Raw genomic sequence first — 69,269 nt, 5'->3', positions numbered from 1 at the left:
AATGGCTGTTTGCAGGCTGGCCATGCCCCCCAGCAGGGACCCTCACCCCATGGGCGCGTGGCCAGCCTGAGTAAGGGTCTGAGGGCCACTTGCAGACTCCTCCCTTGGCAGCCGGCCCAGGCGACAGTGACCCAAGCCTCCTGCGCACCCAGGCCGGCTCTATGTCTGCCACCCACAGGCTCCTTCTTCAGTGGCTGGCCTCCCGCACGCCCAGGCTGGCTCTGTGGCCACTGCCCACCTGCCCTTCCTTCAGTGGAGGCCAGGGCAGGTGGGGGAAATCGAAGCCTTCTGCTCACCCTGGCCAGCTCCATGTCCTCAACTCACAGGGCTCTCCTCTGGTGGCTGGCCTCAGGAGGGCAGGAAGCATGGTTTCCTCCATTGCCAGGGAAAACCCAAGCTTCACGCTCACTCTGTCTGGCTCTGTGACTGCTGCCATCTTTGTCCTGCTAATTTGCATACTCACTCCTGATTGGCTGGTGGGTGTCATGAAGTGACAGTCAATTTACATGCTTTTATTAGTGTAGATGAGAGGCCTAATGCATGAAATCCATGCATGGGGGTTGGGGCCTGCAGCCTGGCCTGCGCCCTCTCACAGTCCTGGCAGGTAGACATCCCACTCACAGTCCAGGATCTCTCTCTCCTTACCACCCACCTGCTCATGGCTTCTTAGCACTGCTGCAGAGGTGGGAGAGACTCCTGCCACTGCCACTATGCTTGCCAGCCGTGAACCCGGCTTCTGGCTGAGCAGTGCTACCCCTGTGGGAGTGCACTGATCACCAAGGGCAGCTCCTGTGTTGAGTGTCTGCCCCTGGTGGTCAGTGTGCACCATAGCAACCAGTCGTTTGGTTGTTCTGCCATAATGGTCGCTTAGGCTTTTATGATATAGATTGCACATTAAACAATGAGGTACATTACACAAATTTTCAAATGGCTAAAATCTAAAAGCCCTTCAATACAAGGCACTGATGAGGAAATCAAGGTGCAGGACGCCTCACTCTGCTGGTGGGGATGCAGAATGATGCAGCGACGTTGGAAGATGGTCTGGAGTCTCTTTCAGAGCCAAGCATCGTCTAGCACAGCCCTGAACATCTGGCTCCTAATACTCACCGGTGAGTCAAACTGACCTCCACACAGGCATCTGCTCGGAAATGCGGATAGCAGCTCCATCATATCACTTAGAACTGGGGCAACTCCTATGTCCTGAAACAGGTGGATGGAGACATTGTGGTCCACCCATACCACAGAATATTATCTATCTACCTCTCTCTATAAAAGGCTAAGCAACTGTCTGACTGTCTGAGCAGCCAGTAGGTATGATGCGTACTGACCACCAGGGGGCAGACGCTCAGTGCAGGAGCTGCCCAGCTGTGGTAACTTGGCAGCAGTGGGTCTCAGTGACACGCCCCAAAACCGGAGAGGAGGGAGCCCGATTCTTCGCAGGGCCAGGGGATTCCACCTTCGGCCGCGGGCTATGTTGTTGCTGGGGCACAATCGGCCTGAATCTGGTTACTGCTCACTTGTGTTTGGGTTCCACACCCTGTTTGCGTTCCACAGCAGCTTTGCAAAGTGCCCTCTAGCACCCTGGGTCCCCTCAGGGGATGTCGGGGAGCTGGTTTTGGCCCAATGGACACCACCGGCAGTCCATCTACAATCAGGCAGTCCGGCTACAAGCAAATGCCTGAAGCAGACTCACTAGGAGGGGCAGGGGGCTCAGGCCGCTGCAGAACTAAGTGGGGATGGTGAGTGGCTCACTCCTCCAGTCCATCAGGTTGCTCCCCGGGGTGGGGGGTGGGGGGTGGGGGTGCAAGCTCTGCCACCAGTACCCTGGGCGTGACCGTCTGTGAATTGGCTGAGGGACCCCACCTGCCAAGGGACCCTGCTCGCTTCACAAATGCCCTTAGAGCCACGGCCCTGCCCCAAGTGCCAGGAAGGGACAGAGGGAGATTGGCTCCAGGGCTTGTCCACTCACCTTGCCCAGTCCCGCCCCACCGGCCACCTTCTAATTAATTTCCTTTCAATATTCATGAATCTGTGCACCAGGTCACTAGTTCAACAATTAAAAGAAATGAGTCAGCAAGCCACAAAGAGATGTGGAGGAACCGTTAATGCCTATTGCCAAGTGAGAAGTCCAGTATTTTACGCTTTATTCTGGACAAAAGAAACAAAGGGACAGTAGAAAGCCGGAGGTAGCCAGGGGTTCGGGGGGTGCAGTGCACAGATGAGGCACAGGGGGCCTTTGGGGTGACAAGACGACGCTGCAGGTACAGTCATTGTGCTACTCATCATGCACTTGTTCACATCCTTAGCACAGAGTGAGCCTTAATGTGCACAAAACAAACTTATTTAGGAGGCCGATCACCCAGGAGAGGAATGCAGGCGGTGACAGGCTGCGGCAGGCAGTCTGGCTGCAAGCAAATGCCTGAAGCAGGCTCACTGGCAGGGGCGGGGTTCAGGCCGCTGCAGAACTAAGTGGGGATAGTGAGCAGCTCGCTCCTCCAGTCCATCAGGTTGCTCCCAGGGGTGCGGGTGCAGGCCCTGCCACCAGTACCCTGGGCATGACCGTCTGTGAACAGGCACAGGCGGCCGAGCCAGCATTTCCTGCTGGATCTGAGGCACAGCCGAGGGCGGAGGCTCGAGGAATTAGAGTTGGAGACAGTAGAACTCATGTTTCACTTAATATGTGCATTGATGTTGGTTCCTTAATCATAATGAATATACCACATCTATACCTATACCTATACCTATACCTATACCTATACCTATACCTATACCTATACCAGAACCTGTACCAGTACCTGTACCTGTACCTGTACTTGTACCTGTACCTGTACCTATACCTGTACCTATACCTATACCAGAACCTGTACCAGTACCTGTACCTGTACCTGTACCTGTACCTGTACTTGTACCTGTACCTATACCTGTACCTATAACTGTACCTGTACATGTTCCTGTACCTGTACCTGTACCTGTACCTCTCTACCTGTACCTATATCTGTACCTGTACCTATACCTATATTTATATCTATACTTATACCTGTACCTGTACCTACACTTGTACCTACACCCATGCCTGTATTTATATCCATATCTATAACTACACCTATACCTACACCTGTACCTGCACTTATACCAGGGGTGGTAACATTTGGCCCTTGGGCTGTATAAGGCCCATGAAATCATTTGGCCTGGCCCTTCCAAGGCATTAGGGGTGAGTTAATTAATTTGACCAAATAAAGCAGGTTAATTTTAAAGTTGATAATTTTGTATGGCCCACGGATATTGTTATAAATATCCAAATGGTTCTTGGCAGAGAAAAGGTTTCCCACCCATATCTATATCTATACCCATCTATACCCATACTCATACCTATACCTAAACCTACACCTATACCTAGACTTGTATCTATACCCATACCTCTACTGACACCCGTACCTGCATTTATATCTGAACTGTTAACATAAAAACATGCAAACCTGTAAATAAATTTTGTGAATTTATTTGAGCCAAGTAACAATGATGAGATTTGTGCTTTCAGGGGACCAGGAAAAGGAAAATTACTGACATTCCCAGGATATGTTATCGCAGATGCAAAAGGACAGCAGGCTCAGTGAAGGTAAAGGTTGGCCTTTGTCAGGGATCATGCTGGCCTAGGACGTGACTGTCCACATCACTGCTTTTGTTAAAGTTTTCATTTCAGACCATCCTTTGTGGCTATTTTAGGTCTGTGAGTTGCAAAACCGCCATGCAGGCCTCCCCTGGGCTGGGCAGGTTAGCACATCCACAATACCTGTCCCTGTCCCTGTCCCTGTAATTACCTCCACTTCTATACCTATGTCTATATCTACATCACATTTGGTTCTGCTCCCTGGGAACTGATCCACCCAGCAGAGGCAACTCCAGCAGAGAACACGGCTGAGCCGAGGCTCGAGCAGGGCAGTGTGTGTGTGTGTGTGAGCTGGCAAGGCCCGGGGCTGCCTCCGAGGAGGTGGTTTCCTCCCACGTAGAGAGAAGCACAACACCCATCGGGTAGACACACATTTTTAAATCCTCACTCTCACCTGAAGAGCATGGGATTATCTAAGAAGCTAGGCCACAGTCCTGACAGCAGGCTGCTGTTCTCAGAGGGAGATGTGGGTGAAGGAGAGTGTGGTGTAATAATGTGTGTGCTGCAGACAAAATGATCAGAATGTGGTGCTCCCCACAGAGATGCCATTCCTGGGTGAGAAGCCCCGGGAGAGAAGCGAGTTTGGGAAAGCTCAGCAAACGCCACTTTTGTTTCCTTAGTGACACATCTGTGAGGGACAGCTTCCCCTTTAGTCAAAATGTCCTTCATCAGGACTTAAACATGAGACAGAAACCAGAAAAAATCTCAGAAGAATTCACAGGCAGCAAAATATCAGACACCATATTGTAGCAATATCTTTACCAATACACCTCTTAGGGCAATGGAAACTAAGGAGAAAATAAGCAAATGGGACCATATCAAAATAAAAGCTTCTGCACAGCAAAATAAACCATCAACAAAACAACAAGAAAGCCCACTGCATGGTAGAACGTATTTACAAATGTTATCTCCAATAAGGGTTTAATTTCCAACATTTACAGGGAACTCATACATCTTAACAAAAGGAAGATAAACAATCCAATGAAAAAATGGACAAAGGACTTAGATACTTTTGAAAGTGAACATACAGAAGGCCACGAGACATATGAAAACATGCCCAAAGTCACTAATCATCAGAGAGATGCAAATCAAAATGACAATGCAGCCGAAGCCAGTTTGGCTCAGTGGTAGAGTGTCAGTCTGCGGACTGAAAGGTCCCAGGTTCGATTCCAGTCAAGGGCATGAACCTTGGTTGTGGACACATCCCCGGTAGGGGGTATGCAAGAGGCAGCTGGTCGACGTTTCTCTCTCATCGATGTTTCTAGCTCTCTATCTCTCTCCCTTTCTCTCTGTTAAAAATCAATAAAATATATTTTTAAAAAATGACAATGCAGTACCATTGTACACCTGTCAGAATGGCTATTATCAACAAATCAACAAATGACAAGTGCTGGCGAGGATGCAGAGAAAAAGGAACCCTTATGTACTGCTGGTGGGAATGCAGACTGATGCAGCCATTGTGGAGAGCAGTATGGAGTTTCCTCAAAAAATTAAAAATGGAACTCCTATTTAACCCAGCAATTCCACATCTAGGAATATATTCCAAGAAGTCAGAAATACCAATCAGAAAGGATATATGCATCCCTATGTTCATAGCAGCACACTTCACCACAGCTAAGATCTGGAAACAGCCCAAATACCCATCAGCAGATGAGTGGATAAAAACACTTACCATTTGCAACAGCATGGATGGACCTGGAGAGCATTGTGCTAAGTGAAATAAGCCAGTCGGAGAAAGATAATTATCACATGATCTCACTCATTTGTGGAATATGCGAACAACATAAACTGATGAATAAAAATAGAGCCAGAGACAGAGAAGCATCGAACAGACTGTCCAACCTATGAAGGAAGTTGAGGGTTGAGGGGGTAAGAGATCAACTAAAGGACTTGTATGCATGCATATGAGCATAACCAATGGACACAGACACTAGGGGGGTGAGGGCATGTGCTGAGGGTTGGGAGTGGCCAGGGAGAGGTCAATGGGAGAAAAGGAGACATATATAATACTAAAAAATATTTTAATTTAAATTAAAAAATGATTACTGTAAAAAAAACAAAAAATTCATTTTCCTCTAGAAAAAATGAGTGATTTTATGCCCATGGGCGGTGAGGGGGATGGGGATGCCCTTTGTTGCCCTGGCTGGTGCACAAAAAAGGTAGCAGGCTATATTCCTGGTCAGGGCCCATACCTAGGTTGGGGGTTCAGTCCTTGGTCGGGGTGCATACAGGAGGCAACAAATTGATCTTCCTCTCTCCCCTCCTTCTCTCTCTCTAAAAATCAATGAAAAAATATCCTTGGGTGAGGATTATATAAATTTTAAAAATGCCATTTATTTATAAGTATTAAGCAAACAAGAGGGGTGCTAGCACACCATTTGCCTGAATAGAAGCTCATTTTTCTCATTTATGAAACTCATTTGAGAAAATTACCTTTGAATACATAATTTGAGATCAGTAAATGAGCCTGGACTTCTTTAGTAATTTGTTGAGTATGAATAAGGAGCAAAAGTCTTGTGAATTACGAAGCAGCCACATGATCCCATTGAAGGCGGTTTGTGAAAGATGGCCACATGACTGGCAGGTTGCCGGGAGGCTCCAGGGCAATGGACTTCACTCAGTCATCACGGTGAATTGTACTCGCTGTTTCCGGCCCGGAACTTCCACAGAAATGGCTGGAGGGTGGATGTGTCATGGACACCGTGTTAGTTAAACGGTGGTGGAGAGACCGGGACAAAAGGCTGGGCCTGTGCCTCCTGGGACCTCCCCGGGCATCCGTGCTGCCAGCGGAAGCAGTGGCTGCTGCTGCGTGCTCTCCGGCTGTAAGCGATGTTTTCTACTCAGTAGAAACACTCATTCTTTCTGGTTTGATTCCTGCCAGTGATACATGTTTTGCACTCACATCCTAATAAAAGCCCAGGGTTGTAACCTGTAAAGACCGATCAGACCAAAGGCTGACCAACCGGAAGTCAGTGCTGGGTTGCCGTGGTGACCTTCACATGGCACATGCTATGGGCTCCACTGGTCGGCTCCCCCCCAGCCCATAGAGACTGGCAAGCTGCAGCCGTGAGCCCAGGCCCAGCCGCCCTGCGATCATGGAGAGAACAGGCCAGGCCGAGCCACCCCACAATCACGGCAAGAACAGGGAGAACAGGCCAAGCAGAGCCTGGCCAAGCAGCCCCACAATCCCAGGGGAAGAAGCCGCTCCACTGACCAACCTGCACTAGGGACCTGTTGGGGCGGGTGGTATGGAGTCTGGGGCCTCCAGCCTGCAGTCACAAGAAGTCTCCCTCTCCCCAGAGTTAGGAGCACCAGCCCAGGTCTACCCAGCAGCCTGGTCCTGCCTGTGGGGGTGAGTACCTGCAGGCTGAGGCTTGATCCCCACGCATTTGCAGTAGAAGACAGTGCCTCTGTTATTGCTGTGTGTCCGGAATTTTATTGGACAAATGCTTGGCGTCCGGGGCGCCAGCTTAGCAAAATCTTTTACGAGGAGAATTCTGTCTGGGTTTCCTCAAATTCCCTCAGCCCCTACTCACCCCTCTGAAAAGGCCCAGAACAAGTGAGGCCCCTTAAATAACAATCAGAGGTCTCCAGCAACGTGGGCCTCTCTCATCACAGTCATTTGGACTGGATGGCATTTAAGTATTTATCTAGGCACCATGACAGAGAAAAACAAGCTCAAGTCATGGTCTCTGCCCTTAAAAATTCACAATCTTATTAGAGCGAGTGGATGATAACAGCACAGTAATGACATCAGAATGTAAGGCAACGATACAGAGACGAACAGAGGCAATTTCTAGAGTGATTTTCCAATAGTACAAAGAGTATGTGCTGTGAATTAAATTTTAAAAAATGTGTGGAAGAAGCTGCTTCATGAGTATGGCATCCCTTCCTATTTTAAGGAAGCTGAGTTCCATGTGAACTGTGAACTATGCTATGATACCTGAGGCACAGGTCTCTTTTCAAGAGAGAACCTGCCACCTGGAGGGCGGGCCTGTGATGGCCGCCGGCTGCAGGGTGGGCCCCGTGCTCCCTGGACAGCAGTGCTTCACAGCGCACTGCTGCAGGTGGCGGAAAGGCACCAGAGGTGAGGCCAGGGGCTCAGAGCGGACCTGGGTTCAGTGGCCTCGGTACTTGGGTTCTGGCCAGGAAAGAATTCAGAGCCAGGACTCAAACACTGGAGAACATGTATGTAGAAAACCACAGAGGTGGAAGGAGCGGTTCATAGAAGCAAAGGGCTTAGGGAACAAGTCACAGAGGCGAAGGAAGGCCCTGGGCGCTTAGAAGTGAGGAGGTAAAGATGGCGGCCCTGAGGGGTTAGGGGAGGCCCAGGGAGGAGCTCCCGGGAAGATGCAGCAGCTTCCAGGTGAGTCCTTTCTGGGTGTGTGTGGTCTCCAGGGCGGACTGGCTAGCGCCAGGGAAGGGTCATATCTAATGCAGCTGATCCCGAGACAAAACTGGTCCGGTTTTGCTGCTTTTCTGGGCCTGGAGCTGAAATGCAACTGAGGCCTCCATGTTATCTTGAGGGAGGAAAGGTCATCCTTGGGTCACACTACCTTTGCCCTTTGCTAGACTTCCAGGGCTTTCCGCCCCGTGACCTCTGTGCCTGGCCCACCTTGCTTGCTCTGCACATGTCTGTGCAGCTGCCTCCCGTGTCACAGGGAGCACACGGGCAGTTCCTGGACGGACTGCTGATTGCCGAGCCGCAGCCAGGCCCCTCCTCTGTCCTCACCGCAGGATTTCCTCTTATCTGGGGAGCACTGTGCCCGACAAAAGCTCAAGCACCTCGTCTGCGCCCAAGGTCATTTTGTGGCTGGAGCTCCAGGAGCACCCTGCAAGGCGATGTCCAGCCTGGCCTTCCCGCCTTTCTCCCGTCCCCCCCCCCCCCCCCACGCCCACCCCTCACGCTGCATGGGGTTTAGATGCCCTGCCTGGGCCAAAGACACCCCAGGGCCCGGGAGGCAGCCTGTAGCAGGAGGGCACCTGCTGGGCACACAGAGCCAGCTCGTGTGGCTGCGGTCCGGCTCTGGCCCACCGGCTCCACAGTTCCCCTGCAGGAGGAAAAACAGAACGCCGTCTTGTCGGAGCCACTGCTACTTCATTTGCAGCAGGAATAAATCCTAATGCACACGGAGTGCCATGATTATTTATTAAAAATATATTTTTAATTGATTTTTTATAGAGAGGAAGGGAGAGGGCTAGAGAATTAGAAATACCAATGAGAGAGAAACATCCATCAGCTGCCTCCTGCACACCCCCGCACTGGGGATGTGCCCGCAACCTGGGGCCCTTCGGTCTGCAGACCGACACTCTATCCACTGAGCCAAACCAGCTAGGGCAATGTCTTCAGATTTTAAACACGGTTCAGGGAGAACTGTAGCATTAACAGTGCCAGCCACCCTCAGTTCTCACAGCGACGGGGCACGTTTTCCTCTTATAGGTGAGGACGCTCAGCTCAGGGACCAGCTGTCATCAGCAAGGACGGGTTCCAGCCGGCGGAAGCCAGAGGAGCCTGGCCCTAAGCCCTCCTCTCCTGAGGGCCAGGGCAGCAGGGACATGCCCACCTGTAACCCGGCCCCATTTCTCCTCCTGGGACCAAACCATCAGGACCTGCCCCCTGGCCTCCCTCCCACGTGCCCGCCGGCCAGGGCCTCCGGGCCTCTTCAGTGTCCCCCCGGAGCTGCTGTGGAGGTTCCTGTGGAGGCTCGTGTCCCTGGGTCCCTGGTGGCCACAGGTGTGTGGCCTCGGGACCTCCTCATCGTCTTAAAAATTATCAGAAGCCTCAAAGGGCTGTTGTTTTGTGGAGATAATTTATATTTATCACTTTAGAAATTAAAACAAAACACCTTTAAAAACATCAACAAATCAACAAACAACAAGTGTTGGCGAGGTTGTGGAGAAAAAGGAACCCTCGTGCACTGCTGGTGGGAATGCAGACTGGTGCAACCACTGTGGAGAACAGTGTGGAGTTTCCTCAAAAAACTGAAAATGGAACTTCCATTTGACCCAGTAATCCCACTCCTAGGAATATATCCCAAGAAACTAGAAACACCAATCAGAAAGGATATATGCACCCCTATGTTCATAGCAGCACAATCTACAATAGCTAGAATCTGGAAACAGCCTAGGTGCCCGTCAGCAGATGATTGGATCAAAAAACTTTGGTACATCTACACAATGGAATACTATGCTGCCATAAAAAAGAAGGAATTCTCATCATTTGCAGCAACCTGGATAGAACTAGAGAACATCATGCTGAGTGAAATAAGCCTGTCAATGAAAGAGAAATACCACATGGCCTCACTCATCTATGGATATTAAAAAACATTATAAACTGACAAACCAAAAGATAGATATAGAGACAGTAAAGCAACAAGTAGACTGTAAAATTACAGCGGGGAGAGTAGGGAGATCTGGGGGAGTTAAGAGATCAACCAAAGGACTTGTATACATGCATATAAGTACAACTAATGGACACAAAACTCTGGGGAGGGAGGGTATGTATGGGGGGGTCAATGTTAAAATATGTACACAGATAATAATTTAATAAAAAAAATAAAAGATAAAATAAAATGAAATAATGAGTTAAAACTTAAAAAAATATTTAAAATAACAGTTAAAAATCCATTACTATTCATATAAATAACATTTTCAATGAAAATACTATATTTTTCAAAACATAAAGTTAGGGCCTGGCTGTGTGGCTCAGTAGTAGAGGAGATCAAGGTTCGATTCCAGCCCAGATTGTGAGCTCGACCCCAGGGGGGGGCGTCTAGGAGGCAGCCAGTCACTGATTCTCTCTCATCATTGATGTTTTTGTCTCTCCCTCTCCCTTCCTCTCTGGAATCAATAAAAAATAATTTAGGAAGTAGGAAGAAGAACGGTGTTCTTGCACGGTTCCCGGTTTTTCCGTCCTGTGCTGTTGGTCAGCTGGCTTCTCCCGTCTGCTTACAGACTTGGCAGGGTGATTGGCAGACCCACCAGAGAGGAGGTTCCCCACCCCCCCACCGCTGCTGTAACAGTTAAAAGGCTCCAGCCATTGCCCTACATCCCTGGAGGGAAAGCCACCCTGGCGGGGAGTCGCTGGTCTAGGTGGACAGACAGTGGTGACACAGCCAGCAGGAGACGGGAGTGGGCAGGGCCACGCGTGCCCTCCGCCCTGAGCCCCGGCACCTTCCCCCTGTGTCTGCGCCTTCACCCTGAGCCCGGGCACCTTCCCCCTGTGTCTGCACCTTCCCCCTGTGTCTGCACCTTCCCCCTGTGTCTGCACCTTCACCCTGAGCCCCGGCACCTTCCCCCTGTGTCTGCGCCTTCACCCTGAGCCCCGGCACCTTCCCCCTGTGTCTGCACCTTCCCCCTGAGCCCCGGCACCTTCCCCCTGTGTCTGCGCCTCCCCCTGAGCCCGGGCGCCTTCCCCCTGTGTCTGCGCCTTCACCCTGAGCCCGGGCACCTTCCCCCTGTGTCTGCGCCTTCACCCTGAGCCCGGGCACCTTCCCCCTGTGTCTGCACCTTCACCCTGAGCCCTGGCACCTTCCCCCTGTGTCTGCGCCTTCACCCTGAGCCCCGGCACCTTCCCCCTGTGTCTGCACCTTCACCCTGAGCCCGGGCACCTTCCCCCTGTGTCTGCACCTTCACCCTGAGCCCCGGCACCTTCCCCCTGTGTCTGCACCTTCCCCCTGAGCCTGGGCACCTCCGCCCTGTGTCTGTGCCTCCCCCTGAGCCCGGGCACCTTCCCCCTGTGTCTGCACCTTCCCCCTGTGTCTGCACCTTCCCCCTGTGTCTGCACCTTCACCCTGAGCCCGGGCACCTTCCCCCTGTGTCTGCGCCTCCACCCTGAGCCCGGGCACCTCCGCCCTGTGTCTGCGCCTCTGCCCTGCATGGGGCACCTTCCCCCTGTGTCTGCGCCTCCGCCCTGTGTCTGCGCCTCTGCCCTGAGCCCGGGAACCTTCCCCCTGTGTCTGCGCCTCTGCCCTGAGCCCGGGAACCTTCCCCCTGTGTCTGTGCCTCCGCCCTGCATGGGGCACCTTCCCCCTGTGTCTGCGCCTCCCCCTGAGCCCGGGCACCTTTCCCCTGTGTCTGCACCTTCACCCTGAGCCCGGGCGCCTTCCCCCTGTGTCTGCGCCTCCGCCCTGCATGGGGCACCTTCCCCCTGTGTCTGTGCCTCCGCCCTGCATGGGGCACCCTCCTGGTTTGGCAGCCTTGAGCTCGGAGAGAGCATGGGTCGGGCTCGGGCAGCTCAGCTTCGAAATGGCTCTGACTCAGAGGTGTGGTGGCCTCCGGGGCTCTCCAGGTCTCATCTGGGTGGCTGAGGGTCGGACCAGAGCAAACATCCAGAGTGCCTGACGCCAGGCCTGGCGTGGGGTTCTCCGTGAAGTGACTTCTCTCACCTTTCTGTTGTGCTTGGGGAGGAGGAAGCCCAGACGTGGCCTCCCTGGCTGCTGTCCCTGGGCAGACGGGGTGGTGGGAGGGGCCTGGCATTGGGGACGGGAGGCAGAGAGGGCTGGCCCGCGTGGGAAGCCACAGCCTGAGTCAGAGATGAACAAGCGGCGCTGAGGTGCATGTGATTAACAGGAGGGAGAGCAAGGCGGGAGCCATGCTCAGGGCTCTGCCAATCCCGGCCGAGGCAGCACTCCTCGCAGCCTCGCTGCTTCCCCCGCCACTTGCACGCGTGAGCCTCCCAGGTGGTGCCGTCTGCTAACGGAGCTTTGGGGGCAGGTGTGTGCTTCCATTGCACCCACACACCACATACACATGTACACACTAAGACATACATACGCACACACAAACACACTACACACACCACATATACACACCACAGACTCATGCGCATGCATACACTTACAAACACATTGCATATGCCACACACATGCAGACATACACACCGCACATACTACACACATGTTCACACCACATGCACACTAACAGACACACATAGCACATTCACACACATGCACACACACCTATTGGCACACCACACACACACACACACACCACGCACACTTTCCCTTGGGGAGAATTGCTATATTAGGCCTCGCCTGGGAGCCTGATACACACAAAGCGGTAATCGCTGGAAATGACTGTGTGGAGCTCCACAGACTCGGTGCTCTACTTACCTAATTACCCTGCCCTTGAGATATTTTTGTTTAAAGCTAGCAGAAGAGTGTTGCCATAGCAACCTGCTGTGGGCTGCTGCTGGGAAGCTCTGAGTGGGTTGAAGCACCATCACCATCACCGCCAGCCCCCGGCGTTTCCCACTGGCTTCCTGGGGAGGGGACAGGCTGACAGCCACAGGAGAAAGTGTGGACTGGGGAGGCTCGGAGCAGCGTGGTTACTGTAGGACTGGACGTGGGGCCAGATGACCTGGACCCGGCGTTGCCAGTGATTCCTTATTGGCAATGGCCTCCAGCTGCCTGGGGCAGTGGTGGGAGCAGGTGCTGGCAGCGGGGGACACAGGGCCTGTTTGACCCAGCCCAGGCCCGTCCCCACGGCTCCAACCCCGCAGGGGCCCCACCGGAGCCTCTCAGGAGCCACTCCTTCCTTCCCTGGTTAACCCGAGGGAATTCCGGTCAGGAAAGTAGAGTTCCGGTAGAATAAGATGGTCCAGCCTGGATGACTAACCCAACAGTAATGAACTTCCTTTTCAAAGATTTCTAAAAGCAAACTCATCCCATTTTCTCCAAAGGGAAAAGTACATACATTTATTTCCCCGATCAAAATGAGAACTAATCTTGGAAGCTGAGGAAACACTGCGGGTGTCTAAGAGGTGGCCTCACAGGTCGGGGCGCGACCAGGAGCTTCTCGGTCAGGGCCTGTCTGGGGCGGAGACGAAGATGGGATCCAGAGAGGAAGGGAGGCCATAGGAAAAGCGGGAGCAGCGCCATTTCTCCCACGTCCACACTTTCTCCTGAAACCCCACCTCTCATCAGCTCGACATTCAGAAAGACAAGGAGCAAAAATGTCACACACAAACCTGGAACGCATGCTCCCGCCTCCCGGCTGTGCAGACACGGACCTCAGGGGAGGCACCAGGTCTGAGGTGAGGCCCCCACCTGCCTTCCTGCCCTCTCGTCCCCCATCTAACCTACCGCTGGGCCCATTGGGAAGCCAAGGGAAGCCAAGCCCTGTCCCGCTGCCCTCACACCTGACACACGCTCTGCCTGCACTTTTCATTCACCAGCGGAAGTGTGGTTCACATAAATGCGCCCCACTTTCCAGTGACCTGCAATGGCTCAGGTCACTCCTCTCCCCTCTCCGCGGCTCCACAGTCAACGTCACACTCACTACCTCCGTGGGCTCCTGCCTCCTCTGGTCAATAGACCTCAGCCTCAGGTAGCTGACTTAGGGCCTGGTGTCTCCTCGGTAAATGGGGTCAATGCGGGCCCTTCCTTCAGGATGCACTGTGAAGCTCCAGTGCGTTATTAACGCCGAGTGCGGAAGCCAGGGGCCTGCCCGCTCAGTGCCGGGACCCCTCCACCCGCGTGCCCTGCAGGCTTCTCTCCTCTGAACACACCACTCCCTCCCCGCTCCCGTCAGCAGGCCTCTGTGAGCACAGCCCGCATGCCACAGGCCGGCTCTTCCCTGTCCTCTGCCTTCCTCGAGGTCTGTGTGAGCAAGTTTATAGTGACGTCAGCCAGCCTGGTTCCCCGTGCGTGTGAGCTCCTGGAGGCACAGGCCATTCTGACTCACGTTTGGTCACCAGCGCCTCCTAGAATGTCGAGTACACGGTGCCTAATCGTATTTACAGATAAACATCTATCAGCACAGACGCTGGGCCAGCCGCTGGCTCTGCTGACGGGCCAGCCTGCTCCAAGGCCCTCACTTGCCTCCCACCAGCCTCACAGCCAGAGCCCAGCTCGTGCCCAGCACCTGCTCCGTCTCTGGTGGGTTTCCACTCCACTGAGAAGGGCCAGCCCGCGTACCATGGCCTCCAGGTCCTGCAGGGCCTTTGCAGGCTGTGCCGTCTCCCTGTGCTCAGGTCTCCAGCTGCCCCGCCCCTCCTGCTCTGCCCCAATTGGATCAAGGCACTTTCACTGGCTCCTGCCGATATTTGGAATATTATTTCCTACCGGAGGCCCGTTGCACGAAGAGATTCGTGCAATAGGCCTTCCTTCCCTTGGCTTCCAGCGGTTTTCCTCTGGCACCTGGGACCCAGGCCTTCGCTCAGGCCAGAGTCTGCCAACTTTGCCTGCAGTCTTGTCTTCACTGAGGCACTCTGCTCCTGTAGATCCCTTCACCCCCCCCACCCTCCTCTCATGGCAGGTGTTCTGCCCCACCTGGCCACTCCACACCTGGAGTAGCTGAGCGGCCGCCATTGTTGGTCTTCTAATTTGCATACTCACTCTGATTGGCTGTGGGTGTAGTGGAGGTACAGCCAATTTGCATGTTTGTCTATTATTCCGTAAGATGCTCCTTCCACTGCTCCTTATTGCACATCCATCCAATCACAGGTCTGACACCACCTCTTCCTCTCTGTCCGCCTCTCCTGCCAACTCAGCTCCAGGAGCCCTTGTCACCCAGTTGCCTTGTCCCATCAATTGTGGATTTTTTTGAGGGCCTGGGCAGATCTGGAATTACTTATCTGTTTCTGGGTGACTTCTGGGGTGACCCCACCAGGGTGGGCTCTGTCTGCTTGCTCTCCATACTCCCAGCACCTGCCACAGCGTAGGTGCTCCCAAGACATGTCTGAAAGGAATAAATAATAATTAGATAATGCTCTGTGTGTCAGAGAGAGGGTGGGGATATTGTGTATCATGCTGGACTAGTCCCTGCCTCCTCAGCAGCTAGGTCCCAGAATGAAAGCTAAGCCAGCATGTGGAAAGCTCCCTGGATGCTCTGGAAAGTATGAGGCTAGGGTGCTCTGGCAGGGGCGCCTTCGGTTGGAGCATTATCCCATTCACCAAAGGCTGTGGGTTCGATTCTTGGTCAGGGCACATACCTAGGTTGCGGGTTTGAGTGCATATGGAAGGCAGCTGATTGACGTTTCTCATAGCGATGTCTCTCTCCCTTCCTCTCTCTAAAAATAAATAAATAAACCAAAGCATATCCTAGGGGAGGATTAAAAAATGCCTAATTAAAGAAGCAATTAGAGAGACAAAGGTGACACGCGTGGACGAGTGAGCAGAGGGCTTGCTTCTGTGAACCGGCAGTGAATGTGGCAGCCACTGGGCTCTCAGGGAGGAAGAGCTAGTCCTCGGCGAGGGGAGCGCACACAACTAACACTGTGTGTTGTCATCCACCATGTTCACCCGCAGCCACTCCCTGCCGGAAGCACCTCTGTCAGAAGCTGTGACTTTGGCAAGTCATGCCCCTGCCCATTCCTTTCTGCTGAAATAGGATGTTCATCTGGATCGTTTAGACCCCATTCAGCCTGTCTGTTGGAGCTATTCCTAGCTGACGTAGGACGAACCAGGATCTCCTTTGATTTCAGTGCAAGATGTCAGTTCTTGCTGGGTCTTCATCCATGTGCCTCAAATCCAATGCCTTCAATGGTCACTCTCTTGGGTGACCTTCTCTCCTTTTAATTTTTTTATCCTCACCTGAGCATGTTTATTGATTCTAGAGAGAGGGGGAGGGAAAGAGAAACAAAACAAACATCGATGTAGGAGAGAAACACTGGTTGTCTCCCATATGCACTCGACTCGGAATTGAACCCCAAACCTATGCACTCTGACCGGGAATCACACCTGTGGCCATTCAGTATATATGACGGCATTCCAGTCAATGGAGCCACCAGCCAGGGCCCTTCTCTCCCTGTAATGTCTCTCCTCTTGGATATCATTTCTGAGCGGCTGCCCTGAGCTTGGTGCTCTCTGCCATTTGGCAAGGCACCGTCACCCTTTCGGCAAGGCCCCCAGAGAAGCCATGTGTCCTATGTGGTTCCTCAGAGACAGGTTGGCCCGTAACTAACCTAATAAATGTTTTCACCTTCACGGGAGGCTTTTCCGACATTGTGAATGCATCTCCTGGCGATTATGGCCCCTCCACCTGCCTACATTTCTCAGCCGATTTCTCGCTGTGCTAGCACGTTGCCTTCACATTTCAAGGGCGCCTTCTGCATCCTCTTCCCCTAATCACTAGGTGTCTCCACTTTGTTTTGTTAATCCTCCCCTGAGGAAATTTTCCCACTGGTTTTAGGGAGAGGAGAGGAGAGAGGAAAGACAGAGAGAAACATCGATGTGAGAGAAACACGTGGATTGGTTGCCTCTTGCACAAGCCCCGACTAGGACCCTTGACCGGAATCTAACCCGGGACCTTCTGGCCTGCAGGCCGATGCTCTGTCCCCTGTGCCAAACCGGCCAGGGCCGTCTCTATTTCTTACTGGCAAAGCACAGCTCATGTGTCCTGTGCCCAGGAGCCTGTCTGCTTCAGAAAGCTGCCGGGGCCACACAGGAACGAACGTGTGTTCTCCTCACAGCTCTCGGCGTGGGGCAGACCCGGCAGCGGGCTGCGACTGTGGACCAGCAGTCCATCCTGCTGTAGACAACCCAGGCTGCCAGGCACTCAGAAGAACCTGGGTCAAGTCGCCTGTGCTCACTCTGAAGACTGTGCTGTGCGAGGAAACACACACTTTTCTCTCTTTCTTTTTCTCTCCCAATATTTTGAAATTCGGTTTGGAGACAGAATGCATAGACATTAGGATTTAAACTATTTATATTTTATTTGTTAATTCACACCCCCCCTCCCCCCCACCCCCTGCCCCGCCCCTGGCTGCTGGAGGCAGACAGATTGTCACTGCTGGGCTGAATTCTGTTCTGAGCGAGAGTTCTAGAAGAGTATCCACAGCCAGGTGGAGCAGCTGGGGTGGCCTGTCCTCCAGGCCCACCTGCAGCTGCCCTCCCAGCCCTGGGTGGCCAGGGCCACCCTCCAGCCACCTCTGCAGATCCCAGCCTGGAAACAGGAGGGTGAGAACTGGGACCATGCGATCTGTTACTTCTAATCCAAAATAATGGAAGGTGAGTCAGCCCCAGCTAAACCCCAGTCCTGCTGGGACTCTCCTTGTGGGGGGCAACTGCCCTTGGCATTGTTGGAACAGAAAACGAGGGAACCCCATGGTCTGCAGCAACACGAGGTGCCCTTTTCCCTTTTCTAGAAATTCAGAGCCTCTGGCGTGGGTAGAGGTATGGAGGAACTGTTTTCTGTGTATCTGCTGTGCAGGAGGCTTTCCTGCGGGTTCGCCCTGCACAGTGGAAGCTGTGTCCTGCCTCCTAATCTAATCTCCGTGGAAGCTGCAGAGGCCCAAGGGGGATGTCACAGCAACGCTGATTGGCTGCAGCAGCTTTGTTACAGTGCTGATGATTGGCTGCCTGGCGGTGGCTGGGCTTTAAATGAGACCTGCAGGCTGCGGATCCTGAAAGCATCTTCAGGACCAACAAGGTGACAGTCAGCTCTCAGGCATCCAGCCCCTCCTGCCCTTTCGTCTCCTTCCTGCCTGCGAACCCCAGCCCAGCAGCAAAGATGTGCAAAGGGCTGGCAGGGCTGCCCGCTTCCTGCTTGAGGAGGTAAGACGACCACCAGCCGACCCTGTCACACGTGCTGTTACCAGCCTGCTGTGGACCATGCTCTGGGATTAGGATCCCTGTGGTCAGTGGGGCATCGCGCCCCGCTTTCCTTCAAGACCAGCTAGAAACGGTGACTGAAGAAGTGTGTGTGCCCTGGTTTGGGCACCTCGGTGTTGCTGAGCTCGGCCTTGGTTCTGAGGACTGAACCTCCGGCCAGGTCAGCTGGTGGTCAGCAGGGAGGTGGGGTCCGCTTATCTCAGCTGTGAGGGTGCTGACGAGCACCCAGGGGCTCGCAGACTCAGGGCTGGGGCTCGCAGAGGGCAGACACTCTAGGTCTCCTCTGGGGGAAGACGCCCAGGGTGCGGGCGGCCCCTCCTGGGATGCACTGTGCAGTGTGGGCTGAGGCTCCGCACCGCCGTGCCCCATAAGCTAATGACGGTGACCTGCCCACTCCAGACGCCCCGGAGTGCGGTGGTCACACGCCTTGGTCATCGCAGGGCGCAGGGCTCGGTGGAAGGTCTCACCCCACACACACGGTCTTATCAGGTAGTGTGTCTTTAAGATGTAAGGAAATGTTTCCAGAGGATGCTTCTAGACTAGCCAGCTGAAGGACAGTGAACCCGTGTTACAGGAGCTCTCACCATGAGCTCTCTTCGTCTGCAGAAAAAGCATCCTCTTCTCCTCTCCTGCAAATGCCAACACCTAAAGTTCAAGTTGGAAATCTCCCAGAAGCACCGTGTCTGTGCATCCCAGGCGCGGCCTTTCTGAGGCTCGGCCACGCAGGGGAAGGAGTGCCTGTGCCTGCTCCTGCTCCTGGGGTTTGACAAGAAGCAGGAGGCTCTGGCAGAGAGTGATAGTGACACCCCCCCCCCCCCACCCATGTCTGACCCCAGGGGAGCAAGACTCCAAGCTTCACAGAAAATTGTACAAAGCGAGGGTGGGAGGCGGTATGCTCGCCAAGGAAAGACTGCTGAGCTCTGCCCCCCAGAGCAGCGGGAGGGGGGGTGGTGGTGGTGGTAAACCCCCATCAGAGGGTGAGCTGCTGGTCTGTCCTCTCCGGGAGCCACAGACCAGCTAGTCCAGCCCTTCATCCCAGCTCTGCCTGGGCTCAAGGTCACACTGATGTGTGTGTGTGTGTGGGCAGAGCAAATGCAGGTGTCCTGGCTCCAGCGAGCCACGGAGTCCTCATGGCTTTTATCATGGTGGTGGCATGTGTTGTAGGTCAGGCGCGGCCACTCCTGCATGAGGGGGCTGTGTGGTGATCGGTGCCTGGCAGAGCTCAGCAGGCCGTTCTGGCGAATGCCGTCCACTTGTCCAGAGGGTCCCCTTAGCCTCAGTCCCACAGCCTCCTCGACAACCTCTTCTGTCATTGCGGAGGAGCCTGCGCCGCGACCGGGGGAGGCAGAGAGGGAGCAGTCCTGCAGGGAGAGCGGACACTGCTTAGGGCAGCCCGGACCACCGGGGAAACGCACCTGGACACCCACTGATGGCACGGCCGTGACATGCTGCTCCTCATCCCACGGCTGTGCTTTCCGCCCTCTGATAGGAACGTCCAGCCACGCACTTCTTTCCAAATGACACTTCTCTTATAGAGCGATTGCTGGGCTTTTATAAAAAGGAGACCAAGCGAAGGACTAATCATATAACAAAAGCCTGAGTCACCATTACAGCGGAATGACCAGAGCGACCAGTTGCTCTGATGTGCACTGACCATCAGGGGACAGATGCTCAACGCAGGACTGCCCCCTGGTGGTCAGTGCACTCCCACAGGGGGAGCGCCGCTCAGTCAGAAGCCGGGCTCAGGGCTGGCGAGCACAGCAGCGGTGGCGGGAGCTCTCCCACCTCCGTGGCAGCGCTGAGGAGAGAGAGCCGAGCAGTAGGGGCAGTGAGCAGGCGGGGGGTAAGGAGAGGGGTCCAGGATTGTGAGAGTGATGCCTGTCTGTTGGCATAGGCAGGCCTAAGGTGGCAGGTGGCCATCCCCCAAGGGGTTCCGGACTATGAGAGGGCACAGGCCAGTCTGAGGGACCCCCTCCTCCCCAGTGCATGAGTTTCGTGCACCGAGCCTCTAGTTAAAGAGTAAGAAGGTTGAGCTGGAAGGTCTGTCTCTGAGTCCCGTTCCTGTTGCTTCTCCGGGTTCTTTTGAAGCCCCCAGTGCCCTTAGGGAGTGAAGTGCCTGCCGTGCAGAGAGTGCACAGGGGAGCAGTGCAGCTGAGGCTCCCTGTCCAGCCCTCTGCCAGCTGCACACCTGGCACAGGCGCAGGCGCAGGCGCAGGGTGCGGCCCACCTCCCTGGGCTGGAATCACAGGCCACCTTCCACAGGTGCCTGTGAGTCCTGGGGCCAGCAGCCAGCGGTGGCAACAGCAACTGCTGTCCAGGAGGTGGCGCCACAGGAAGGGGCCCTAACAGCCCCTGCAGCTCCCCAGTTCCTGCACCTCCAAGATGAGCCCCTTTTCAATGGGCCTCTGTGGAAGCCACACCTTGTGCTGCTGGTGGAAAGGCTGCCAGTGGCGGAGGGGCGGCCTCCCAGAACCCGGAAAGGAAGGGCTGCTACCTGGGCTCTCACTGGGCCCCAGGCAGGCGTAGGGCTCCTTGTCCTGGGAATTCACACACCTCCAGCTCCGCTTCCTAAGTGCAGCCAGGCGCCTTCTAAAGGAGCCCAGGCCCGCTAACACGCCCCGCTTCTGTGCAGCGCCAAAGGCATGAAGCACCGGCTGGGGGCGCTGCTGCAGAAGTCGGACTCCTGTGAGCACGGCTCCTCTCACAGCAGGAAGGACAACCTGGTGGTCTGTCCCAGGTAAGAGGGCGGGGAGGGCCTCTGCGGGGCAGGAGGGCTGTGGTGGATGGAGGGAGGGGGAGTTGCCTGCGGACAGGGCGTGGTAGGGCTGGGGAAGCCACGGCCCCAGTTAAGTAAGAATGTGTGTGTGTGTGTGTGTGTGTGTGTGTGTGTGTAGCAGGGGTGGGTGGGGGGTGGGGGGGTGGGGGTGTGTGTGTGCTCTAACCAACACCAGGCCGGCTTGGGCGAGAGGGAAATACCTGCGCTGTGTTTAGGCCTTCGTTTTCTCCGGGTTTGAATGGTGGCATTGAAACTCTTCTTCTCCAGGGTGAGCCAAGAGGAAGTCAAAAAGTGGGCTGAGTCGCTGGAAAACCTGATCAGCCATGAATGTGAGTCTGACCCCTCTGGGTTGGGGTCACGGCGCCCTGCATACACGCATCTCACACAACACAGGACAGCCTCAGGGGAGTCGGCCTGTTAGGCGTGTGACCCCGAGCTCGGTCACCTGCAGTGGGTGGTTCATGCAGAAACCGTGGGGAAAGCGTAGAGGAAAAAACTCCAAATACTAAGATTTCTTGCAGAATCCACTTCAGTTTCTCTTTCCCAAACCCCCGAAGTAGGGTGTGTAGCTAGGACTCAAGCAGATTAGGGTTACCTGGCCCCGAGTGACCCCACAAAGGCGGGGTAGGTGGTGGCTCAGACCCTGCCCTGTTCCCTCCGCGCCTGCCTGGGCTTCGTCACCCGCGGTGACAGCTCGCTCTCTCGGTCGCAGGCGGGCTGGCGGCGTTCCGGGCGTTCCTGCAGTCGGAGCACAGCGAGGAGAACCTGGAGTTCTGGCTGCGCTGCCAGGAGTACAAGCTCACCCCCGCGCCCTCGCAGCTGCGCCCCAAGGCCCTGGAGGTCTACGCGGAGTTCATCTCGGCCCAGGCGGCCCAGGAGGTGGGTGCGCGCAGCCGTCTGGTGGCGACAGTTCCCTGGGGTGGCATTGGGCGTTGGCCCTGCAGGCCAGAGTCCAAAAGGAGGAGCCGTGGACCCACTTGCTATCAGCTTGGCATCCCGCATGGGCCGGCTGGGCAAGGCCTCGTCCCAAGGCTGGGCGTGGCCAGACGGACCTCCCAGCACGCGGGAGAGAGCGGGCCGCTCCGCTCACGTGTGCGGGGCCCAGGTCTGCCCCGGCCTCCAGGCGCCGTGCTCACTGCCCGCCCCCCCTCAGGTCAACCTGGACTCGGGCACCAGGGAGCAGACCCGCCGGAACCTGCTGGCGCCCACCGCCAGCTGCTTTGACGACGCCCAGAGGAAGATCTTCCATCTGATGGAGAAGGACTCCTACCGCCGCTTCCTCAAGTCCCGCTTCTACCTGGAGCTGGCCGACCCTTCTGGCCGCGGGTCTGAGAAGCAGAAAGGGGCCAAGCGCCCGGCGGACTGCCCCCCGCTGGCCCCCCACTGCTCCTAACCCTCGCCCGGGGGCTGCTGGCTGGACTGCTTGGGGACTGCCCCGGGCCGGGGCCCACACTGCCCCGTGCGCACTACATGTAGTCTGTCCCGCTCATCAGAAAGCCTCCCTCACTGTCCGTGTTCCCCCAGGGCCGTTCTCCGCTCACCAGTTTGGCCCCAGGGTGGCGGGCAGGTGGGTCCACATCCTGTGACGTCCACGGGCTCCTGGGACTCTGAGACGGGACCTCCTCCATAGCTAGGCGTTTAGATGAGGTTCATCTATTGTGTGTATACGTGTGTGCATGTATGTACACGCATGTGCACATATGTGTGAACGCACAAATACACATGTCCCTGTAGGATGGACGGAGGGGCCAGGCGCTCACCACTAGTGTGAGGTGCTACACGCCTCAGCTCTAAGCCGCCTGGGACGGCCACATGCTGGAAGGGAAGAAGCCCGGCAGCTCCGGAGCCGCACCTGCTCACGGCGCTGCGCGGGCGGCAGTCCCAGGCGCCGGAGCGGGCGAGGACAGGACGGAGGGTTGTCGTGACCGGAACTGCTGCTGACCCTCTCCGAGGCAGGGGCGACGTGAAGGCGTTGTTTATGAGGATGTTTTGTACGAGCGTTCGCTGCTCGGCGTCATTCACGGCCCCCCCCTCTCCCCAGAGGGTCCTGAGCAGGAAGCCCGTCTTCATCCTCCCGGTGCCCCTCCCTCGGGCACCTGGTGCCCCTCCCACCGTCACACTCCTGAGCACGTGGCTGTGAAGCCAGGGGCTCCAGTGGAGCGCCGGGTGGTGCCCACGACTCCGGTGTATTAAAGCCGTGTCTCTGAGGACCTCCTGTCTTTGCAGTTTCTCTTGTGTCCTGGGTCCCCATCACGTCCCCACGTTGCTCACACATGAGGGCTCTCCAGGCCCCAGGGTATGACTTGGACTGGGCGGCGGTCGGTGGTGCCTGATTCGCAGAAAGCTCCTCCCAGCAGGTGTGCGGCCTCGAGCGAGAAGGCGACATCGAAGTGACATTTCCCAGCGTGCTTTGCACCCGGTGTGGTTTTACTCCGCCAGCATTTCACGGAGAGCTCCAGTGCCCCCGCTGTGCCTGCCCAGGTGTGTCCTGGGTGCGTGCTGCCCAGGAAACAGGCATCTCTGTTTTTTTTTTTTTTTTTTTTTTTTTTTTTTTTTTTTTAATGTTTTTACTGACTTCAGAGAGGAAGGAAGAGAGGGGGGAACACCAGTGATGAGAGAGAATGACCCATAGGCTGCCTCTGCACATCCTCTACCGAGGATCAAGCTGGCAACCCAGGCCTGTCCCCTGACCAGGAATTGAATCTCTTGGTTCCTAGGTCCCCACTGAGCCATATTGGCTGGTGACACACGAATCTTAGTAACCAGGGTAAGCACGCTCTGCATGCGAGTGACCGGCGTGTGGACATCGGTGCCCGCAGGGCCAGGAGGAGCGGAGGGCTGGGGCTCAGGAGAGGCCGCGCTCCCCTCTGCAGGCGGGAGGAGGGAGAGGGGCTGCAGAGCCCCAGGGGCGGATCCCTGATGCATGGAATGTTCGCCTTCAGGGTCCCAGGTTCCACATTTGTCGCCACAAGCCCCCCTTCCTGACTTCTTGCTTCTTACCATGAGACTCACACGCGGGTCAAGCACACAGGGTCTGAAAGGGTCTCTTCTACGGATCTGATGAGAGAGCTCAGCCTTCTCTGGAGAAAAAGACACAAATAAACCCAGATCTCATAGTGTTTCGGGGAAATGTTCATAGTCCCAGCTCAAAACGCAGGTGCATGCTGTCCCTGCCCCAGGACAGGGCCTGGGTGCTGGGCTCACTGGCTGCTGGGGGCAGACACCCTCCTGGCCTTACAGGCCACTCGGAGTCCTCTGCCGCAGGCCCAGCCTCCTTCCTCATGGAGTTTGGCCACAACGTAAGTAACAAACACGGGCTGACACTCCTGAAGGCGACCAGAGACCACATTCAAAACATTATCTCTGCTGTTGACAGTACTCAGCTGCCCCCTTTCCTCCCAGTGACCCCCTTCAGCCACCCCAGCCCTCACCCCCTATTCCTGTGTTCATGGGCTGTGCATATGTGCATACAAGGTCTTCTGTTCATCTCTCCCCTCTGCCCTCTCTCCTCCCCTCTGAGATGTCATAGTCTGTTTGATGCTTCTATGTCTCTGGATCTACTTTGTTCATTAGATTCCACATATGGGTGAGACCAGGTGGTACTTGTCTTTCTCTGACTGGCTTATTCCGCTTAGCACAATGCCCTCCAGGTCCCTGCATTCTGTCCCAAAGGACAAGAGATCCTTCTTCTTAGAGCCGCATAATAGTCCCTGGTGTAGGCGTCCCACAGCTTCTATCCCCTCCCCCAGAAAGACATGCTACCGTTGTGTGCCAGGCAGTGTCTCAGGCACAAACAACCCTTTAGTGGTTATAATTGTCATAAACAACACATTTATTCCCACCTAGCCCTAAGCTGCAGAAGCCAGTCCCGGGCATGCTTCTGCAAAGCCTCTGCTGAGGAGGAAGTGGAGGCCCAGAGGAGGGAGGGCCTGGCCACAGATGCAGGTTGGGATCTGAGCGAAGTGGGTGCGGGCACCTAAACCCACAGGTGGGGATGAGGGCAGGCCTCTGAAGACCGTGCTGTCAGGATGGAGCCCAGGGCCCTGGCCAGCTGGCCTTCCTCCTCTGGGGCCGCTGTGGAGACCAGCTCCAGGTTGTGTAGCCACAGAGGACCTCTGGGCCCTCCAGAGAACCGAGTGAACGAGGGATGAAGGATGGCGAGCTAAGGCAGGTGACAGGTCCGTGTTTGTGGGGCTGCTTGTCGGCCTCGGGGTCACACCCACTCTGAGAACTGCACTCGCCATTCCTGCGCCAGGTTCTGCCGCCTGGGAGGGGCGATGGAGCGTGGGCTCAGGACTCACTATGGTAACAGCAGTTTACAAACAAAAACTGGACTTTGGGGGACACCCCTCCCCACAGCACCCCAGGCTGCTCTGGCCACTGCAGGTTAACAGAGCTTCGGTTTTTAAAGTTGGAAATGAGACGATAGAGGAGAAAAGAGAAAAAAAAGAAAAGAAAAAAAAAAAGACCTTCTACAAAATAGTCACGAAGTTGTGAAGTCCAGTGCAGGGAAAGCGTCACTAATCTCTCTATATAAAAACCTAAGTGACCTTCGCAACGAACGGATGACCGAACAGGCTGCATGGGGGGACCAGGCCGGCAGGGGGACTGGTGAGGGGTGACCAAATGACTGAGCAGCAGTCTCTGTGGGGCAACCAGGCCCACAGGGGAGGCAGTTGGGAGTGACCAGGCCAGTGGGGTGAGGCAGTGAGGCACAACCAGGCTGGCAGATGGGGGCAATGAGCGGTGATCAGGCCAGGGGGAGAGGGCAGTTGGGGTAACTCAGCTAGCAGAGGGGGCAGTTAGGGGCAACCAGGCTGGCAGGGGGGAGCAGTTGGGTGGGACTAGGCCAGCGGGGGCGGGGGGGAGCAGTTAGGAGTGATCAGGCAGACAGGTAGGTAAGCAGTTAGGAGTCAGTGGTCCTGGATTGTGAGAGGGATGTTTGACTGCTGGTTTAGGCCCGGATTGGAGAGGGTGCAGGCTGGGCTGAGGGCCCTCCCCTGCACAAATTTCGTGCACTGGGCCTCTAGTATTGTAATAAGTATGGATGGTGCCAGGTGGGCACTTGAAATATCCCCAGGGTGACCACTCTGTAAAGAATATGACTGTCTAACTACAGGGCTGTGCACCTGAAACTAATATGAAATAATAGCGATGTGAACTACCTCCACGGGAAAACCCACATCTGTCAGCCACAGTCAAACTTAGGGGCCAAAATGTCATCAGAGCAACTCCCGTCAGATGAACACTCGCATGCCCAGCCGAACTCACACAGTCTGAAGCAACACAACTCCATTTGCTTGATTCAGAGGTGATTCACAGCGGGTGTGTGCTGAGGCCATTAGCTTAGTGAGGACCAACAACATTGCTGCTTATCATCATCGCCTGTTGTGTCAATGCCCATCGCTTTTTTTCCCCAGCATCCAGCCGTCATTCAACATCCAGCCGTCACTCAACAATATGGTGTGAAAGGAGGGCACCAGCTGCTCTTCATGGGGCCGAGAACAGAGGACACAGCGAGGGGCGGGGGAGGGGCTCAGTGGACATAGAGGCTAACTCTGTAGACGGGCCGTGCAAAGGGCAGCGCAGGAGCTGGGTGGTGACGGCTGCATCCCAGGCTCCTCGATGGAGGTGAAAAGCGTGAGGAGGAACTGGGTTTCCAAGGACACCAGAACTTAATGGCCGCATCTGACGTTCACGCGCATTGATTGCCAAGCCTACGCTGAGCGCTCTTCGTTATTTATTTAACTCTGAGAACGAAGTCTGAGACAAATGCCTCAGTATCTGTCATGGTGGGCGGGAAGGAATAGGAAAGCTCAGAAATGTACCCAAGGTCACAAGGGAAAGGCGCGCAGAGCAGTCAGACCGGAGGCGGCTCCACACACGGCGGGCTTCCCGAGGAGCAGGAGGAGGAGGACCAGGAGGGGATGGGCGGCCAGGGGGAGGGAAGGGAGAAACCACGGGGGGTGAAGAGGTAGCAGGAGCAGAGGAAAGGAGGGCGAGGGAAGGGTGAAGGCAGGAACGTGGACACAGAGGAAGGGGCAGAAAGATGCAGCTGTGAGGAAGGTCGGACTCGTGACAGGGAGCTGGGTGCGAGGGCACAGGCTGGGCCAGGCTCCTTTTCAGAATCATTTCTGTCTCCTTTCTTTCTGGGTCTAATTTGCCGGATCCCAACAGTTCTCCAGAGCAAGCCCTTTGTAAATTGTTTTCAATGGGAGGGACAGCGACAGAAATAGCTCCGCTCCTCCTCGGTCCCAGGCCCCCTGTGTGGGGACAGGCAGCGGCCGCTGCAGTCGCACGGGGACAGGACCCCGGCTGGGGACACAGGGTCCCGGGCACGCTGCTCCGCCCTCCTCCGGGAGGGCCCGGGCGGTGACCGCGGGGCCGGGGTGAAAGGGCACTGTCCCTCAGGAGTCTGGTCAGCGCAGCAGCCTGTGCAGAGGAGCAGAGAGCTGGGCCGTGGGAAGGGGAGAGCAGTGACCTTCCGGGGTTGACTGGGGACACTGCTTCTGGAGAAAGTAAAACGAGAGTTTGTTGATGTCTTTTATGCGTGTTATCTGCCGACCTGGGTTCCTCCTCACCATCTGGCCTCCGCTGTCTTCTCAGGACAGCGCACCCGCAGGCCCCCCCCCCCCCCCCCCACGCGGCCGCAAAGGCAGCGGCGCAGGACAGAAAGCCTTTTCCATCGTATCAGAGCAGAGACAGGCCCCGACTGCCTGCCAGCTCCGTGCCCAGAGCCGCATCCTCCGCCTTTCGTATCCTTGCAGTTTCAGGCCACTTTGCAAATTCCAGGTCCAAGTGTCTTCGATCCCATCTCGGGAGCCTGAGCCGACCTGGTCCCTCCGACGGGAACTGCAGAGGCACGCAGGTTCTTCCTCAGCCTCTCCACAGGCCCGGTGGTGCCCGGACTCCGGGGGGCGCCCTGCAAGCCCGGCCTCCTCCTGCGGCCTGCACCCAGCGGGCCCTCTGGAGTGGCCCTGCTTACTGCCCAGGCCCGACTTCTGGTTGCTCAGCCTCCAGACTTGACCCTCTAACTCCCTCCCAATGACAGCCTTCACTTGAAGGTACACATTGGGTCCCTCCCTCTGCTGCTGGACTCAGGCCTGGGCCAGGCTTGGAGCCTGGGGTCTGGACTCTGGTGCTAAGCTCCCAGGAGCGTAGGCCTCATCCGCCAAGTCCTCCTTCCACGCGGCTCTGGGGCAACTGCCTCTATATCCCCCACTCCGTCTCATCCGCTCCTTCACGATCCACTGGCACTGGACCTGCCCACGCGGGAACCTCCGCCCTGGGCATGGCTCAGATGCTGCCCCGTGTCCTGGCTCCCTGCAGCTCTTTCTATCACAGCACAGTACACTGACCAGTGAATACCTGACCTGTGGTCTGTTTTTTCCTTTTCTTAAATTTGCTTTTCATTTACACTTGACACACAGTATTATAGTAGTTTCAGGAGCACAACACCATAATCAGACATTTCTATACCTTACTGGTGATCAGCCAGGTACCTGCGCCATTTCAATCCATGAGGGCATCCACAAAGACAGAGGGCTGACTGTACTGGCTTTCTTATGCTCTAATTGTCTCATTTTTTTCTCCAAAATTCTATCTCCCTCCTTCCCTCCCTCCCTCCCTCCCTCTCTCTCTCTCTCTCCCTCCTTCCCTTACTTCTTTCTTCCCTCCGTCTCTCCCTCCCTCCTTCCCTCCTTTTTTTTTTTTCTCTCTCCTTGGTCTCCTTTTCTTTCTCCTTTTCTTCCTCACTTCCTTTGTTTCCTTTATTTTTATTTTATTTTATTTTATTTTATTTTATTTTATTTTATTTTATTTTATTTTTTTGCATCCAATGTCCATGGATTCAGAAAGCAAACATTTATTGACCCCCTGGTCTGATGCTGTATCACTTTCCCAGAAAAGATAATCACTGAGCAGCAGGGCACACGGAGTCCTGCAGCCAGTGCTCATGGGAAAAACTTCTTCGTTAATGTCGCATTCCAAGTTCTCTGCATGTGAGCAAACATTTGACTCGAAGCACTTGCTCAGGGCCCTCAATCAGCTGTGTCAAGGTTGTGAGTTCAATCCCCGTGTGAAAGAAAAAAGCCACATGCTAACCTGACAAGCTCAGGGAAGGCCTGTTTGGCAGTCTTGCAAAGCCAGAGACCTAAGATAACCACAAAAGATGGTTTGAAAATTAAATATCTAACAGGTTATAGTAGGTAGTCATGTCCCAGATATTCTCCCAGACAAAGATCGACTTTGATCTTTTTACTGAGCCCATTTGCCTTTTTGCCTCTAAGATAACATATCTGTGAGATGTCTGGATAACTTGTAACTTCCCTTTCTTCGGAGCCCCTGGAGAACAACCAAATGTGGTGGGTGCCAGGACAGATGCCTCAAATTCCTTCCTTATCATGTTAATTGTTCCTGCACTCACCTGAGTACACCTCATTCATTTTACTTTTTATCCAATCCCAGGACTTTCCCACTGCTTTGCTTTCTCCCGCCTCCTTACTTCATCACCAATGAATTTCATGTAACTCACCTATGTCCCTCCTTTGATTTCGGTGTATAAATAGAGAAATGTAACCCGCCATTCTTCAGAGCATTATCTCAATCCGTTGAGGTTCTGCTTCCCGGCAATTGTCTACAGTAAGGCTCAAATAAACTCTTTAAAAAATTCTTTACAGGTTTCAATGTTTTTTTCTTTAACACCCGGACCACTGCACACCTACAAGTGTCAACCAATGAATGCATAATAAGTGAAACAATAAGCGGATCCCTCTCTCTCTCCATTTTTTTCTCTAAAACCAATAAATACAAAGCATTTGCTGAACTCTCATCTTTATGCCTATCACCCCTCCTGAGCTCAAGGGGTTCACCACTTAGGTTAGGGGTGTCGAACTCAATCAGAGAAGGGGCCAAAATCTAAAATCTAGCCTAAATCGCGGGCCGAATGGTTTACTGAACAGTCATAAACTGTCATTGTGATGGAAACGCAGCGGAGTGCAGTGATGACAGCGAGGTGCGGGCCACATTGCAAGGCCTGGTGGGACGGATTTGGCCTGCGGGCCTTGTGTTTGACACATGTGACTTAGGTGCTCAATTCCAGTCCGAGGCATGGTTGCCTTAAGGCAGTTTTAAGTGAGGGAGCAAGTGAGGGAGATGGGGATTCATACCCAAAGCTGTCTCCGGAAAGGGGCTTAGCCATGCATTGCTTCTACTGTATCTCCTCTTGTATCTTGATCTCTTCTTTGTAGGAGGCTACACTTACCTGGGGAAGCTCATTCCTCATAGCTGTGTCTGCAAAATATTGAGCTACATTTTAACATTTGGCAAGAATAGCATCTAGTAAGAACCCAAGCCTTTTTTCTTATTTAAGACTATGGGGTACCTAGAAGAAACTTTCTTGAGACTTCCTCAAAAGAATTTTTTTAATAGAGAAAGTAAACAAGAAATCAGGGACAGACCAAAGATTGACACAGTGGTGTGGAACTGACTCTTACTGAAGCTGAGCATGTTGGAGATAAAGTGAATGACTGAGAACAGGAGAGGTCATGAATATTTTCCTATAAAGGCTAGGCTTGTCTTGGATTAGCTCTGAATAGCTTTATTAATCTGCACATGAGTCCATATGTTCTATGTTTAATGTTATGTTGGCGATGTTCCCCAGAAATTACTGGACAGAGGGTCCTCCCCTCATCCACAAGTACTCGGAGCAGCCTGCTCACCTGCCCAGCTGTTCACCTGTTTACCTGCTTACCTGCCCAGCTGCTCCCCTGCCCAGATGTTCACCTGTCCAGCTGCTCCCTTGCTCCCCTGCCCAGCTGCTACCCTGCCTACTGTTCACCTGCCCACCTGCTCTCCTGCCCACCTTCCCAGCTGCTCACCTGCCCAGCTGCTCCCCTACACACCTGCTCCCCTGCCCAGCTGCTCACCTGCTCACCTGCCCACCTGCCCACCTGTTCCCCTGCCCAGCTACTCCCCTGCCCAGATGCTCACCTGCTCAGCTGCTCCCCTGCTCACCTGCTCACATGCCCATGTTCTTTCATTTGTGACATTTTTCTTTGTCTCCACATTTGGCTACTTCCTTGTGTCTGTTTCTATCAATTAGGTAGAGTTTCTAAGTCTCCTGGAGTTGATAGAGTGGCCTTGTGTTGTAGGTGTCCTATAGGGCCCAGTGGCTCAGCGTCCCCGGTCACTTGAGCGGGGCACTCTAGGTGTGCCCCTATGTGGGCTGTATGCACAGTCTTGTTGTAGTTGAGTCTTGATTGCTGTTGGCATCACTGGGAGGAATTGATCCCCAAGCTTATTGGCTGTGAGGACCTGCTGTGACTACAGTGGGAAAATGCTGTTGTGCAGGAGACGCCCCTGTGGAGCAGGACTTGCTTCACTGGGGTTTTGCTGCTCACCGAGTCTGCCTCTTGAGTGGATGTGTACAGTTCTAATCTGGCCTGGTCTGACGCTGTTCACCGGTGCACTGGCTCTGGGGCCTCCTGGGAGGTGCAAAGTCAGCCACTACCTTGGAGCCACTGTCACGAGCTGTATTTAGGAAAAATGCCTGCAACCTGGTCACTTAGCCATGAGCAAACTAATCTGAAGATGGCTGCTACTAGTGTTGGGCTTGGATGTGCCTAGGAGAGGCCAAGCTGTAAAGCAAGGCAGCTGCTCCAATGCCAGGTCTTGGGCCTCTTATTGAGAGGTATGGAGATTTTAAGAAAGTCTGAGGTAAGGACAGGTCATTCATATGGAAAATCCACTGCAAACAGCTTAGGTGGGGCTGCAAACTGGATGTGGCAGGATCTCAGGGAATCACCAGGGCAGAGTGAACAGTGTGGGCCATGCTGATAGAGGCTCATATATGGCTGCCAGTAAGTTCTGTGATGGAGGAGAACTCCCAGCACAGAAACAATGACCTCTGCAAACAGCGCCATCTGGAAAAACCTTTAACTTCTTGCCCCAATGCCAGACAATCCAGTTCCTCCCCATATGTCCCTGATCCCCCAAAGCTGCCACCCAGTGTTGGAGCTGAGAGGGAGCAAGTCCAAGTTTATGTCCTGGCTTTTTAAGGGGAATTGCCTGGGGCTCCAGCAACCTCCATGTCACTCAACCACAATCCCTGCTGTTTTTTATAGCCCAAAGTTATGAAAACTTCTCTTCCCACCTCTGAAACCCTGGGCTGGGACCTGGTGTGGGGTTGGGGTCCCTTGCTTCTCATGGAAGGACTCCTCAGCCATGGAATCCCTCCTGATTGAAAAAAACACATCACACACAGGTATTGAACCAGTCTGTTCCATGCCTCCACCTCTCCTACCAGTCTCTGTATGCTTTCTTCTTTACTTCTTTGTTGTAGGACTTTTATTCAGCCAGATTGCAGGCAGTTCTGGTTGTTCTGAATTTTAGTTGTAATTTTGATGTGGTGGTGGGAGGAAGTAAGTACCAGTGTTCATCTACACCACCATCTTCCATTTGTCATTCTTCACTTGAATGAACTTCTCCCAAAAATGGGACCATTCCAAATAATTATCAGGCACATTGGGAAGTTACATCAAATTTTTTTCAGGTGACAGGTTTTCCCCTTAATCAGCTCCTTTTCTCCCTCAAGTCTGCTGACTCTAAAGTGGGGGCAACTCACCCAGGAACATCGTCCTCATCAGCAAAAAAATGACTGGTCTTTCAATCTCCTGTCAGCAGGTGACAATGATGATGCCAGTATCTCACCACAAAGACCTAGGTGTAGGGATCACTGGATAGCTCTATTTAAGACTTTGAGGCTTTAAAATATGCCTTCTTCCCACCATCAGCATCAAGATCTATTGAGAGAGAAACAGAGTGGGGGTGGAGGGAAAGAAAGGAGCTCATTTGCCTTACAAGCTGCAATTGGAACTATGCTCCAATATGTCTCTTTTATTGCTTATAGTTAATCAGTTGTGAGTCAGACTGGGGTGGGGCCAGAGATGGAATGAATATAAGCAGACCTTGTTTAATCACCAATGAGCTGTATTTAGGAAAAATGCCTGCAACCTGGTCACTTAGCCATGAGCAAATTATCCTCATTCAGTTCTCTAAATAGGGACAGAAAGTTCTGGACATTTATATCCACAAAATTATAATTAAACTGGAGACAGTGTTCTACAGGCCCCAGATGGAATGTTGATATCCTCATTCCAAAACAGAAAGAGCCCCTTGCCTCCAGATTTTGAAAAAAATGAAAAATTAATAGATAACACGAGTCATGTTTTCCAGGGACTGGTCACAATTCATTAAGAAAAATATACAGAAATGGGCAGGGAATAGAGTTTTAAAGAATTTTTCAACAATAGCTCTTCATAGTGGAGTGAAAGAAAGCAGTGAGCAGGGAGAAGGGATCAGTGTGGGAAGGGCAATCTATAATACTTTCAACAATAAAGATAAATTTTAAAAAAGCAAGCAAGCAAGATCTGAGAGGGTGCCCTGAGAATTAAGGTGTCTTTGGCTGTGAAACCCTAGGAGAGCGTCGGCGACCTGCAAGGGGCTATTGATTGGCCGGTAAGTGGTGGGTGCAGAGCTGGTGACTCTGGAGTCTACGTACAAAGCCAGGGTGTTGCCCCTGGAGTGGAGGCTAACAGCATTCAGTGCCCAGTAGACTTGTGATGCCACAGGCCACCTTTCACTGCGATGAAGAATTAGTTCCTAAAAGAAAACCAGGCACCTCCTGATGGATGTGATTGTGATGCAAGTTGGAACACAATGTCATTCACATTTTACTACTGAGATCCTTGGTAACCTGTTGATGGAAAATATAGAGAATCCTGTATAATAAAAGCCTAATATGCTAAGTGTCCAGTTGACCAGTTGGCCATACAATTAATGAAAGCATAATATGCTAAAGCCACTCTACCACTCTCCATGATGTGCATGGACCACCAAGGGGCAGATGCTCCAACCAGTAAGTTATCTTGCCAATTGGGACTGAGCGAAATGGACTGGTCACATTCTGGAACCCTCCCATGGTCCCTCCCTGGCTGGCCAACTTTCCACGGATTTCCCCAGCCCTGATTGAGCTCTGGTGGGGTCCCTCAGCCTGGCCTGCACCCTCTCGCAATCCAGGACCCCTTGGGGAATATCGGAGAGCCAGTTTCTGCCTGATCCTGCAGGCCAGGCAGAGGGACACCACTGGTGCATGAATTTGTGCACTGGGCCTCTAGTAAGGGAATAAGAACTTATCCAGGCCTTTTGGATGTAAGCAGACTATCCATGATCCATTATCCTACCTTCATGCCATGTATGAAGGTAGGATAGTGGGACTGTCAGTCATGACAGTGCGGGCCCTCCCCCCTCCAAGCAATTTGACATAAGAAACAAGTAGTGCCAACCAGACTCTGGTCACCTGAATCCTAAGCCCAAACATGTTCGTGAGTTTCTGCTGCTTAGACCTCTGAGTCGTCCATGGTCTAGACTTCTTTGAGGTTGATTATCTAGCTCTCATTTAAATTCTAAAAATGGAATTTTTGAAGCATTCTCTTTGAGTCTGATTGGCTTTGCCAACATTGATTTCTATTGTTTAAAACTGGAGGCCAGGACTGGAGGTCACATGGTCACTGGCGGGTGGAAATATCAGATCACTTTTTCAAACTCTCTTTATTTAAATTTCACGTATGTACTTCAGGCAACCTTCTGATTTCTAATCAAGTGTCCTTGTTTCTTGACCAATGGAGGCAGCTCTCCGGAGCATGGTTTCCACTTATTTCTGCATCAGTTAGCTTTTGCTGCAGGAAAAACCATGCCCAGGCTTGAAACCTGTGAGTTAAAACAACTACTTACTCTCACCTGGGCGCCTTTGCAGTGCTGAGCCATCCGCTCTCAGCCAGGCCCAGCGGGGCTAGTCCTCAGGCCACCTGTTGGGTCTAGGTCTCCAAGTACCGACCTTTATCAGCTTGGCCAGTAGGCCATCCAGGCCATGTCCTCTCATGGAGATGGCAGAGTGCCAGCCAGCCAGCCTGATGGCACAAACACAGGTGAGAACTCGTGTACAAGCTCATTTCTCGTCATCCCTCACATGCCATCCACTACCATCCAACCTGCAAAGCCATCCTGGGAAGTATCCTTGGCCCAGCCCACATTCCATGGCTCTGCCACTGACCTCTGACATCCTGATGTCTGACCTCGGGGCCAGGAATCCAGACCAAGGTCCTGGAGTGCAGTGGCGCCAACAGAGCAGGCAGAGCTTGGGGCGGGCAAGCTGGGGCTCAGCAAGAGTGAAGGGGTGCCTCCTCCTGCACTGAGGGGCTGCAGTGCCGCTGGCTGAACTGTGCGGTGCTCATGGCCTTTGGCACACGCTGCCAGCGCCACCTGCACAGTGCCAGACTCTTAGCGACAGCGGCGACCACACGCTCGATGACAACACTCCCTCAGGAGGCTGACAGATGGGTAGTGTTATGGCATCTTTTTGTTGTTCAGAGACTCGTTTGTCTGACTCTGCAGCACAATTCTGCTAGAACAGTGCACTTTGGCATTCAGGGGACTTCATCTCATACCTGGAATGTCCCTTGGCTTGTGTGTGTCAGCTGCAGAGGGACCCCGGTCACTGTAAACCTGAGTTACTTTTAGAAGCACCTTGCCTGCTCCCAGGTGCCCTGCAGGCTGCAGCCGGAGCAGGGCTGGGCTCAGGGTCCGGCCTGAAGACAAAGGAGGGTCAGCAGGAGGGAAAGGGGGGTGTGAACGATGGCCACCACTGGCGATGAAGTGACTCAGGAGAGGCGGAAAGTTCTAACAATAGATGCTAATGAGGTGGATGTTTGATGACATAAGACACCAGACAACATCTCCTAAGAAAGAGGGACTACCTTCTAGAAGGTTCCTTGCAGGGGCGTTCTTCACAGCAAGTCCCACGAAGTTTAAGAAGCTGAAACCCTGCAGCATGGTGGGAAACCAAGGCGCTGCTGCTATGGAACGGGGCTCCCCTCCTCCTCCTTGTGTGGGGTTCGAGGGTGGGTAGTGGGGGGTCGTCCAGAGATGGGCAGTTGACCAGGGCCCCAGAACTTCCATGAGAGCCACAGTCTCTGCCAGGAACTGGGCGTTATCGGACACCCCTCCCCCATGTCAGGCCTGCATGGCACCAAGGAAGTGAGGAGGCCAGGGCGCGGGACCCTGCGGGCACAGGTCCCCCACTGGTGCCAGGTCCTCCTCAGCAGCATCGGCGGCCTGGCCCGGACCCAGGACCCAGTGAGTGCGGGGAGCCCCCTGGGGGTGGGGTAGGGGAAGGGCTGAGACCAGACAGGGCAAAGCATCACATCACAAGCTGTGAGAAGCATCACATCACAAGCGGTGAGACAGGCCTGGGCTGGGAGGCTGGGTTTGCCATTGAAGCTCGGAGTGCCTGCTCCCGCAGAGGCTAGCTGCTGGCCATTCCGGCTCTAAGGCGCGGTGGTCGGGCTGGGCTGCAGCCTGGCTGAGGAAACCCATTCCCAAACCCCAGCCAGAGCCTCACCCGTGTGAGCTTCGGGGAAACGGAACAGCCTGGCAGCGCGCGGAGTACCCTGGCTGCCCGGGCACAGTGCCTAGGGCTTCCAGAGCCCCGAGGCCATGGCCCCGACAGTCCGCGGGAGGAGACACAGAACGGGGAGGAGCCTGAGGGGCTTCTGCACAGATTTGGGACAAAGCGAAAATGGGGGAGGGGCACTCTGCTTGCAGAATTACAGAAAAACTGGCGGGAAGGAGAGGAAAAGAGGAAGATAAGAAAAGGGCAGGAAGGAATTAATCCCCGGAATAACTGACACCATCTCACCCCAAATGGGGCGGTGCACCCCGAGATGGAGCCACCAGGACCCCCGTGGCTGAGAGGCCAAATATGGGAGTGATTGCAGTCTCGTGGGTGGGATTGGAGCTTGGCAGGTGCAGGGTGAGGGCTGGCAAACACAGCGCAGACCCCAGGGCAGAGCTGGGCTGGGGCATGAGGACTTGGAAGCACAGCCTGGATGTGAGTGAGTCTAGTTCCCAGGGAAACGTCACTGCTGGCCTCGCCCTGAGCTCACACAGCCTCATTCAGAAGGTGAATTCGCTGGGCTGACTTCGGTTAACATTATCCGGGGCTCAGGTGTACATGTGTGAACACGTCACCTGTACACTGTGCTGTGTGCTCAGCACCCCATGCCCAGCCCCTTCCCTCATCACTTATCCCCCGTTGTCTTGTCTATGAGATTTTTTGGTTTTTGCTTAATCCCTTTACCCAGCCCACCGCCCTCTCCTCAGCCAGCTGTCAGTCAGTCTCTGTGGGTGAGTCTGCTTCTGCTCTGCCTGGCATCTTCTTAGAGGGCTTTGTGAACAGGTCTGACCACAGGCTGGCCCCTCTGCCTGTCCATACCCCACACCTCCTCTCACCGCCAGACAACCTGGAGCCAGCCGGTCAGCGTGGGCTCCCGTTGTGTGTGTGTGTGTGTGTGTGTGTGTGTGTGTGTTTATCAATAAAAGGTGTCTTTTCCTATACACTCCTATCCCCCCCCCCCCCCAACACAATGTTGTCCATGGGTCTTTACCGCTCCTCACCGCCCAGGAGAGGCTTTGCTGCTTAGTTTGTTCTAACACCCTGTGGAGTCCGGTCCAGATCAGAGAACCTGGGCAGAGACCGCCCCGGCTCCTCCTGCGGCCCGCACTGTGCCTCTCACTGCCTGGCTGTGAGCCTGGGCTGGGTGCATAGGAGTATCCCACCCAGCGGAGGAGCGTGCGGGAGGGCAATGCAGGGGCGGGGGGCAGAGGCAGACAAGCAGCTGCTGGTATCAGCTCATGGGGCTGGAGGTCATTTGGTTTCTGGCTGACCAGGTAGCTGGTCAGGATTCGGTGTCAGCTGGTTAAATGCTGCTCTGGACTCAGGACACAAAGATTCTAAGGAATAAGGCAGAGTGTCTGTCCGGCTCACAGAGAGGAACTGCGGGTGAGGGGGACAGCGGGATGGAAATAAAAATAGATTCCTGCTCACTTCCCGGTGACACCTGAGGACTGCCGACCTCCGCTGACCACACGCCTCTCAGCCAGACAGGCAGCAGGCACGGGGCCCGATGGGCTCTGAGACAAATGCCGTATTTTGTAGTCATGAAGTCCATCAATCATCATCGCTGCTGCATGTCGTAGAAACGCCGTGTGGCCCCGCTTTGGCAGGCGGGCAAAGGGAGGCTCAGGTGGGCTCAGGGAGGGAGCCAACGTGAGGGGAATGATGGCTGCAAGCAGAAAAGCCATTTCTCGGCTCCGAAGCCCACTATTATCCACACGGACTCTCCGAAGTCCTCACCAGCTCTTCCAACAGACATTGATTTGGTTTTTATCACAAATGCCCTCATGTCTTTGAAGTCTCCCCGGCTCCTCTTGTCTGTGTGAGGAGCTAAGATCTGAATAAACCCTTTCATCTGGATTTCAAAGGCCCTATCCTCACGGTGCAGGCTGATAAACACACAGGAGCTCCTCGGAGCTAAAAGCACCCCCGCCCCGCTTCTCCCGCCTGCTCTCAATCATCCCTGGGGCGGCTGGGAGATCTGTCACGATCAGAGACCCCCAAGTGCCATTAAGCCTTTTAGAGGACGGAAGTGCAGTTTCAAAGGGGGAGATGGGCCGTCACCTCCTCCGGTGAAATACAGCGTGCTGTCATGAGGAGTCACAGCAGCGAGGCCTGAAACCGTCAGGAGTTCGGTCTCTTCAGTGGTTAGCAAATTGTTGGGTGCGCGGGAATGAAGAGCCGGAGAGACGGCTGACCTACTTACAGGAAAGAGCAGAGGCTCAGCCAGGGCTGCGGGCAGAGCCTCCCGGGCTGGGCGCGGGCTGTGCCTGGCGGTGACCCCGGCCCACCGGCCGGCAGAGAGGGGCTGGGCGGGTCCTGGGCGCCTGAGAGCAGGGTGCCGCCAGGCATCCCAGCTCTGTTTCCTCCGACCCTCTCTGCTCAGCGTCAGTACACTTGTCAGCACCGAGGCTGTGGTTTGGGTTGCTATTTGGAAAGCAGGTGAAATCAATAAGGGGACAGCAGTCTAGCCAGCCTTGCTTATTGAAGGCTCTGGGCACCCAGTCCTCTTCAAGTGTCTCTGATGTTTTTCGGGAATTCTGCTTGGAAGCCGGGAGGGTGAGGGCCTGTGAGGCAGTGCCCCATGTCACAGCCAGCAGCCGCCAGGCAGCCAGGGCTCTGGCCGAGCCTGGTGTGGAACGTGACTCATTAACACGCACACGCCTGCCTACGGCCCGGGAGCCACGGCGGCTTCCTGATGACGCTCCCGCCCCTGCTTTCATGGCGGGAGCAGTTCAGTCCTGAGAAGGTCGGATCTGGCCCAGGGTAGGAAAGCCTGGGAAGTGGCCCAGGAACAGGCGCGATGGGACTGAGTCGGGTGCAGCACCCATTGGAGGCCGGGAGGCATCCGGTGAAGGTATTTGGGAAGAGGTTTGTGGGTGCAGTAATTCCCGAGAGACTGCTCACTGTGAACAGCAGCGTGGGGAGCTGAGCGGCAGCTCGTGTGGCGCTGGCCTCGGGCCGCTGCATTGAGCCCGTGTGATGGGTCCAAGCCCCGCATCCCCATCGGCTGCCTGGGCCCGGGGCCCTTTGGGCTAGCGGACCGAGCCGCCTGGAGGGAACTGGTCTGACCTCTGTGCCTGCTGTGGGTTCGCACAGCAGCCTGAGGGCCTCGCTCCTCTGTGGGTGACACTTCCCACTGGAGACTTTCAGAAACTCACCCAGGACCATAAAAATAAAGAGGAAAAGGGGAATAAAAATTACTCAGGATAAGAGGCGCTCAGAGACCAGTCAGATCCTCGGTCTGCCCAGCCACTCGTGTCCACAGGGGCCTTGTGGTCCTTCCCCCAGAGACCTGCTCCCGTCCCGGCTCCTTTCTGTGTAAACTTGCTCCCCCCATATGCTCTCAGCCCATCCCCTAGCCCCGTGGTCGGCAAACTGTGGCTCTAGAGCCACCTGTGGTTCTCTGGCCCCTTGAGTGTGGCTTTTCCACAAAATACCATGGCCTGGGCGAGTCTATTTTGAAGAGGTGGCGTTAGAAGAAGTTTAAGTTTAAAAAATGTGTCTCTCAAAAGAAATATCCGTCGTTGTCCTGTTGGTATTTGGCTCTGTTGACTAATGAGTTTGCTGACCACTGCCCTAACCAGGCACGGAGCCCAGGGCCACAGAACTGAGCCCCTGCGCTGTGTTCAGTGTCAGCACTGGAGCCATGTGACTGGGCTCCAGCCGCCCAGGCTGGGAACAGCAGGGTCCCCCAGAATCCAAGGGAAAGCAGCCCACGGCGTGGAGAGAAGGGGGCACATGGCGCGGCTGCTCCTGCTCCAGACTGCCCGCTGGGCCGGAGGGTGCCAGGCAGAGCTGTCCCAATGGTGTGGGCTCACCTGGCGGTAGCAGCATGTGACGGACACACCCTCCACCTGCAGGAATTCCCCGTGGAGAATGGTCCAGAGTCAGAAAGAACACGCACAAGGCTGTGGCCTGAATACATGTTTAATGGACATATGTGATAGTGTTTACAAAGTCATGCGGTGCCTTATTTACCAAAAAGCAGGAGTCATGCGGTACACAGCGTGTGAGACATAAAACCAGAAGACAAACACAGCTCTTCCCAAATGGAATCTGACAAACGGCCGTCCAAACCTCATTTCCAGGCCTCACTCCGCTGCATCTCCACCAAGTGCGGCGTCTGAAACATTTAGTCTCTGAATCCCCATCCTGTGACCTAAACACTCCAAGTTACTTTTGCCCGGTGACAGCCCTCAGCGCCCCCGGCCGCACGCGGCCCTGGGTGGGTTGGCACTTTCAGGGTCTTGTTACCCATAGCTGTGCTCAGACTCAACTCTGTGGCCAGTCTCCCAGGGGGGGTGGGGGAGGAGGGGGGGGCAGGGCAGCAAGGCAGCTGCTCAGGAGAGAAAGCGCCAGGCTTATCACGCTGATATGATGCTAGGAGTTGACCTGTAGCTTCTCTCCTGGAAACGTGGCCAGTATGAAACGGTGAGGTCAGGATCATGGTTCCAAGCAGATCTAGGGGTGGGACACGGGGACCCTGTGGACACAGGTGGCTGGGCAGACCGAAATAGAAAAATAATTGCCTCACTCTCCACCCAAGTTCCATTCACAGCCACGCAGCGTCCTCAGCCGGGAGAGGCTCCGGTCCGGACAGCCTTGCGGGAAGCCTCCTGGTGCCTGTCGCCAGCTCGGCCACAGGTCCCACGGGTGCCGGCAGCTGTGTCTCAGGGCAGCTCCTAACCGGCCTCCTGGGAGCCTCGCGCAGGCCCACGTCCCCCACCACCCGTGTAACTGGCGTGGAGAGCAATGGCCGGAGAAGGGTCAGCCAGACCCGTCAGGACACATGGGCCTCACGCCCGGGACCTGTGGGTGGCCGGGGCCTTGGGCGTGGACACCTGGGTGTCAGAGTCCGAGTCACCCTTTGCTGTCCGGACAGACAAGCAGACGGGGACAGAGGACTCCAGTCGCTTTCCTCTGAGCAGACGCCCCAGGATTTTGGATGAGGCTCCCCCGGCTGAGCTTGAGTCTTGCAATGCCTTCCGGCTGACCTGCACCTGCCCCTGGACCTCGAGGAGGGAAGGCTGCCTTTCTGTCCCCGAGGCCAGCAACTCCTACTGTCCCCTCGCGATCGCCACCTCCATCGGCCCACACTCACTTCCTCACCACCTCCTCTCTCCTTCCTCCTCTTCCCGACCCTCTCTGGAACCTGCTCCACCCAGAACCTGGGTCCAGGCCTGTGGGAGGCAATGACTTCCCTGAAAAACGATGAGCCTGCTAAGTGACTGACTCTGTGGCGGAGCTGGGGAGGGCGGGCAGCCTGGCGAAGCCGGCAGGTGCTTGTTAGTTACCGACTGGCTGGGCGGTCTTTCTGAGGCTCCTGCCGGCTGCCGTGCGCTCTCTGGGGAGGGGTTGGTGGCTCCCCTGCTGAGGCCCCCTGTGCACACCGCCCGCCAGCGCCAGCGCCGGCTCTGCAGAGGCTCAGAGGAGCGGTGCCCTCCGAGCTCTTTCCTTTGAACTGACACCTGGACCCGCCGTCAGCGCACGCCATGCAGCGCACCGGGCACACGTGTGTGTGTGTGTGTGTGTGTGTGTGTGTGTGTGTGTGCAGGGTGTTCGTATGAACCAGTACTGCTTTAGTAGAAAAACATGGAACACAGAATCCAGTCTGAGTCCTGCTTCTGGTCCAATTTAAAGCGATCCCACCCCGGCAGAAAGATTCTGGGCTGGTGTCCCTGGCCTAACCCTGTTCCCCCGAGAGAGGGCACAGATGCCCGCTCCCCTGACCGCTGTCCGCACCCAGGCCTCCACCTGCTCCTTCCCCCGGGGTGTCCTCGGGGAGGGGTGCGGAGGGCACAGCCACCGAGAAACAGGTGGTGCCTGTCTTTCCTGGGAAGTCACCCCAGTTTTGCTAACTGCCCAGAATTAAAAGAATGTGTTTTCTTTGTGTTACCCTGGAGACTCCTAGTAACAGTTTTTCTCTTTTCTAAATTTAAAAATACTTCCAAAAGATTTCAAAGACATTTTCTAGGGCAACTTTGATGTGTTTGCAATTTTTATTGGGGGTGTGATATCTGTGTTCCTCATTATATTCATTCAGGGAAGAGCTTTGTGTATGTGTCTACGGCTTGAAATTTTAAGTTGTGTGTAATGTATGTACGCATGTCACTGTGTGCCTGGGAAAACGAGGGCCTGGCCCCTGGTTGCTGCTTCGGCTGGTTAGAAGGTGAAGGGCTGGCGGTCTAACGGCCGGGTGGACGCGGGGGAGGAGGGGCCATGTCCCCGAGCGGCCGCCCTGCTGAGCGGTGGCCTTCATGACCAAGGCGTGGCCTGCCCCAGCGGTCCAGGCTGGTGACGGCGTGTCCTTGAAGGGGCTTTCTTGACAAATGTGACCGCTCACCCCACAGGAAGTGCTGGCAGGGGCCCGAGTCCCGCCCGTGCAGCCTGCAGCCGGGAAGCGGACAGAAGGCTCTGGCCGTGAGGCAGCCTTCGGAGCGACAGGGACGGAGGAACTCACAGCACCTCCCGCAGGCGGACTCGGAGATAAATCTGCTTCCCTCTCTGTTCTGAGGGACTCCTGCTACACGGGCTGCCAACGTGGGGACCAGGAGCATGGGAACGACACAGGGAGGGGAGGAGGGGCCCAGCACTAAGCAAGGGGCCTCCTCGGGGCATTCCAGGACTCTATTAGCCTTTCCAGAGCCTTCTTGTTTAACGCACTCACCAGCCTCGCTGGGCCACCCTCTGACGGGTTTGCTGGGATTCTCCTGGCCACGCCGCCAGGTAAGTAGTGACTTCACCTATCACCCCCACTACAGCAAAGACAGCCACGCGAGGCTCACACAGCGAGATACAAAGTGACGCGTGTCCTCAGCAAGCGCACAGGCATGGGGAGGGGGGGATGGGATGGGGGGGTTAACACATCAGATTTGGACACGTGCACGACTGGAAGCAATGCGGAGTGGGATGTTTGGGCCCACACGCTGGGACAGAGCTGCGGCTATGGCAGAGCCCACTGCCGACCTCTGCCATCGCTCTCAGACAGAATGTGGTGACTTTGTGGGGCGTCTGAGCGGCAGAGAAAGAATCGGTATGGTTGTGCGCACCCAGATGATGTACAAACACAACCTGCTCCTGATCATCTCTCTTGGGTATAATCTCCAGCTACCCGAAGATGCTCTAAGGGCGAGATCAACCTTTTAAGTAACTCACTAAGCAATTGGATAGTGGCCTTTTACTAACCAAGGTCAGAAATAATTTGGAGGCTGAAGCCCTGGACCAGGATTCAAACAACAAACCAGACTGTGACTCTCCCTGCAGCCAGCTGCCCACACCGGTGCTTGCCAGGCCGCGGCGGGCGGCCCCTGACCTTCAGCGCAGGCACCGCGCTCAGCGCTGCCCACGCCTGTCTGCATCCCTGGCCTGGGGCAGAGCCGGTGCCGGGTGGCAGCAGACGCTCTCAGGCTTATGATCTGAGGGGAGCTCAGTGCAGGGCGGGCAGGACGAGGAGACGGGAAAGAAGCCTTTCAGACAATGATGGCAGAGCAAGGTGAGCCGCGTGAGTCAGCGCCTGGGGTCCCCCGTGGGTGTCGGGGAGGAGCCTGGAGGGAGGAGAGTCGTCTGCTGGGAACGCGGGGGGTCAGGGAAGAGCAACTCACGGACGACTCTCAGGCCGCTGCCCGGCTACTTCATGAGCTCCTGGTAGAACTCGGAGCGCACGAAGCGGGGCAGCGAGTCATTCTCCATGAGGGCGTGCACCCGCTTCTGGGCCACGTCGAAGCTGCTGGGCGAGGGCTCCAGCAGGTTCCTCAGGGTGATGTCCTTGGTGAGGTGGTCGATGTTCACCTGCGGGAGCGCACAGGCCGTCAGGGCGCGGAGGGGGATGGCCCCAAAGAGTGAGGACGTGGCTTCCACGTTCTAGGTCGTGGGAAAGGCCACTCGGTGAGGACGCGGCCGTTAGACACGCCCTGGGCGTCTGTCCCACCGCTGTGCACCTGAAGCCAGGGCCCAGCACTGGCCTGTCCTGTCGGGAGGGGAAGGGTGTGCGTGTCTGTGTGAAGGGGAAGTGGCTTCTCTACGGTCATGGAGCTCAGGGGTGTGTTTGGATCCAGGTGTGCACCCGTCTCGCCTGGAGGCAGGTCGTTTAACGAGCCCTGGGTCCCTAGATGGGGCCACCCTGTGCTTGTGCTGGTAACTCGGCCAGGGGCCTATCTGTGCTGGAACGCCACTCCCAGGGCCTCCGTTTCCCTGACAACACCCCTGTTTGAGTAAGGGATGTGAGAAGGTTTTCCTGGGGCTCCAGGCATGAGCCCTGGCCTGGGTTCCATGAAGAGGAACTGAGTGGTGGGAAGGTAGGCTAGAATTGGGGAATCCTGGGAAGTAGGGAACTCATGTCTGTGATGACATCATGAAGAGAGATTCTTGCTGGCAGGGAGAGTGTGGCCAGCACCCTGGCCTCCTCGTCACAGGGTGGGAGGCTGAGGGGCAGGAGGGGGCTCTGCAGAGAAGCCTGAGCTAATTTCCACTGCAGCATGGAACCCCGTAATCTCCAGACTCTCCCTTCTCCCCCTTGACCCACAGGCCCCTACACACCATGGTCTTTCATCCCTGCAGCTCCGAAGGGGCTCACTGTGGGTAGAGAGGTCTATGCTTGGTTCAGACATTCAAACATGCACCTCTGGCCGAAATCGGTTTGGCTCAGTGGATAGAGCGTCAGCCTGCCGACTGAAGGGTCCCGGGTTTGATTCCGGTCAAGGGCATGTACGTTGCTTGCAGGCACATCCCCAGTGGCGGGTGTGCAAGAGGCAGCTGATCAATGTTTCTCTCTTATTGACGTTTCTAACTCTCTATCCCTCTCAATTCCTCTCTGTGTAAAATCAATAAAATATATTAAAAAGAAACAAAGAAACTATCTTTCTTAAAAAACAACAACAACAACAAAAAAAAACAAAAACAAAAACAAACAAACATGCACCTCTGGAAAGAATTAGCGATGACTGATTCATAACCAGAGAGATGCTGCCCACCTGCGGGGCTCCTCGGACCACGTGGGGCTGGCTGCCCTTCGTGGGAGATTCAATCCCCGAATGGACGCAGGGGTGCAGGGCGGTATAGAGAGCTCTGGCCCGCACCACGCACAGCTCTCACCACGGAGAGCAGCACAGGACCCCAGAGGCTCTGCAATCAGCACACACCTGGTCGCCGGTGGTGACTGGTGGAAGCTGCTCTTCCCACTGTCTCATCTGGCCACAACCAGACCTCCTGGAGCGGGCACCCCACAGCCACCCCCACCCCCGGCCCGAGCATAAATGCATAAACTGCCGATGGGGTGTGGACAAAGCGGTGGCGGAGGGAGGGGAAAGGAGTTCACACAGGAAGAAAGCAGGGGAGGGGAAGAGAGAGATGGCAGAGTTAGGGACACTCGCTAGGTGTTAATAGCTGGGATACTGATGTGTGTTTTCACATCCACCGCTTAATGCCGTCCTTATGGCCCTGCCCATTGTCCTCCTCACCCCTTTTCACGAAGGAGGACGCTAGGTTCAGGGGGACCCACTGATTCATTCAGATCGCAGTCGGTGTCACTGCTGCTGAGTGAGACCACGCTGCTTGGCGCGGTCCAGCAGGACGAGTTCCTGGCTGCTTGGCCACACGGCCGCCTCTGCACCCAGGAGGTGCTCAGGAATGGCGGCCACTCCCAGTCAGAGGGGCCGTGGGCTGCACACCGTCTCCCAGGCTTGGCCCTCTGGGGAGCTGCCGAGGGAGCCTCCGGACCACACTCACCCCCTCGGGACCCACCTCCTTCGGGGCCTCGGCCCGGATGAACTCTTCGTAAATCTTCTTGGCCTTCTCAGCCATCTTGGCCGCGGACGTGGTCTTCTTGAAGTCCTCACAGGCCATCCAGAACTCCAGGTTCTCCTCGCTGAACTCGGACTTCAGGAAGCTTTTGAAGCTGGCAAGTCCATCTGGCAGGGAAGAAGGTCACCGAAGAAACAGATAAATTTATCTATCGTATGCCTGTCATCTGTCTCACCCACCGCCACCTACCTGTCCGTCACCGTGTCCTGCGATGTCACCTAGGCTGCCCATCTCTGTCACTGAGGAGGAGCCTTACAAATGTGAACACATGTACTTCCCCTATGACCCCTGAGGCAGAGGTGATTAATATCCTATTTCCCAGGTGAGGCCAGAGCCGCGCAGCAGTGCCCTGAGTAACCGGCTGGCAGGGGACGGAGTTGGGTGGGGACCAAGTGCCCATGTTCCGGAGAGGCTGGCCAGTGTCCAGCACCCAGGATGCTGTCACAGAGGTAGGGACGCTGTGACCTGGTGCACGGCCCTCGCCCACTAGGATTCCGTTGGAAACTGCTCTGGGAACTGGGCTGGCAGTGGCAGTGCCTGAACGCTGACTTAACCCTTTCCTCTCTCTCAGATGACGTCTGCGGGCCAGGCCTATGCTGAGCCATTGGGTGGGTGAACAGATGTTCTGTCTGAGGGAGCAGTGGGGTCTGAGGAAGCAGGAGAAGATGAAGAAATACAAAGAACATGTGACAATGAAGGGGACAGTGATGGAGGGGCCTCCTGCCTCCGAAGGAGGGGCCTGCAGTCCATCCCTGGTCAGGGCGCATGTGGGAGGCCACCAACCCTGTGTCTGAAGACGGGCAGGTGGAGGGGTGTGTACCACCGAGCAGCGACCGGCCAGCAGTCACACATCGGGCTTTGAAACAAGGTGTTAAAGGAACATCCACACGCAGACACGGGCTGGGCATGCAGCGCCCGATGCTCTCATTGGCTGGCATGTTGCTTGTGTCCTGCCCTCCAGCTGTCACTGCCCGCAGCGGGGCGGCAGCCCTGGGAGGGGGAGGCGCTAGCACGGAAAAAGGGAACGCGGTCTTCACCATCTCCCTCCTCTCTGAAGCTGCCTGCCGCTTTCTCACAGACACAGACCTAAAGCAGACATCCTGACAGGTCTGCAGAGCCCACGTCCACTTTTATTTAAGGAAGGCCCCGAAGCGGGGGAGGTGTGCGTTTGCACCGGCTGGTCCCATGGCACTCCGTGAATGCGGGCCCTCCCGAAGCCGGGAAGGTGCACGAGGCCCCGAAAGAGGTGGGTCCTGAGGGGGTGAGTGTGGTCCGGGAGGCTCCCTCGGCGGCTCCCTGGAAGAGCCACGCCTGGGAAACGGTGTGCAGCCCCAGGACCCCACTCCCAGGCGCAGTGGGAGTGACTGTCCTAGGACCTCAGCTCGGTCTGCTCCTCACTGTCCCCACTAGCTTCTGGAAGCTCTTAGCTCTCGCTGGGAGCTTTTCCTACTGAATTCATTTCCTCTGACCTAATTTCATCTATTTCCCATTCCCTCGAGTTGGTCTCCTCCTTTTCGTAGACGCTAACTGCCCCTGCATTAGTCACCGCCCAGCACGGGGATTTGTAACTCCGTGATGGTTAAACCAGGAGTGCGGGGTCCTTTGGTCAATGCATAGTCTGGGTATGTCCCTGGCCTCCGTGCCTGCGAAGTCCCTGCAACCAGTCCACCTCTGACGAGGCAGGATGGCTCCGTGACAGCGAGCTGGGCCAAGTACCAGTGACCCGGATTCCAGCAGGGCAATGGCATGCCACCCCTCCCTGTGCGACCTTAAAAACGGCTCCTACTGAGCACCGGGCGTGGGCAGCTGCTGAGCAATTTCCTCTGGAAGCCTCGCTGGAAAGGCCACTTAGAATCCACCTCACACTGTGCCCCAGGCAATCAGACGGCTCCCCCCCTCCCTGCCCCGGTGGCCTTCGTGCTGGCTGCAGCACAGGGACAGGCTGTCACGTCTGTGCTGAGAGGAGCAAGGCCCGCTATTCTCGCCGTTCCCGTTCTCACTGTTCCTTTTGTTTGTTTGTTTGTTTCTGTTAACCCTCACCTGAGGATACTTTTCTCAGTGATTTTAGAGAGTAGAAGGGAGACAGAGAGAGGGGGAGAAAGATGCGAGAGACACATGATTGGTTGTCTCCCTCATGCACCCTGATCAGGGATGGAACCTGCAACTCAGGTACAGGCCCTTGACTGAGAATTGAAACCTAACCCTTTTTTGTGGGACTCTCTAACCACTGAGCTTACCATCCAGGGCTCTTGTTTCTTAAACAAAGGTGTCTGGTACCCCTGTCAGAATGGGAACCTTTGCAGGCACTTTCAAGCTGCCAGGAAATGCAGGTGGGACAGTCTGCTGAGTCCTCACCCAACCAGCTCTGAGGCTGGAGGTCACAGCCTCAGGGAGTCTGAGGCCCATTTTCTGCCTCCACGTCTCCATCGGCGCTCTGAGTTATTCTGCCTCTTTGTAAAGAGAGAGAGGATTCAGGCTCTCACACACTGTTCCTCCCGAGGACGGCACCAGGACTCCCGATGGTGCCTAAGGAAGGAGCTGGAATGCCTGGGCAGGCCTGGCGCTGACGTGGCAGCGCACTGAGCCCCACAATACTGCCTCAAGGAGTTCGATAGATGCACTTCAAGCCCAGACTGAGGAAACGGCTTTGAGCTCTGTTGGTCTGGGCTGTTCTTTGCTCATCTGGCTTCTGAGGATTCGCAGGGGGGCCCCTTACAAGGACCCTCTGACCCCCCCTCCTCCTATCCCCCTCGTACCTTCCCCTCTAACCTCTGGCTCATTCCTCTTAGATGCTCTGTTATTCCTCGCAGGTCCTGGTGGGTCTGACTTTAACGGACTCCAGAGCACAAGTCTCTATTCTGCAAGCAACACACACGTCCTCTTTGTCCCTCCCAGCCCTGCCCAGCAGAGTCCCCTTCCCACATTCCTGCCGATTCGCAGGCTGTTCTCTGCGGAGCCTGCACAGCCTCCGCACACCTCCGCACACCTGCTCAGGGATCACTGCCTCGGAAGCCCGAGACCCCGCTAGTCCCCCGTGAGCCCTGGGCTGGGACGTCCGGGACCACCCCAGAGCCGCCCTTACGAGTGGGCAGCTTCTGACATCCGTGTAAGTGCAGCCCTAACACAGAACACACACATGCATATCTATCTACCCCTCGAGAAACAGGAAACATTACTGCGGAATTTCTGGCCTCAAGCTCACTCTGGTTTGCAAACTGAAAGACTTCAGTCCCTCAGCGGATGCTGAGGTGTTAACACGAATTGCCTCACTCACCATCCCCCTCTTTCTCACCCGGCAGCTTCTGTCCCCCAAAGCCTGAGACACAAACTGCTGCCCTCAGCGTCTGCATGGCTGGAAGGGACTGTGCATATAATCTACAACCTTCTCCTCGGTGGTTTTGAAACCATGGGAATAGTTCTGCTAATTCTCAGGTTTCTGCAAGGAGCAATACACGCTCAGCCCCAGGGCACTGAGCTCCCAATGCATCCCTCTGCACCTGCCAGCTGGCCACTGGCCCCAGCCCCCGCCAAAGACAAGGAGGAAGTCAACTGGTCAACATCAGTGTTTTCCTCTTAATTGACCTCATGGATTTTGGGTTCCAGAAGCAGCAGAATCCATTTGTCACCCCTTATGTCACTAGCACTTACTGGACACTGCATGGGTCAGGGCAGGGTGCTCTGTTCAGCACAGAATGTGAAAATAATCAACAAGGATTGAGGACGTTCTGGATGGGAGAGCTGGTGTTTTGCCTTGAGATCCTGAGCCGGAAAGCAAAACTTTCCCACCCAAATGAGACAAAATGTCCGGGTCCAGTGAGCACACACTGTTTGTTATGTTCTCTGTGCCCGTTAATCATGAAGAGCCTGTGAGAAACGGTTTTTTAATCCTTATTTTCGCAAGGCATCAAACTAAATGTCACGTTCCATTCTTACAGTGAAGATGGAGAAATATGGGTTCGGTATCGTAGGCAGAATAATTATTAGAGTGGGCTAGTCAACAAATATTCATTTTCCACTTATTGTGCACTTCCTGTTGCAAAGTAATGGAGGTCAAAGGCCAAGTCCTGGCTGCCAATGAGTCTGTAATCTGTAGGAGGAGGAGAAGGACTCTAAATGGAATAAAGTAGAAGCTGTGGAGCAGGGTCACCAGCGTGAAGGGGCACAGGAAAGTAGACAAGTGTCTCTGGAAATGCAGAGGGGGCGGAAGGGCAGGCCCTCGATGAGCTCTGAAGGGGAGGGAGGTGAGCACAGTGGTGCCCGCAGAGGGCTCACGGTGGTAAGCCGGCAGGCGGGGCAGTGGTGTGACGGCAGACCAGCCACAGAGCACCATGGGGCCTCCTGGACATTGGAAATGGCACTCGATACCGTCAGCCTTGGGAATGCTCAGGATGTGGGTCAGGGCAGTGTGCCACGTGGACTGGCATGGCCCAGGCAGGAGTTCTCGCTGACACCTTAGTCCTGCCTCGAATGAAGCTCTGAAAGGCATGCTGCCAGGGGAAGTCAGCCAGGCCCTCACACCCAGGACAGAGGGTCGCAGAAGCATGGGAGCCCCACAGCCCAGCGGCGCTTACACGGCTCTCAGTCCTCATCAGCCCACCGAGAGGCTCAGCTGGCAAGGGTGGGCTTCCACTCCTGATGACGTACTCAGGGGCACACGGCGAGGACACATGCACACAGGACAGTGGACATGCCATCAGCCGTAAGCTGCTCTCAGGACGCTCACCCTCCGTTCTCACCACACCCCCGTGGCACCTTCCCTTGTGGAGGGCGCTTTGGAAATGTAAGAAATGATCCGGCCATGGACGGCGTCCCCCCTCTCCCTCCGCTGCTCTTGTCAAACCGAGGGCCACTTACAGCTGCTCTGCAGGAGCTTGTCCAGGGAGCCGCGCCACTGCAGGGCCTCTTCGGGCGACGGCCTGGGGCAGGGAGGAGACAGAACGAGGGGACAGCGTTAGTGGTTACACCACACCAGCAGCCACGGCCCATCCTCAGCACAAGAGGCCAGCCACTGTGGATGTCAGTCTGGCCAGCAGTGTGCGGACGGACACACTCCAGACCTGTCCACAGGCTGGGCGCCCTCTGCGTGGGTTCCGTCTGGAGCAGCGGTTCTCCACCTTCCTCATGCAGGGACCCTTTAATACAGCTCCTCATGTTGTGGTGACCCCCAACCATAATATTATTTTCATTGCTACTTCACAACTGTAACTCTGCTACTGTTATGAATCATAATGTAAACATGCATGTTTTCCAATGGTCTTAGGTGACCCTGCTAGCGGTTCTCAACCTGTGGGTCGCAAAAATTAGTTGTGAAGTAGCAACAAAAGTAATGTTATGGTTGGGGGTCACCACTACATGAAGAACTGTACTGAAGGGTCACGGCATGAGAAAGGTGGAGAACCACTGGTCTAGAGTTCCTAAGCAGAAAAACAGCAACCAGAGAAAGGGAGTTAACAGCTAGTGAGCCCGCAGGGAGGAAAGGAGCCTGGAGAGTGTAAGCTGAACGGTAATAAGGTGACACCTTCTGAGCAGGCCCGGTGGATGCTGTGAGCCATGCTGCCGAGGGAAGCTCCCTGAGACAGTGGGCAGGAGGGGGGCCTCAGAGGGAGAGAAGTGGGTCCCGGGAGCCAGTGAAGGGTGGTGCTAAGGCAGCCAACAGGGGGCGGAGTCAAATGCTGGGGGCGGGGGGAGTAGAGGGGGCATCTTCAAGCCGCCAGTCTTAGTGGGTGACCTTATACCTGACAAGAAGGAGCTAGAGGAGAGGCTAGAACAGTGACTTCCCAGGCCCAGAAGTGCTCAAGAGAAGAGAGAACGGGCCAGTGCAGAGGGCAGAGTGGCAGGGCAGAGCAGGGAGAGGGCAGAGGGGGTGGGCATTGTTCAGAGTGGATGGGCACCTGCCCCCGAGGGAGGTCTAGGGGGACAGAGCAATTGGCCCTTCTGAACAAGGCAGGGGAGCCAGCTGGAGGGTTGGGACAAGGGCAACTTTTTTCTATCTTATTCCATGATTCACTATATTTTTTCCTAATGAGAATAAAGATATATCCAAAAAATAGGAAATGCTTGTTTACAAAAGGATTATTATTTTTTTTAATAGATGATGGGGCTAAAAATAGCATCAGGTTTATTTTAGCTTCTAAGGTTTATTTCTTCTCTGGGAGAAGAACATGAGTGAAAACAATACAGAGAAATGTTAAAGTGGGGGGCCGAGGTCGTGGGAGGACACAGAGCAGTCCAGTCCGGTTAGCTGGGAATGTGCCCCCTATGAGATGGGGGTGGGGGTGGGGCGGGAGCTCAGGGGAATGGTCTCCGGAGACATGACAAATTTCCAAAGCAATTCCCACTCCCGTACAAAGGGTGGGAGGACAGGAAGACAACAGGAGCAGCCTCAGGTTTTCTCCACGCTGCTCTGCCTGAGCCCTGTGCACTGAGCGAGTCAGTGTCTGTGGACATTAAAGCAGAACATGGAGGTGGGATGTGGTCCTGGCCTTACTTTAACACTAGAGGCCTGGTGCATGAACACTCATGTACTGGATGGGGGTCCCTCAGCCCGGCCTGCCCCCCTCACAGTCTGGGAGCCCTCAGGGGCGGGTGGTAACCCAGCAATCAGGGGAAGGCGATGCCCCATCACACCTCTGCTGCTGCCACTGCCAGCAGTGCAAGCCTTGGCTGGCCCTGTTTGCCTGAGCCTCGGGCGGCCCTGGGTAGCTGGGGGACTGGGGGAATGGGCACTGCCATCTTTACGATGGTGTGAGGGTCAATTAGCATATTCCCTCTTTATTATATAGGATGAATTCCAGAGATCAGTGAGCACCACGTCACTACCTTTAAAACAGACTCTCTGGCCCCAGCCGCTGTGGCTCAATGGATAAAGCATTGGGCTTTGGACCAAAGGGTCCGGGTTCCATCTGGTCAAGGGCAGGTGCCTCAACTGCAGGCTTCTCCCTGGCCCAGGATCTGGCTGGGGCACGTGCAGGAGGCAGCCAGTCGATGTGTCTCTCTTGCATCAATGTTTCTCTCTCTTTCCCTCTTTCTAAAAACCCATGGAAAATATCCTTGGGTGAGGATTAGCAACAAGAACAAACAAACCGAACTCCTGACCAGTATCTGCTGTGGAACGTGGGGCCCGCGCTGCACACGGGACCAGCCCCCTTCCTGAGAGCAGGAAACAGACCCCCGTCCTCCCTCCACTCCCCCTGCAGCTGGGAGCAGGGTAATGAGCGCAGGAGAAGGGAGATGCCACGCAGGTGAGGGAGTAGGGAAGGAAGGACCTGCCTGCCTCCCGCCAGGCAGCTGTGCACAGTCCCAGGTCATGTGAACCTAGAAAAGCCGGGACAAAGATGGAGATGGAAAGAAGGGCGGTAAAAGGAGTCCTTCACTTTACACGCGTGTGCCACGCCTCTGGTGTCCGGGGAGAGAAGCGTGGGCTCTGAGTCCATCTGGCCCACCTCCCCGGGACCCCCTCCTGCACCTCCACCTGGGCGCTCAGAGGGAGGCCCTGGATGTTCCCGCAGGATGGGCTGCGGCCGCGTGAGGCCAGCACGTGAATGCTGCCCGCTGAGCTACTGAGGAGCTGGTGCCAGGAGCCGGCGCCCTGCCAAGATGCCTGTGTCTGCAAACCTGTGTCCCCGAACCAAGGCGGTGTGAGTGTGGGAGGTGGGAGGTGGGAGGTGGGAGGTGGGAGGTGGGAGGTGGGAGGTGGGAGGTGGGGGCAGGAGGCCGCCTGCAGAAGCCCAGTTGGGGACACTGGGTTTGGGCGGGAGAGACTGCGCGCTGTGCGATACGTGGAGAGCTGGCCCAGTGTGCACACCTCCAACAAGGAGCATTCTCTATGCACCCCCCCCCCCACCCGCCCCCGCTGGGCCTGGCACTGTCTTGGAGAAGTTGTCTGCCCCTCTTCCTCAGGGGGATCTCTGGCGTCTCCCTGGGGGGCAGCACCAGGTGGGCGCCAGGGCCCAGCACCAATGGGTCAGAGGGCCACCTGCCCCTGGCGGCAAAGAGCCAGTGACGAGGTGGCGGCACCTTCTCTATGCAGGGCATGGTCCGAGGTGGCCTGCAGTTGTGTGTAACCGTCCTGCCATGCAGACGCACTCCAGCTCAGGAGGCCCAGTGAGGCACCTCCGCCCCCAAGTGCCAGGCCTGCGGTGAGGCGGGAGCACTCAGCTGCCCTCGGGACACGGCGGGCCCCCCCTCCCCCCCCGACCACCACCACTCACTTCTGGGTCTTGGCTGGCTTCTCCGGCTTCGCTGGCTTCTCGGGCTTCTCCGGCTTCTCGTTGTAGGGGATGACCAGGTCGACAGCCGGGTCTGGCTTCTGCAGGAGCGTCCCCAACTTGATCTTAATCTCCTTGGCCCTGAGGAGAGACGGAGGTGAGAACAGCATGCGTGTACACCACCCTGCTTATGTGCCCTCTCACCCTGACCCTGTTTGTGTGTGTCCTTCAGGCCGCACACGGCGGCCCTGTGGCATTGCTCCCGTCTGCAGGTGAAGGAGCGAAGGGGACTCTAAAGGCTCACTCCACGGCCGGCCAGCGAGGATGGAGGAGGCGCGCTGTCGGCCTCGGCGTACAGACTCCCAGCCCCAGGGGTCCTCCTGGCGCTGAGGGTCCGCCCGGCCCTGCCAGTAATTAGAAGCAGAACTTTTGAAAAGATAATCACGTTTCTCGGCCCAAGCTCCGTGCCTTCCTCTGTAAGATGGTCAGCACAGACGTGTTCTCCAGCCATTGCAGCCTCAGACACGCATACGACCCACCTGGCAGGGTGCCTGTCGGCCACGGGGATTGCTCACCTGGCTTCCCAGCCCCTCGCCGTGCTCCCCAAGGGCTGTCGCCGTGTCCTCCGCACAGTGAGGCCCACCGGCGGCCCGCGGCCTCTGGGCGGCCCTCCCCGCATCGGCCCCCGCCCTGCCCACTCGCGGGTGAGTCCGTGGGGGGTTCTGGGCTCGGCTCCAGCCGTGTACATGCCCAGGCTCCAAACTGCCCCAAGGTGTCATTGTTTCACCAGAATCTGAGCTCAAGAAGGCCCCTGGCAAGTCTTCGGCATTGACCCGCGAGGCCGGCGTGTGCACTGGCAGAGCCATCTGTGTCCTGGCGTGTGCACCGGCAGAGCCATCTGTGTCCTGGCGTGTGCACCGGCAGAGCCACGCTGACTGTCCCACCGCTGGCGTCAGCGGCCTATGGTGGGGTTTGTCATATCGCAGGGCGGACTGATTAATGTGTCTGTTTTCCAAGCTAACGGGGGAAACCGAGTCTTAAGTGCCTTTAACTTCCTCGGCCAGAGCAGTGCTTGGTAACATAATCAACAGACAAAAATATTTGCCAAAGGGAACTAAAAATACCTCCTGCTGCTGCTCACAGCCCACTCCCATTTGTCTCCCAGTTCAGGCCGTCACAACCAAAGTCTAAGGGTGGACGGCCGCGCCGAGGCCAAGCTGAGTCATATGCGCTCCCTCGCCCACGGGTGAGCACAGTGCACACGGTTGGCGGCTGTGGATGATCAGGAGGGGAAGATACATGTAATTTACAAGGAAATCCCGTGTAATTTACAGACTCCATGACACGGAATCCGGACCCGTTGCCTCTGCACCATCTTTCCCTTTCAGTTCTCCCTGCTCTGTGCTGCCCGACCTTCCCGGGGCCGAAGCCGAGGGGCCCACCACAGCGGCCAGGCCTCAGGGCCGGAGACAGACCAAGCCGCTTTGACCCCAGGCTCTGTGTGCGGCTTACACTAGCCGGTCCACATTTTCCTCTGCCTGGCCATCAGACTGAAACATAGCCTGTCCTACAGAAGTCCCTGCGCAGGGGAGGTCCCGAGCTCGGAGCCCACCCCACACAGCAGCTGGAGCGACGGAGGAAGCCAGGGCTCCCAACCAAACTCAGCCACGTGAGCGTCAACACCAGGTTAAAGCGACCGGAAAAGCTCCATCACTGAGGACGACACCGCCACTCCCATGGACCTCTGGAGGGGAGACGTGGCCTTTTGTGCTTATCTAAGACAGGTGACCCTGTGCCATGCCCGGGCTGCGTGCAGGCCAGCCCTGCCCGGTGCCGCCCCGGGGAGAACTCCCTCCGCCCCTCCCCAGGCCACCCCGGCCCCAGCACCGTGCACCTGTCTTCACTTTAGCCCCGACCGGAGTTCCCCTAGGCTGGGCCTCGGTGGGCTGGTCCTTTGGGTTTTCATTTTGCTTTTCCCCTCTGTTCTGTTTCTCCTCTCTCTCTCTCTCTCTCTCTCTCTCTCTCTCTCTCGCTCGCTCGCTCTCACTCTCGCTCTCACTCTCTCTCTCTCTTAGAACTGATGGCGTTTGTAAGGGGCAGAGGGATATGTGCCTCCTGCCGCAAAGGCAGCTGCTGAGACTGAAGCAGGGCTGGCTCGCTCGCTGCGCAGTCCCCGAGGACGGCCTGGGCTTGTGCCTCCAGGAGCTCAGCGTCCATGAAGCCTGCAGCCTGCACCGGCTCGTGCTTCCCCGGGCGTGTCTGCGGGGCGCGGAGCACCAGGGTCCTCAGGGTCCCCACCGTGTCAGGGGCCTCTCAGAGGAGCAGAGCCGGAGCAGGTGGCTCTCGGGCAGCAGAGGGCCATGCCCGGGGTTGGGAAGGATGCAGGAGTGACCCTGTGTTGTCCTCTGCTGCCGAAGGGCAGGATGGGGTCCCGTGAGGACCAGGCTCGGAGTGCTGGTTGGAAACAGAGACCAGGAAGATCTGCTGACGCTGCCTTCACTGTCTGCGTCGCCCAGGCACCACTCCCCTGCTCCAGGTTTTCCGGGGTCACTTTCGGGAAGCCATGTCCCTCAGAACAGTGTCTGTGCATGGTGGTGACATGACAAGATGGCCCCAAACCTTTCCAAGCGGAAATGAGCCACGCCTAGAGCAATTTCTCCTGCCACTGTTCCAGTGGGTTTTGGGGTGACCCGTACCCCCACTGGTGCTTGGAGTATCGCTGACAGAAGCCAGAGCCCAGCCCCCCAGCACAGACCCGGAGCCCCGGCCTGCCCTCAGGCCTGCCCGGGGCTGGCACTGAGGAAGGCGGTTCTGGGGAGACCTCTGTCAGGGCCACCTCGGGCTCAGCCAGGTTCAAGGTCAGCAGTAAAGGCGAGCATGTGGTGGGACGGTTGTTAGGAGTTTGTGAGACTACACAGTAAGTGTTATTATTGTGTCACACACACAGGAACACGCAAAGGCTGAGGAACTGACAGATGCTGAAGCATGTAAAATATTTTTCTTTTTTTTTTTTTAACTAGGATTAAGTGTCAATGTTTTTGCTTTGCTGCTCTAGAGTTTCTGGAATGAATTTAATCTCTCCCCCCCCCCCCCACAAGACACCAAGGAAGTCAGCCCAACAGACGTTCACACCGAGCACTGTGTTTCCCCTTGAACGTGACCTTGCGAGGGTCTGACAGAGTGAACATTTGAACAGCTCCATCCGGGTAGTTTACAGGTTCGCTGGTCAGCAGGTCGGAAGCCGCCTGGCGCTTCCCAATGGGTGCTCGTCCCCTCGTCTCAGCCCGTTCCCTCTGCACACAGGGAAGCTGGTTTTAAAGTAAAAACACCTGCAAATGCCTGAAAGGGGTTTTCATAGAAGGCCAGAGGACACTGCTGCTTTCCCCGACGGCTCACCGGGGGGTTCACACTGAACGGAACGGTGAGTGCAGCTTGTGAGGGTTAAGCCCGAGCCTGCCTGTGCCCTGGCTGGGAATCAGGTTTCAGGAAGCTCTGGACTGCCTCACTACTTCCTGCTAACGGCAGACCCAGTGCCCGAGGAAAAGTCCGGATCGCCAAAAGCAGAAACGTGGCTGAGCTGTTCAGAGTGCTGTGATAGTCACGCAGCTCTGCTCAGCACCCAGCTATTCACAAAGGCCTGTGCGGGCGGGTCCCAGCTGTAGACACCCCTCGCCTTGGAGACTGGGAGCTGGCTGTTCCCTGTCGTTGGTGCAAGAGGATGGGAACTCCAGGGTCTGGGACACACACTCTGGGATGACCCTGCAGCGGGACAGCCCCCCACCCCCACTGTCCCAGCCCCGTCTCCTCCGCCCTCCCGCCGGGCACTCCTGGAGCACTGCCATCTCTCCCAGGAGAAGGCTCGTCCCGAGAGCACAGTCCACGTGGGTTCTGTGCGCCGTTCCAGATGCAGCCCTGAGTCTGGCATGCACAGGTGCCATGAAGTCTGGCTCTGAAAACCGATGAACCAATAAATGAAGGGATCGAATTGCCAGGTTACAGAAAAGCTGTGTCCTGGGTGGGGCATGAGACACTGGGGGGCGGGGGGGCAGTCAAGGACGAGGCGTCTAATGGGACAGGTGGGGGCAGTTTCACACAGACAGGTGGGCTCCACCTGGGCGTCTGCCTCAGGCCCCCCCAGCGGGACGGCTCTGCTGGGAAGAGGCCGAGGGTCCACACAGGCTCCGCCTGAGACCCGGTCCACCAGGACCTAAGCAAATGGCTCCGAGGCGCCAGGTGTCCCCTGACAGCCTCCCACGCAGGCTCTCCTGACCCAGCCGTGTGGGGACAGGAAGGAGGAGGACAAGGAGGGGGCTGGGAGCTCAGGACGTGGAACCCATTCCCAGAGAAGGTTTCTTCAGGGCCCTCAGGGACCACCCAGTTCAGTCCCGTCCAGCCCGCCCCAGCTGCCGGCCCTCTGGCTGCGGGAGATTGATTGGACTGAATCAGATGAGGGATGGAATCAGGGAGGAAGGAGCTGCCCGGGAGCTGTCTGCCTCATAGGAAACCCCACAAAGCTGTCCCCACAGGAGTATAGGACTATTCGAGGCTCCCACAAACCTAATAAATACCCAGGAAAGAGAAATGAGATGAAGAAAATGCAAAAAAAAAAATGTGTATGGTATTATTACTATTAATGTATTATGAAGTAACTCTAGGAGTGAGAGCGGTGAGTGCAAACCATTAAATCACAGCCTGGTGGGTTTGGGCTTTGCTCACAGTGGTGGTTAGTCACCTAACGGACCATGCCGAGCTGTCAGAGGGCCGGGAAGCACGTCCTCAATGGCAGGTGCAGCCACTTTGTCCCCGGAAGGGAGGTGCTCTGCTATAACCTCCAACTCTTGGTGTCTCCTGCCCTCTGCCTTCAGCCTCAGCAGATTCTCCTTTTGCTCCTTATTTACTCAACAAATAAAACACGTTCATGAACTACTTGTCAAGTGCTACTCACTGTTACGGGTTTGAAACCCCCTGTGAAGCAAAAGACAGGGTCCTCCAGTGGAGTGCATATCAAACGCCAAACAAAGAAGGAGGGAAGGAGGGAAGGAAGGAGAAAGGGGAAGGGAGGAGGAGGGAGAAGAAGGAGGGAGGAGGGAGGAGGGAGGAGGGAGGGTAGCACAGGAGTCCACACGCTCAGATTTATATCTTAGCTCTTACTGACCAGTTGAGTGACTTCAGTGACTGACTTTAATTCTAAGCTTCCATTTTCTATGCAAAATGGTGACATATGGTTTTCCTCTAATGTGTGTGTGATATGTGTGGGGGGTGTGTATGTGTGTGTAGTATGTGTGTGTGTGGTATATGTGTGTGGTGTGTGTGTGTGTGTGGTATATGTATGTGGTATATATGTGCGTGTGGTATTTGTGTGTGTGGTATGTGTGTGTAGTATGTGTGTATATGTGCATGGTGTGTGTGTGTGTGTGTGTGTGTAGGCTAAATGAGACCATGACTGGAGTGTAGAATACCCTTGGCTGACGACAGTCTATGGATGCTCCCTATGCATGATCTCATGTGCATTGGTCCGGCTATCCCCACCCCAGAGTCTGGCACATGGGTGGTGGTGAATACATGCTTGTTGGACACATGGGTCGGTGTATAGAACAGAAAAGGACACGGTCTGTGTGAGGACACCGTCAGTGACTGAGGCAGAGGACACGCCCGGCGCTGAGAGCCTGCGGGAGCTCCGTGTCCTGAGCTCGGTGGGCTGCCAGGAACTGAGAAACCACGCACGATTCCCATAGAAATGTACTGATTCCCAGGGTGCTCTGTCCTGTCCTGCACCCATCAGTGGGGTGGGGTGATGGGGTGATGAAGGGAGAGCCGGGAGCCAGCAGATGGGGCAGAGGCCTTAGTCCTTCGACAGTCAACACCCTGTCTCCGTCCAGACACCACTGGCAGCGTTCCTGGTTTTGGAAATTCAGTTTGGAAGCTGGACAATGGCTGGTGGGAAACGGTCCTAGTGCCGAGGAGGACAGAACCTTCTGGTTTGTTTTGAATTCCCAAGGCAGAGGGGTCAGAAGGGTTCCCAGGGGAGCCCGGCTAAGCCCATGCGCTCAGTCCCCGAGGGCCCTGCCGCCCGCAGCCCCTCGTGTACCCTGCAGCCCCTGGTGTACCCCCCACTGGGGATCGAGCCTGCGACCCAGGCATGTGCCCTGACCGGGAATCAAACGTGACCTCCTGTCCATAGGTCAGGGCTCAACCACTGTCACAAGTGTTTTAAAGAAATACACGTTCCTGGTTCAGTGCATTGAGATCCGAAGAGCCGGAAAGAAAAGCACACGTTCTGACTGAATGGCTTTCAGCCTGATTGTCGAAGTCAGCCCCCTGCCTCCCTGCAGGCGGGGTGAGTGCGGATCGGAGGAGAAATGCAACCTTCCGCCAGATGCTGGTCCCCGGGCTCCAAACTAGAAACAGCAGAGCGGGCAAGCGGCGGGCTCCGGAGCCGGTGCCGACCCTCTGAGCCCAGGCCTGCCGACCAGCACGCCCCGCAGTGAGCGGAGGCCGGTTCCCCCGGGCCCGCCGCTCCCCAGGACCTGGCCTGTTTATGGAGCCGGTCAGGCTGAGAGGTCTGCTCTACAGATAAAGACAGAGCCTTTGATTGGGGGATTAAGAGACTCTCAACCCATCTCAGGGTGAGCCCTGGTTTGTGTGAGCCTGTGCCTGAGGGGGCACCCGGGACGCCCTTCCAGGCTTGGGGTGGGGGGTGGGGGTGCCAGCTCAGCAGGCCCTAGGGCAGAGGGAGTTCAGTACACAGACTCCTGTAGGGAAGCCTGGCAGGAGGGGGGGGGGGGGGTCTGTGCAGTTCGTAAGGGGATTTGAGGGTGGGGACAAACCCCTCAGACACACTGTTAGTGGGAGTGGCACCTCCCACACCCACTCTGTCAAGTAGGACTCGGCCATCCCGAGCAGGGAAGCACAGTCTGGTCTGTGGCTCTTGGGTCTTGAGCGTGTTTGCATTTGCATGACTGCAGCTGAGTTAACTGCAGGAAGAAGTCTGGGCAGGGGCTGGTCCATGGGCCTGATGGTAACAAATCCCATAACAGCAAAAGCACGGGTCCCGCTCGAATCCTGGGTCCAAGTCTCCGAATGCAAAGACCCCCGAGGGGTTTGGCTGCTGACGGGATGGTTATGACATTAAAGAATCGTTCATGTTTAAGTATGAGCATGGCTCTTAATGACTCCTCAAATTTCACAAAGAGCTGGTATGGTTTTTAAAAACAGGTGCCTGCCAAGGGAATTCTGGGTGAAATGGTAAACATACGGTACCTCTTACAAATTCACCTGTTATTTTAAAAATGAGGTTATGGGAAGGAACATAAAAAAAGTTTCATCATTTCATGTATTTCTTACGGCAGCTCCCCCAGCAAGACACATCCCCAAATGTGCAGCCGGAAACCAAGCTGAGAGATGGGTGACCTTAGGCTCTCCCCGCGAGGAAGGAGCAGGGCAGCACCCTCCCCACCCCATGTCCCTCCTCTGCCCACGCTGCTCTGGGTGGCACTGAGGCAGCGATGGGCTGGAGCCACACCCCTCCTCGCTCTGGGCTTCTTCCGCATCCCTAACGCTGCCCTCACAGAAAGCAAACTGGATGCCTGCCCGGTCCTGCCGGACCAGGCTCTGGGGTCAGGGTTCTGAGTGGGTGTCTGAAGGTTCACCCCCGCCTCCCCCCGGACCCAGGCCCTGCCCGGACCACAGGCCTACAGAAAGGTGAGGACACAGCGGCCACGTGATAGGGCTGCGTGATAGGGGCTGTGTGCCTGGAGCCATGTGGCAGGAGCCACGTGGTCTGGGCTACGTGACAGGGGCCACAGGATAGGGGCCATGTGCCAGGGCTACGTGATAGGGGCTGCGTGTCCTGGGTTGCGTGTCAGGGGCCATGTGTCCGGGCTGGTGAGAAACAGCAGCTCAGCTTGCTGACGTCTGCCAGCAGCTGCAGGCCTGCCACTCGTGGTTGTGCAGTGCCTGCTGCATGCCAGGCACAGGCCGGCTTCTGGGTAATTTAATTCTTAGGCAATAAAACTTTCCCCTGAGCGCCTCTCTTGACTCTTGGCCTGGGCCTGCGGTGGGGCCGACGGGCGCCCAGGAGGGACCGGCGATGGGGAAGCCAGAGACCCCGGCCTGCCGGGGAGAGAGTGTGGATTGTGCAAAGATGCTGAGCCACGCCCCATGCTGGGCAGCCCCCCCCCCCCCCCGTCCCCCCTGTCCCCTGCTCGAACCCCGACTGCACACGCTGCCTTGCCGGATTCCTCCCTCTTTCGGGGCTGGACCTGGCCGACGGCCTGGCCTTTTCAGGGCCGTCCTGAGCCTCAGGTGGGCACCCCCCTGTAACTTGGGCAGAGTTCTCCCTGAACAGAAAGCTCCCTGAGCCCCATGTGTGTCCCCCCGCCCCCCACACCGCTTTCTCAGCACTGGGCGCCTTCATTCCTCACGGCGATCCCCGCACAGACAGCCAATTTCTCCTTTTCCCCCAAACGGGCCGGCATTTCCTCACAGCAGCTTTGCCCTCAAGCTAGGACAAGTATGAAGGTTTGAAAGGAAAGCCAGGAAACCATCCACATTGTTTCATCAATAAGGACTGAGACAAAGGGTTTCTCGGTGACTGCCTCCCGCCCCCCGCTTCACCACGCAGCCCATCACGCCTGCTCATGAAAAGCGTCACTGAGATATTCGCAGCCGTCCTCCCGGCCAGGCTCCCGCTGCTGCTGGCTCTGACCCGCCGCGCCCAGAAAGTGTGACGCACACCCGGCTCCACTGGGCCGCTTCTCGGGCCTGCGCTTCGAGGGACGCACGGCCACGGCCTTTAACTCCGCTCCCCTCCCTGCAGGGCGTGCTCGCCTGGAGACAAAGCCTCACAGACCTGGGAGCCGTGGTGCCCACTGTGGCTTCGCAGCCTTAAAAGAAGCTGCCTTAGGAGCGGCCCTGCTTGCTGGCTCCTTTCTGCGCCAGGCTGTCCACGCTGGACCCCTGTACGTCCAAGAAGGGACGGAACGTTTAGTGAAACTCGAGAACCAACGCCCCTGGCCCCTTTACCGTGTGCAGCTCCGGGCACTGCCCACATCACCGCATGGCACAGCCAGAGGCCGTGGGCACCGAGGACCAAACACGTCCCACGCGGCAGCCTCTCTGTGCCACCTGCACAGGGCGGGGTGGCCCTCTCAGCACCCCGGGATGGAGTCTCGTCTGCGTTAACGTGTGAGTGTGAGTGTGGCTTACACCCACCTCGCCAGCTGAGGCTGTGGACCTGGCCCAGGACCTGTCCACACGCGTGGGCACAGCAGCCATAAGCACCCGGCCCTGTGTGCTATGGGGACGCTTTGGGGGACACTCTCACCTTTTCCCCAAGAGCCATGCTCACTTTAAAAATTAGACTTATTCAGAGAAATTCAGAGACTCTGGAAATAAAATGAATTTTTAAAGGACGGATAAACTCGAAGGTGAAGGTCACCGGGAGTGTGGCTTCGGTCCCCCCTCCGTCCTCCCCGCACAGCCCCGACACGCCGCCGGGAGCAGCTGGCGGGCAGTGGCTGCTCACATGCCCGGACTCTAAATATTTACAAATACACGAGCTCAACTTTGACTTTAAATAGGCAGCAGCCTCAAAACTCGAAAGGCTCATTTCCATAAACACTCTGGGCTGATGCGGTCGGCGCTCCTCCATGGGCTGGGTGGAAGGTCCCGCCGGCCACAGCTCCCGCGCAGGCAGCCGCCCTGTCCATCGGCATCGGGCTTCCCGCCACCACAGCCACGACGGCAGCACCTGGTGGTTCTTGGCCATTTTTCCTTTACCGACTCTTCTCTGCTCCAAAACTTTGAGAGAGAACTTTAGGAAAACTTCCCTTTAATCACATCTCTCGCCAGTCAGTCACTGGGTGTTTCTCACTTTATTTAAATGAAGTTAGAATTGCCCGACTGGCAGGCTCAGTGGTTGTCAGCCTATGAACCAGGAGGTCACTGCCGATTCCCCACTGGGACACACGCCTGGGTTGATCCCCAGTCAGTGATTCTCTCTCATCTTTAATGTTTCTGTCTCTCCCTCTCCCTTCCTCTCTGAAACCAATACACATATTTAAGAAAGTAAGCGAAGTGAGTATTGGAAAGGACATTAGTGAACAAGTAACGGAACTTCCCTTGTCCCATCTGGAACCGGAAACCTGGGAGAGCACTAACCGGCCCATGGGAGCCCGTTCAGATAGAGCCGAGCCCAGCCCGTCCACTGCCCACCAGCGCACCCTGCCCGGCGGTGTGACATGAGCTCCCTGGGTTTGGTCAGCGGGTTCTGTCTCCAGGTGATGGAGAACTCGCCAGGGACCGCTTCAGTGGAGCTGGCCATGGGAAACAGGCTGGCTCGTCTCGTGAGGAATTTAAAAACCTGGAAGCACGGAGCCCCACCGAGTTCCCGTAGTGCTTGGGGAGAAGGAATGGCGGTGGGAGCAGTGGGTGTGGAGGGGAGGGGAGAGCGGAGGGGAGAGGCAGGTTTGGCTGGGAAGCACGAATTCAGGTGTCGCTTTCCCGTCAGGACGCACGCTGGCGGTTCTCTCCAGGAGGACAGTGTGTAGCGGCTCACTGCTCCGTGTTCCCAGCCCCTCAGGCACATTGCTACATGAGGTGGCTGCTGTCAGGGGATCTTTTTAAAGACACTCTGTGCTTCCGATAGCAGGGAGCGGAGCAGGTTTCAGGTTCGCCCCAGTGTCGTGGGGGACAAGCCCCTTTGCTACCATCTTCTCTCTACTCAGCACTGGGAGGTTATTTTTAGGGTAAAAGGCACCAGAAAGAAGACCTGAGCTGAGAGACAAGAAGTCCCGCCGCTCCGGACGGCAGGCCCTTCCTAGCCAGCACCCAGAGCGGCTCAGGCCCCCGGGACCGCCGGGCCCCCGCTCCCTGAGAAAGTCCTCCTCGAGATTCTGGACTATGTTTTCCAACAAGTCACACAGGTTTTCCAGCTGCTGAGCCCAGACTGTAGGGTCCCCCAGAATACTGTCCAGCTTTAGGGGGACCGGGGCTCACAGGTGTCTCCACCTACCTAAGAGGAACGGCAGCCAATAAATGACCTCGGTGGCCGAGCGCTTTCTGCCCACAATCCCGCTGCTTCCTTCCATGGAGCAGTGAGGAGGCCGGGGTGCCCTGCCCCTGGCCCCTCACCAGGCAAACGCAGACAGGATGGTCCGGGCGCAGTCACCCACCCTCACACCCAGACACAGGCTGCAGCCTGGCTCCGTTTCACCAGGAGGGAAATGAGGCGCAGAGAGACCAAGGGAGCTGCAGGCTCGCTCGGAGCCGGCAGTACGGTGGGAGTCGAACTCACAGCCTCGCAGGCACAGGAGGGGCTTCTGGGCAGATGCCCCAGGGCACAGGCTCCCCCAGGCATCCTGTCCTGGCTCCCTGCTCACAGCGCAGACAGCTGCCTGGCACCTGTCTCACCTGCTCCCCCCTCAGGCCCCTGGGTGCCTCCCCTGTCCCCCGCTAATGCCCTGCGGCGCTCACCTTTCCAGGCAGGAGTGGGGCAGGGCGGCCAGTCCTTTGCACATGTTTGCGGCTGGCGCTTCCGCTGTGACACAGGCTTAGCAGAGGCTTCTGCGAACCAACTTCCCAACTTCGGGAGTCTCTGTCTCCGGCTGGCTCCCCCTGGACAATAAGGGCCCAGCAGTCCGGCCTGGCGGCCAATCCAGAGCCGCAGGGGCGGGGCGGGGCTGCGGGGACTGCGGGGCGGGTAGGGGCTGGGCGGCTGCAGTCAGGGCTGCTGATCCCAGCAGGGTCCCTTGTTCCCACGGGTTCGGAGGCCCCCCTCCCCCACAGTGGGCTCTTCCTGAAGCTGAAGGAGCGCCTCAGGTCTTCCAGGTCTCGCCCTGAGGGGACTTCAAGGGCCCCGTGGACACAGATCCCAAGATTCCAGGGATGAGTGATAAAAACTTAGACTAATGGAGCAGCACTTGGGTACTGCCTCGCTATTTCCTCACAGTGTCTTTCTAACCCAGGATTGCTGAGATCTGGGTCTTGTCTTTAGTTTTCTTTGGAGAAGTATAATTTCTAAAGTAAGACTTTCCACTGTGAACCTGTACTTAACTGCATCACAGTTGAGATAACGCGGTCTGGAAATGTGAAACTCGGCTGGAATGTGTTGTTTTTGGTAAATGTTCCTCCTGAGCGTGGAAGTGCATGTTCTCTGTCGGGGCAGGCACGGCCCTGCACGTGTGCAGCCACCGTGACCTTTCGTTTTGTTCGTCTCCACAGTTTCTGTGTCAGTTACTGATGGAGATTCTTTAACATTCCCAATGTGAGACAGTTTTCCAGCATCTTCTAGTAACGGAGACAGTATTTGTCGCATGCATTCTGAAGCTTTATTTAGGTCCCTACAAGGTCATGATCTTTGTACCTTTTAATGTAGCAGGCTTTCTAAGAATCTGTATCTAATACTGATTGTCTCTCTCAATGAATTTTGCTCTCAAATCTATCTTGTCTGATATGAATACTTCTTCCTCACTAGTTTTGATTAGTAGTGGCCCACATTAGTCATTTCTGGGTATTTTTTAAATTAAAAAACCTATCTCCATGTTTCAAATCCAATGGTCTATGTCCCTCCATGGTTGATAAGTGTGATTCTGTTTCTGTTTGTTGGTCAGGCATGTGGGTATAGTCTGTGTGGACACTTTTATCCTTTTTAAACTTGGAGCTTATGTAATCCTTTCTGTTAGGCTTGACTCCTTGATGGTTACACATTCTATTATTTTAATGGCTACCCATCCATTTTTAATATGCTTATTACATCCATTTTAAAGCTAAACGTCACTTAGTACCTCTCTCCTTTCCCTGATAAAACAAAGGCCTGACCTCCAAGCACTGCCTCCCCTCCTCCCGCTGAGAACACCGCACACAGTGACTGCTGCTTCCTTCCTCATGACCCGGCTGGCCCTCGCCTGAACTACCCTCTGTGCTCTGTCTCCCACATCACTGTGTCCGCTCACTTTCCCTCTTGTTTAGTGTTCCAGTCAGTGAGGACCTGTGGGTGTGGACTTCACAAATCCTTGTATTTCTAAAAAAAAAAATAAAAATAAAAAATAGGCTGGTCGCATTGTCTTAGTTGTAGAATGCAGTGCTGTTCGCTGAACAGTGATTTACAGCCTCTGTGACTGGCTAACTGTCCCGTGGCCGTGGCTGTGGGGTGCTGTCTCTCTGGGCCCCTGGGGGTCCCTCCATTGCAGTAGAAAGGGCCTCGTGTGTCTCAGTTTCTGGGCTGCCCGGCCTTCCCTCAGCTGTAGAGATGCCAGGCGAGGTGTGTCTATGAGGCTTCCTTCCCAGGGTCTCTTCTCCCTGGGAGCTTCCCGGGGCAAGGCTGAGGCGCCGTTTCCCGCCTCATTGGATGTTTTCAGGCCGTTACATCTCTGAGTGGCATTTGGAAGGGTTTTCTCCATGTTGTCTGCCAGGCCACTGATTCTTAATTCAGCTGCGGCAATTCTACCCTTTGCCCTTCAAAGGAGGTGTTTACCTTCTTAAATTTTAGAGAGCTGTGAATGTAACTCCTTAGATTTCTACTGGACCCATTTGAATAACTATCCTTGTCCCAGTTTTATGAATATAACGTGCTGCTTCAATGCCTTAACATTTTTTTTTTGCATTTGATATGTAATCTTCCCCATTACATTTGACATTCACTATTATTTTGTGTTAGTTTCAGGCGCACAGCATCTAGTTAGACAATCGTACACCTTACACAGCGCCCCCTGGTGTTCCCACACCCCCTGCACCGCGCACAGAGCTGCTACAGTGCTTTTACTAAGTCTTCCCTGTGGGTGCTGGACAGCCTGGGACTGCTCTGTGACCGCCAGTCTGTGCTTCTCACTCCCTTCAGCCCTTCACCCAGTTCCCTCCACTGCCCCCCCCCGACCCCCCTATCGCAATTGTATTTATGTGTTCTTCTCTTTTGTTTGTTCAATTATTTTCCTTTTTAGATTCCACATACAAGTGAAATCGTAGGGCATTTGTCTCGACCTGTTGACTTACTTAGCAGAATACCCTCTAGGGCCACCACATGTAAGGTTTCATTCCTTCCATGCCGAGGCGCGTCCCGTTGCAGATCTGCTGCTGGGCCCTTGAGGTGCTTCCACAGCTTGGCTCATGATGCTGCAGTGAACATAGGGGTGCGTGTGCCTCTCTGAGTTTGTGTTTTGGTTATTTGCACACATACCTCCTGAGTAGGATTGCTGTGCTGTCATGTGTTTAAAACACGCACTTGTATTTAAGGGCTCTCGCTGGCCGTCCAGGGGGCCGTGTGACCGTGGTTGTGAGCAGAGACCGGAGACGGAAGGACCTTGGAGCAATAGGGCTGCCGCTGCCTCTAAGCAGAGTCCTCCAAACCTCGCAGCCCTTGCCTTTTGCAAAGCGGAGCTCAGGAGATGATGACTATTACAAGTTTGAGCTCACTGCAGCCTCACCAGCAGAATTACCCCCTCTGTCTTTTTAAATGGGTCTCCCAGGACCCAGAAGTGCTCCCGGGCTTTCATTCCTGTCTGTGATGCTACTTTTTGTGGAGTTGCCTCCTGTGGCAGAGCTTTCTCCCAAGGACGTCCTGCCCGGGTTTTGGGCTCTCCCCAGGTCTGTGTGGGGCTGGAACCTGAGGGCAGGAGGGCCAGCTAAGCACCGGGCTCCGAGCCCAGGCAGGGGCCATGGAGGAAGAGGAGTGGATGTTAGAGAGAATGACTGAAGACGACAGTTCTGCGACGTGCGGGTGAGAAGTTGTCAGGCGTTTGCTGGTGAGTGGAAGTGG

At 55.8% G+C, this 69,269-nt stretch overlaps 2 protein-coding genes across 3 annotated transcripts; one reads left to right on the top strand and one right to left on the bottom strand.

Annotated features, from left to right (window-relative positions):
• The first annotated feature begins 17,952 nt into the window (after positions 1-17,952).
• RGS4 (regulator of G protein signaling 4) lies at positions 17,953-22,851 on the top strand. 2 transcript variants are annotated; one of them, XM_036425447.2, is made up of 5 exons: positions 18,008-18,165; positions 20,855-20,959; positions 21,266-21,327; positions 21,711-21,877; positions 22,152-22,851. In XM_036425447.2, the coding sequence occupies exons 1-5, from the start codon at positions 18,122-18,124 to the stop codon at positions 22,389-22,391; spliced, it is 618 nt and encodes a 205-aa protein (XP_036281340.1). In that variant the 5' UTR covers positions 18,008-18,121; the 3' UTR covers positions 22,392-22,851. The 2 variants fall into 2 exon arrangements, with proteins under 2 accessions (XP_036281341.1, XP_036281340.1); XM_036425448.2 differs by lacking the exon at positions 21,711-21,877 and having other exon boundaries at positions 17,953-18,165; positions 22,152-22,222.
• A 19,582-nt stretch (positions 22,852-42,433) lies between these two features.
• Positions 42,434-66,158, bottom strand: RGS5 (regulator of G protein signaling 5). The gene is made up of 5 exons (XM_036425446.2): positions 65,993-66,158; positions 54,521-54,658; positions 51,165-51,226; positions 46,251-46,417; positions 42,434-44,300 (listed from the first exon to the last, which is right to left on the bottom strand). The coding sequence occupies exons 1-5, from the start codon at positions 66,034-66,036 to the stop codon at positions 44,139-44,141; spliced, it is 573 nt and encodes a 190-aa protein (XP_036281339.2). The 5' UTR covers positions 66,037-66,158; the 3' UTR covers positions 42,434-44,138.
• Between the last annotated feature and the right edge of the window lie 3,111 nt (positions 66,159-69,269).

Source organism: Pipistrellus kuhlii, unplaced genomic scaffold, assembly GCF_014108245.1.
Source record: "Pipistrellus kuhlii isolate mPipKuh1 unplaced genomic scaffold, mPipKuh1.p scaffold_m20_p_80, whole genome shotgun sequence".
Lineage (NCBI taxonomy): Eukaryota > Metazoa > Chordata > Mammalia > Chiroptera > Vespertilionidae > Pipistrellus > Pipistrellus kuhlii.
Note: the sequence above shows the minus strand (reverse complement) of the source record. Positions and strands in the feature narration are given on the sequence as shown.

What these genes read in the sequence shown, in the direction of transcription:
- RGS4 (XM_036425447.2), top strand. Translation starts at nt 18,122, where the DNA reads ATGTGCAAAGGGCTGGCAGGGCTGCCCGCTTCCTGCTTGAGGAG. An exon ending in AACCTGGTGGTCTGTCCCAG is followed by an intron (nt 20,960 to 21,265) that starts GTAAGAGGGCGG and finishes CTTCTTCTCCAG; the next exon opens with GGTGAGCCAAGAGGAAGTCA. An exon ending in AAACCTGATCAGCCATGAAT is followed by an intron (nt 21,328 to 21,710) that starts GTGAGTCTGACC and finishes TCTCGGTCGCAG; the next exon opens with GCGGGCTGGCGGCGTTCCGG.
- RGS5 (XM_036425446.2), bottom strand. Translation starts at nt 66,036, where the DNA reads ATGTGCAAAGGACTGGCCGCCCTGCCCCACTCCTGCCTGGAAAG. An exon ending in CCCCACTCCTGCCTGGAAAG is followed by an intron (nt 54,659 to 65,992) that starts GTGAGCGCCGCA and finishes GTCTCTCCTCAG; the next exon opens with GGCCAAGGAGATTAAGATCA. An exon ending in GGGCCGAGGCCCCGAAGGAG is followed by an intron (nt 44,301 to 46,250) that starts GTGGGTCCCGAG and finishes GCGCTCCCGCAG; the next exon opens with GTGAACATCGACCACCTCAC.